Source organism: Gastrolobium bilobum, unplaced genomic scaffold (assembly GCF_033153095.1).
Source record: "Gastrolobium bilobum isolate Gb01-03AN ecotype WA unplaced genomic scaffold, APGP_CSIRO_Gbil_v1 utg8466, whole genome shotgun sequence".
In the NCBI taxonomy this organism is placed as follows: domain Eukaryota; kingdom Viridiplantae; phylum Streptophyta; class Magnoliopsida; order Fabales; family Fabaceae; genus Gastrolobium; species Gastrolobium bilobum.
The window spans coordinates 184,187-256,275 of record NW_026897055.1 but is presented as its reverse complement, the minus strand read 5'-3'; the positions used below and the strand labels follow the sequence as shown (position 1 = coordinate 256,275).

At 37.2% G+C, this 72,089-nt stretch overlaps 4 protein-coding genes across 7 annotated transcripts in view; all 4 read left to right on the top strand.

Moving 5' to 3' along the window:
- Positions 1 to 7,246, top strand: part of LOC133303780 (lycopene epsilon cyclase, chloroplastic) — an 8,306-nt gene extending 1,060 nt beyond the window's left edge. The window contains exons 2-12 of one of the 3 annotated variants that reach the window (XR_009750510.1): positions 1 to 50; positions 786 to 921; positions 1,047 to 1,157; positions 1,236 to 1,338; positions 1,952 to 2,095; positions 2,163 to 2,270; positions 2,735 to 2,831; positions 2,912 to 3,040; positions 3,782 to 3,914; positions 4,775 to 4,830; positions 5,649 to 5,786. The exon at positions 1 to 50 is cut by the window's left edge and continues 122 nt beyond it. Coding sequence is in view for 2 of the 3 variants with exons in the window: in XM_061503757.1 (XP_061359741.1) it covers positions 1 to 50; positions 786 to 921; positions 1,047 to 1,157; positions 1,236 to 1,338; positions 1,952 to 2,095; positions 2,163 to 2,270; positions 2,735 to 2,831; positions 2,912 to 3,040; positions 3,782 to 3,914; positions 5,649 to 5,814 (1,177 nt within the window). In the remaining variant the exon portion in view is untranslated. Of the gene's footprint in view, positions 51 to 785; positions 922 to 1,046; positions 1,158 to 1,235; positions 1,339 to 1,951; positions 2,096 to 2,162; positions 2,271 to 2,734; positions 2,832 to 2,911; positions 3,041 to 3,781; positions 3,915 to 4,774; positions 4,831 to 5,648; positions 6,148 to 6,843 lie in introns of those variants that run through there. The other 2 variants (XM_061503758.1, XM_061503757.1) reach the window with 2 other exon arrangements.
- A 14,822-nt stretch (positions 7,247 to 22,068) lies between these two features.
- Positions 22,069 to 23,702, top strand: LOC133303783 (protein ALP1-like). The gene has a single exon (XM_061503761.1). The coding sequence runs from the start codon at positions 22,077 to 22,079 to the stop codon at positions 23,553 to 23,555; it is 1,479 nt and encodes a 492-aa protein (XP_061359745.1). The 5' UTR covers positions 22,069 to 22,076; the 3' UTR covers positions 23,556 to 23,702.
- A 2,170-nt stretch (positions 23,703 to 25,872) lies between these two features.
- LOC133303771 (uncharacterized) lies at positions 25,873 to 37,926 on the top strand. Of its 2 annotated transcripts, XM_061503743.1 has the most exons (13): positions 25,873 to 26,096; positions 27,098 to 27,272; positions 29,186 to 29,269; positions 29,424 to 29,665; positions 29,753 to 29,996; positions 30,497 to 30,576; positions 32,450 to 32,534; positions 34,694 to 34,825; positions 34,930 to 35,043; positions 36,182 to 36,229; positions 36,786 to 36,870; positions 37,308 to 37,352; positions 37,430 to 37,926. In XM_061503743.1, the coding sequence occupies exons 1-13, from the start codon at positions 25,873 to 25,875 to the stop codon at positions 37,456 to 37,458; spliced, it is 1,587 nt and encodes a 528-aa protein (XP_061359727.1). In that variant the 3' UTR covers positions 37,459 to 37,926. The 2 variants fall into 2 exon arrangements, with proteins under 2 accessions (XP_061359727.1, XP_061359726.1); XM_061503742.1 differs by having other exon boundaries at positions 37,308 to 37,926.
- Positions 37,927 to 50,586: 12,660 nt separating this feature from the next.
- LOC133303776 (uncharacterized) lies at positions 50,587 to 53,495 on the top strand. Its single transcript, XM_061503751.1, has 4 exons — positions 50,587 to 51,685; positions 51,929 to 52,424; positions 52,475 to 52,874; positions 52,959 to 53,495. The coding sequence occupies exons 1-4, from the start codon at positions 50,587 to 50,589 to the stop codon at positions 53,493 to 53,495; spliced, it is 2,532 nt and encodes an 843-aa protein (XP_061359735.1).
- The last annotated feature ends 18,594 nt before the right edge of the window (positions 53,496 to 72,089 follow it).

Here is a 72,089-nt window from a genome sequence, read left to right as displayed (position 1 = left end):
GGATCTCCCTTTTACAAACAATTATGGTGTGTGGGAGGACGAATTTAAAGGTATCTTTCTTGCTGCATCATTCTAGTTGCATTATCTTTATATCAGGGATGCTATTCGTTTAGATCTTATGAGTGTTGGATTCTTTGATAACAAGGTTATAAATCAACTGAGACAATACTTAAAAGAGGAAGGATTATATTATATGAATTGTCTATTACAACTGTACAAGAGCTATTTAAAGAGACTAAATGACTTAATGGGCTAATTCAAAAGAAGATTCTAGAAGAAATAATAAATAATAATAATTACAATTATTTACAACACTCCCCCTCAAGTGAGGAATAAATATTTATCATTTCCCACTTGCTAGTAGCTCTTGAAACCTTTTTTAGGGAAGTCCCTTCGTCAGAATATCAGTTAATTAACGCCCAGAAGAAATGTATGGAGTGGTGATCAAACCGCTATCAAGCTTCTCTTTGATGAAATGACGGTCGACCTCGATAGTATTCATTTCAGTTTTTCCCTTCTTTTTAGGAAACACAGAAATGGTGATCTTGGAAAATTTTCTCAGTTTCAGCAAACTTATGTTATATATGCGTAACAAATTCCATGTAAAGGAATTTATTTATGCTTCTTTATTCGGATGACCAGTGAACTCCATGACATTTTGATAGTTTTCAGTTTGGACATTTACACCCTAAAAAACAAGATATATTTTCCTTTTGACTAGAGCATAAACTTTGCTTGCTTAGTTGATATTACACATTAATGAACACTCTTCATTATAATTTTAGGTCTTGGACTTGAAGGTTGTATTGAACATGTTTGGAAGGATACTATTGTGTATCTTGATAATAAGGATCCCATTTTAATTGGACGTTCTTATGGGCGTGTCAGTCGGCATCTGCTTCATGAGGAATTGTTAAGAAGGTAAAACTGTTGGCGATATATTTAGTAACAATATTATTTGCTAATAATCATAATTTAAATTCCTAGTAAAAAATATTTTATATATTTACTTTTGTAGATTTATGATTCATATTAATTTTCCCTAGGTGTGTCGAGTCAGGTGTGTCATATCTTAACTCAAGAGTAGAAAGGATTGTTGAGGCTAGCAATGGTCATAGTCATGTTGTCTGTGAATATGATATTGTAGTGCCCAGCAGGTATGATATAATTGCGTGCTTTTAAAAATTTTATCCACTTATCTATTATATGTTGAAACTTCTGACATGTTATTATAGGCTTGTTACTGTTGCATCAGGAGCAGCTTCAGGGAAACTGTTGCAGTATGAGGTAGGGGGTCCAAAGGTGTCTGTCCAAACAGCTTATGGTGTGGAAGTTGAGGTAGGAGCCTAGCTCTATAGCTGTCACCTTATGGCTCTTGGCTCCCATTAAAAATATCTTACATTCAACTTTAAGTGTATAGTGTCTCTTCTCTTATTTCCTAAAGCTCCAGATTTCTCATGTCCTGCGTCTGTTTAGATGTGTTACCCAGGAAAATCCCTTGTTTTGTTTGGTTAATATGATTGAGCTGTTGTACTGTATAATGGAAGCAGTCTGGTGACAAGCTACTGTTTTCATTATCTTTGACTGCTTGGTGTCAGTACAATTTTACGAATCATATAGTTTATAAAGTCTGTTTAAATCAGATCATTATTGGTGCTTTTTTTTTTGTGATGCATTTTTAATAACAATGCAGTATATAATATAAATCTGTTTAAAGCAAATCAATTATTTTTGCATATCTGCAAAGTGCAAAATGGCAATATCAGAAATAACACAATAATGTTTTTGTTGAACAAGTCAGAGGAATTGTTCCAAGTCTAGGTAGTCTGTAAATATTAGTCTATCTTCTTCTCTCTCTTTAACCGTATAACATTTATTTTTTAATTAAATTTTTTGAAATATAAAAAATTTAATAGCTATTAATAATGACATTTTTTGGTTACAATTTTAGGTGGAAAACAATCCTTATGATCCAAGCCTTATGGTTTTCATGGATTACAGAGACTACATGAAGCAAAATGTTCAATGTCTAGAAGCAAATTATCCAACATTTCTTTATGCGATGCCCATGTCTCGTACAAGAGTGTTCTTTGAGGTTTGCTCAATGTTTTTCATTGTGTATCACAGTTCTGTTTGCATTTATGTAAAAATGCCAATTGCAGGAAACCTGTTTAGTGTCAAAAGATGCCATGCCTTTTGATTTATTAAAGAAAAAGCTCTTTTCAAGATTAAATACGATGGGGATCAGAATTACAAAGACTTATGAAGAGGTAAAGGCAATGGAAATTCTATTCGATTGTTAATTACTTATTTGTGATATATATATATGTGTGTGTGTTTATATTTATATAGCATGAAAGAAGGGCACATCCTTCTGCTCATTTATATTGTTAAATGACCATTCAATCCAATTCTTAGATATCTTATTCTTACAAAACTTAACGGTTTTTGTGGCATCTATTGGTCATCAAGTTTATGCTCTTTTTTCATTCTTTTTCCACTCGAAAGCCTGTATCATAAAGGAGAACAGTTGTGGAGTTGAAATTCAGTGCGTCCCTTGATAACAGTGTCTATTATCCTCAATTTCCAGCTGTCCGTCAAGCTGTTACATTATAATTTCTGTAATAATAATATGATATGTACAAGTTCTTTTAGTGCGCCTAGGCATATCTTGCATCTGAATCTAAATTTTGAGTATCCAAATAAATACCCTTCATTTAAATATTTTATGTAGGAATGGTCTTATATTCCAGTCGGTGGATCCTTACCAAACACAGAGCAAAAGAACCTTGCATTTGGTGCAGCTGCCAGCATGGTGCATCCAGCCACAGGCATGGCATTGTCACATTTTTATTTGATGGATATGCTTAATTCAAGTTATTGCCCTTGAATATCGGTTTTTATTCAATAGGCTACTCTGTTGTGAGATCTTTGTCAGAAGCTCCAAAATATGCTTCAGCAATTGCTAGTATTTTGAAAGAAGGCCGTGAAACGGATATTATTACTCATGAAAGAAGTAAGGAGAATCTATCTATGCAAGGTAATAAAGTATACCTTAAGGTTAGAGCCTTAGGCATTGTTCTAGCTACTCACTTTAGGCCCAGTAAGTTGGGCCCTATATTATTAAGTTCACATCTAGAACCTTCTAAAGGGCATCTATGGCCGGCCATAGAGGCTCACCATTGGGATTTTCCTCTTCCTTCCCTGTTGCATTGATGCCCCTGTACAAAGACAGTGGGTTTAACATGCCTAGCCTGAAAAGGCTAGGCTAGCTAGGTGACAGCTCTCCACACCTTCTTTCACACGCTTCACAGAAGCACCCTCTCTCTAAATACCCCCTCACACATTGAAGGGGCATTTTCTTATCTATGGAACTCAAGAGCTGTTACTCTGCACAAATGTGGAGTCACCTTAGCCACCCTCACACACTTTCCCCTTGATATGCAGCACCATGGGAAACTCATGTTGAGCCTTGGTCTCTACCATTGCTACACATGGTGCCCCTAGATTGACATACTTCTCCTTCCATGGGACACATGTATGAACCTCCAAAGGATCAGGCATAAAATTAATTTCTCTAAAATTCCATAAATTATACTTATTTTGTTTCTTTGCTCAAACAGTTCTACTGACTGGCACAAAATTGTAAATAATTTTTAGATCTAGATTTTATGTATATTCCAAAATTTGAAAGCCGACGGTGTGAGACTTCATGTGGATGTGAGGTTTTCTTCTTGTATATGCATTTGAAGTTTTTTCTTTTCCTTTTTTATTCGTTCAGCTTGGAATACACTTTGGCCACAAGAAAGGAAACGGCAGAGAGCATTCTTTCTGTTTGGATTAGCGCTAATTCTGCAGCTGGACATTGAGGGCATTAGAACATTCTTTCGTACTTTCTTCTGCTTACCTAATTGGTAGGGTCTATTTCTCTTATTCATGTGATAGATGTCTAGGAGTTTTCTTTATAATGTTTTTCAAGCATAACGTGACTACGATCTCATGCATAATTTTTAAGGAGAAAATTATGTTCATGCATTGAGCTTGGCAAAGCCTTTTCCAGATTTTTAGGTTCAGCTATTGGTTATACAAATTAGGTTTCAGTCCTACATGATTGTCAAGTAGCATCTTGGCTTCAGTTGCTGAAAGCCAAAGAAATATCTCATATCATATAAGGCGAGTCTATGTTATTTGCAAAGAAGACCCTGCTTTTGTTGGCATTATACTCATGGTAGTAGCCTATCTGATACAGCATTGTTTAGACTTTACATGGCTGTCTAAATGAATTTTGACGTAAATGAAATAGTGGACCTGATCAAACACCTGAGCGGAGGCTGTAACTCAATTGTGTAATTTCAGTTCTCTTTATAAACGATCAATTCTTAACCTTGATAAGGAAGGAACCATAACCTTACAAGCTAGTAACATTTTTTTCTTACGTGTATAGTTCTTCGACATGTATGTCTATCCTATTATGGTTCTTCAACATTCTTCTCTTCTATTTCAATCTTTTTCAAGTAGATCCACAATTCTTTCAGTAACTGGCTTGAGGATGGAGGTTGATATCCCATAACAAATTTGTCCTCGTGCTGAATCCTTCTCTTCTTATCACCCATCTTACCAACTGATGCTAAGGATCAATAGTGACAGGCTAAATCATGTTTGAAAACCTAATGAGCTATCTGTAACTTATGGATTAATGCAAAATTTTACATCTACGCTGTTATGTAATGCTCTTGGAGGAATTTGTTGGATATGACTCGTACTTCTCATTCAGATGACGACCTTTGTTGATTGGGTCCCGCTCACCACCCCCGGGATCGCAAAGACTTGGTACTGTTGTGAGCCTCTGACTTATTGTATTTTCTTTTTCTTAGTAGTTTGGGTTTAGGCCCATGAATAACTGCTGTTACGGTTTCTAAATCCTATTTATATTTCCCTTGTAAACTGAGAGTGACTTTTAATACGAGTGTCGGTGAGGAGAATATAGTACGTCCAAGCTGGACTTAGCCTACATTGGGTGAATCAGGGTAAATCGTGTGTCCACTCTTCTTCCTTTTCTCTCTTTTTATTTTCGATTTATGTGTTGTGTGAAACAGTCGATTCCAACAGAATTGACATCTTGTTTCACCAACCAGAATTTGTCGCAAGGATTAAGCAAGGTTCATTTGACACAGACTAATAGCTACAAAGTTGAAACATAATTTTTGCTTCTTCATTTGTGACCGTTGTCCATTAAATGATACAAGAAAGAAAGCCGCATTTTAGATTCATTCAGTTAACCCTAATGAGATTAACCGGGTAACAACTTGTATTCGGATTATCCCATCTCTGTCCCTGGGGAAAATGCTTGTATTCAATTACTTTGCTTCAGGTTTTACTATGACCTAGAGACACCTGAAATTAAATCTGAAAATTTGTGATCCTTATGTGCTATGACGCCCTTTTCCTAAAAATATATGTAAATGTGGACCTGGTGGCATAAAGATTAATGTTTAATTTGCTTGTTGTTGGTATTAGGTAAACAAGTTTACTTTCTCGTGATAAAAACCTGACTACATTGCTTATTGTTTTATTCTATTTTTTCCCCCATTTTTTGTGATAGAAATTGCTTAAGTATGAAATGATGGCTAAATGTTTTTTCCTCACAGGATGTGGCAAGGATTTCTTGGCTCCTCTCTCTCTTCTAAGGATCTTGTATTATTTGCATTCTACATGTTCATAATAGCACCAAATAACTTGAGAATGGGTCTAGTCAGACATCTGATTTCAGATCCTACTGGGATAACTATGATAAGGGCCTACTTAACGATATAGTATGTTTCCATAACTTCTTCCCCATGTTAGGTACCCTGTATTGGGAGACAGTTTAGATTACATTAGGAGCCATAGAAGTGAGTAGTTTCTTGTATGTACATATATTTTACTAAAACCAGATGTGTTCATATGATTTTGATATCCCTTTTCTGCTATTAAATTGAAAGTGATAGATTCAAAGTTTGAACATTTTCCCGTATGTTAGTTTTTATTTGTTTTTTGTTTTTGTGTTTTTTTTTTTTTCGGGTTGATTCCAGCATAAAAGTATCATGATACTTTGTTAACTGAGATGTTTATTTTCAAGGATAAATTTGGTGAGTGCAGATAGAGGAGTCTACTAGTGCTACGTCATTACTTCTTCCATATGAAATGGAAATTCTTACACCATTCATCTCACTATTTTTCCTTAGTACTCGTTTGGTAACTATTTTCTAGCTTCTCCTCCCTTACAAGGAGAAGTTTCAGCAAATATATTTTTATAAAAGTTATTATTATTAGAAAGAATATTTTTTTTTTCCTGTATCTAAGAAGGGCTAAAGCCCAGAGAAGCAAACTAGAGAGTTAATATTGGGTTCCCCTACAGACATAAAATTCCAATTTGGATTTCCCCTAAAGACACCAATGGTAGTTCAATTGATAGCAAGAGATGTGAGTAAGTGAAAAAGAAAGAGTATCGATTCGATCTCCTTATGCAACATTTATGAGATATTTAAATATCTTCATCCCTGACTCGTACTGTATTCCGTATTCGTCCCATAGCTGGCTGAAAGAGTCGAAGCTTATAGGGATATTGAAAAGAGTTAACTCGCCTCAAAAAAGTAATTAGAGTTGAGTTAACTCCAAAAAAAGAAGTCTCTGGCATTGGGAGGACCCTAGTAGGTTATGTAACCATTATCTTCTAGCAGTACGTGTTGAGCCAACCAATTTGCATAATGGTTATCGGGACTGTTCAAATGGTGTTCCATTTTTTTGTCAGGAATTGTTTGATTCTTGTAACTATAAGATACTCCTTTTCAACAATATTTTCAGATATGATGAATGAGAGAGCACGTACAAAGTCACATTCTATAACCAACTTGATTTCAAGGCTCCAAGCAAGTTTCATACTGATGCAATTCAGCCCAAGACATATAAAAGAGACCAGTCCAGACAGGTGTGGATCCAGCCACAAGAAGGCCCAACATAGACTAAAGGGAGATTCCCAAAGTAACCCTTAACAAAATGGGACATGAGGTGGCATGGAGTTGGTTATATCTAGTGGGAGGAAAGGGAGAAGGGGAGGCATAAACTGTGACGTATCTGGGAGAGCGTAGGACCTCTACAATTGTCTCACAAATTATCTTTACAATTCTGTTAGCATTTTCTTTATGAACTGGTGTAATTTCATTTCGTTAGCATTGTATTAATTCTGAGATTGTTATAGAAGATATGAACGGTGAAATCAATGTAATATTCAGATCTCTTTTGCTTTATTATCTCTTGTTGAATACTGTGTGTTGTTAGACCTTAACAAACTGGTATCAGAGCTCCGATCTAAGAGCTCTGTGGAATGTAGTAACGCGATCAATGGAGAATCGAATGGATCTGATCGAAGAGGGAATGCGTAGAGGGTGCGTTAGACATGAAGAAATGTTGTTGAGATTGGAAGATAATGAAGCTCGACAAGCCGAAATTATTAATAGGCTGGGAGCAAACGAACGGGGAATGAACGAGGTACTGAGGAGGTTAGATGAAACGGAAGAGAGGCGTCAAACCCAGTCTCGTGACGGAGAAAATGAAGAAGAAGAGGTCGGTTCACAGGAAAGAAGGAACGGAAGGAGGACAAACTTCAATTTCCCAGCCAATAGACGTCTGGAGGTTCCCTTATTTTCAGGGGAAGATGCTTTTGGATGGTTGAGTAAGGTTGAACGGTACTTTGCCGTGAGTGGAATAACTGAGGCGGAGAAGGTTGCCACCGTAACGGTGGTCCTGGAAAGGGAGGCTCTCCACTGGTTCCATTGGTGGGAGGCGAGCCACCCTAACGTCACTTGGTGAGTTTTCCGGCAAGAAATTCTCAGCTGTTTCCAATCGGAAGCCGTCGATAATCCTTACCGTGCATTATATACTCTAAAACAGAACGGTAGTGTGATGGATTTTCGAGCTCAATTCGAGAAGATGGTGGGTGCATTTCGTTTTGAAGACGAAGACCTCCTTAAAGGAGCGTGGTTGAACGGAGTACGAAATAGCATTCGGGAGGAGTTGCTCATGTTGCTGGCACTCTGTTTGGCTGATATGATTAAGATGTCAATTAAGGTGGAGAGAAGGAACGCAGCGTGGAAGGAAGAAAGGCTGGGTCTGTTGGGAAAAAATTGGGCTACCGGACTTAGCCGTGCGCAGGTGGGCCAGCAAAGAGGATAAGGCCCAACTGATAATAAAACATGGGCCCAAACGAATTTAGGCCCAGGAAATGTGAATAGAGCTAATTCAACGTCTTCAGCTGTCGGTGGTAGTCAATCGAGTGTGGGTCAATCTAATCCTAGGGCTGGATATATGGAGAACGCGAATGAAGGAGGGGCAGGAAGAACTGCGACACAATCAACCGGAAACCGTGCCGGAGAAAACGATGGCGGTCAGATGCGACAGTTATCACAAGCGGAATGGCGAGATCATCAACAGAAAGGGCTGTGTTTCAAGTGTGATGAACGCTGGCACCCGAATCACAAATGCCAGGTTCGTCAACTTCATCTTTTGTTGGTGGATGACGACGACGTGGAGGATATCGAAGTGCATGAAAAAGAACGAAGGGAAACACCGGTGGTGGGGTTGGAGGAGACTGACAAGCCGCTACAACTATCTCTACAAAGCATGCTAGGGCTCTCTTCAAGCCAAACCCTAAAGGTATGGGGGAAAATCAAGGATCAAGATGTGGTAGTTATGGTTGACTGTGGGGCTTCAAGTAATTTTGTGAAAAAGGAAATGGTAGAGGAATTGGGGCTGGAAATCGCTGATACACCGTTATACCTGGTGGAAATTGGAAACGGGTACAAGGTTGGGTGCAAGGGAGTTTGTAGAGGAGTGGATATAAGCATTCAAGGAACTCAGATCAAGCAAGATCTATACCTATTTGAGCTAGGTAGTGCGGATGTTGTGCTGGGCTTGGAATGGCTGACTCAACTAGGGGAGATCAAAGCGAACTTCAAAGAGATGACGCTCAAGTACGGGGAAAGAGGGAAGGAGACATAAATTAAGGGGGATCCCTCATTATCCAGGTCCGAAGCTTCCTACAAATCTATTTCAAAGGCTTTGAGGAACCAGGGTCAAGGTTTCTATTTGGAGGCCACTGCAGGGGAGTCACCAGATGGGGAGGATGGTCGGACTGAGTTGACCAAGCTATTGGCAGATTTTGGAGATATTTTCCAAGTACCCAGAGAACTACCCCCAGCCCGTGCTATTGTTCATGCTATCCACCTCAAACCAGGGAGTTAAGTGCCTAATGTTCGTCTATTCAGGTATCCTCATTACCAAAAAAATGAGATTGAAGTATTAGTAGCTGAGCTTTTTAACAATGGCATGATCCGTCACAGCACCGGCCCGTACTCAAGTCCAGTTATTTTAGTGAAGAAAAAAGATAGGAGTTGGCGCGTATGTGTTGATTACAGAGCGCTCAATAAAATTACCATCCCGGATAAATTCCCAATGTCGTTAGTAGATGAACTCTTGGATGAGTTAGGGGAATCACGAATTTACTCAAAGCTGGATTTAAAAGCGGGCTATCATCAAATCAGGATGCGGGTAGAGGACATCCCCAAAACAGCGTTCAGAACGCATGAAGGCCATTACGAGTATGTGGTGATGCCATTTGGGTTGACCAACGCCCCATCCACTTTCTAGGCACTCATGAACGAGATTCTTAGGCCTTTCCTCCGGAAGTTTGCATTGGTTTTCTTTGATGATATACTAGTTTACAGCAGCAGCAATGAGCAGCATCTGGATCACTTAAGGGCTGTATTTGAAGTGTTGAGGCAGCACCATTTAGTGGCTAATCAAAAGAAATGCAGTTTTGGCAAGACTCACATTGAGTACTTGGGACATTGTGTATCTGCTGAGGGAGTTAAGGCTGACCCAGAAAAAATTAAAGCTATGATTGCTTGGCCGAAACCTATGAACGTCAAGGGGCTTAGGGGCTTTCTGGGGTTGACAGGCTATTATAGGAAATTCGTAAGGGATTATGGGAAGTTAGCCAAACCCCTTACTGAACTACTGAAAAAAGAGGGGTTCAAGTGGAACAAAGAGGCAGAAGAGAGTTTTCAGATTCTGAAGTTGATGATGAGTTCAGTCCCTGTGTTGGCCCTCCCAAACTTTAGCAAAACATTTACTGTGGTCACTGACGCGTCTGGGAAAGGAATTGGAGCAGTCCTGACTCAAGATGACAAACCCATTGCCTTCATGAGCCAAGGATTCTCCATTCGGGCTTTATCCAAGTCCGTGTACGAAAATGAGCTAATGGCAATTGTGTTTTCCGTGAAGAAATGGAGACATTATCTTATGGGCCGTCACTTTATCATCAAAACAGACCAACAGAGTTTTAAGTTCCTGACTGAGCAATCAGTGTTAAGTGAAGAGCTACAAAAATGGATAGCTAAGCTACTTGGTTTTGATTTTGAGATTCAATTCCAACCGGACAAGGACAATCAAGTTGCTGATGCATTGTCAAGACAAATGATTTTTGGGGCCTTATCCACTGTGCACTGGACAACATTGGAGGAGCTGGAATCTGAAATACAGCATGACGAAAAATTGAGGGGAATTGTACAGGATTTGCTGATTGCTCCTGATGCTCACAAAGGCTTTTCCATGATAGAGCGCAGATTATTGTACAATCAAAGGTTAGTGTTGCCTAGAAACTCTAAATTCATCCCTTCTCTTTTACAAGAGTATCACGATTCTAGTGTGGGTGGTCACTCTGGCTACTTCAGAACTTATAAACGGTTGGCTGGTATGGTGTATTGGGAGGGCATGAGGAGGGACATCAAAAATTATGTGGCTGGGTGTGCTATCTGTCAACAGTGCAAGGCACAAAATATGACCCCAGCTGGGTTGTTACAGCCACTCCCCATCCCTACTCAGGTTTGGGAGGACATCTCCTTAGATTTCATTGGTGGCCTTCCTAAGTCTATGGGGTTTGGTACTATTCTGGTAATAGGGGATCGCTTTACCAAATACTCTCACTTCATTCCTATCAAACACCCTTATACTGCAAAAGATGTTGCTGAGGTATTCATTAAAGAGGTTGTTCGGCTACATGGGTTTCCAGTCACCATTGTGTCCGACAGAGATAGAGTGTTTGTGAGCCATTTTTGGGCTGAAATTTTTAAAAGTGCAGACACAAAATTACATTATAGTTCTGCCTACCACCCTCAAACAAATGGGCAAACGAAGGTGGTTAATCGTTGCCTCGAAGCTTATTTACGTTGCTTTTGCTGCACTAAACCAAAAGGTTGGCTTAAGTGGGTCCCTTGGACCGAGTTTTGGTACAACACTACATTCAAGGATGTTATAAGGATGACCCCATTTCGGGCTTTGTATGGACGAGATCCTCCTACTTTGTTCAAATGTGGCATATTTGTAGCTACTGTTGATGCTGTTTCCCAATCACTAGCGGAGAGAGACATTATTTTACAGGACCTACAACATCATTTACTTAAGGCTCAAGACCGGATGAAACACTTTGCAGATCATCACCGAAGAGAAGTCCAATTTACGGTGGGGGATTGGGTGTATCTCAAGTTACAGCCATACCGCCTCAAAACTATTGCCCGACCCATCAATGAAAAGCTTAGCCCACGTTTTTATGGCCCATATCAAGTGTTGGAACGTATTGGCGAAACAGCTTATCATTTGCACTTGCCATCCGGTTGCAAGGTCCATCCGGTGTTTCATGTTAGTCTCCTTAAGAAAGCAATTCAAGTAGCAGCAACTGTTCAACCACTGCCTTCTGCGTTAAGTGAGAATTGGGAATTAGTAGTGGCCCCTGAAACGTTGCTGGATGTGCGTCGTTCTCTTCAGAACACCATACAGGTACTTATTAAATGGTGTGATCTGCCTGATTGTGAAAATTCATGGGAGGAGTTTGAGATCATCAAACAACAGTTTCCTCAGTTTAACCTTGAGGACAAGGTTCTTCAAATGGGGGGGAGTATTGATGCAATTCAGCCCAAGACATATAAAAGAGACTGGTCCAGACCGGTGTGGATCCAGCCACAAGAAGGCCCATCATAGACTAAAGGAGATTCCCAAAGTAACCCTTAACAGAATGGGACATGAGGTGGCATGGAGTTGGTTATATCTAGTGGGAGGAAAGGGAGAAGGGGAGGCAGAAATTGTGACGTATCTGGGAGAGCGTGGGACCTCTACAATTGTCTCACAAATTATCTTTACAATTCTGTTAGCATTTTCTTTATGAACTGGTGTAATTTCCTTTCGTTAGCATTGTATTAATTATGAGATTGTAATAGAAGATATGAACGGTGGAATCAATGGAATATTCAGATCTCTTTTGCTTTATTATCTCTTGTTGAATACTGTGTGTTGTTAGACCTTAACACATACCAATTAGAATCCCCCAAAGTTTTGCATCTAGAGGATTGCAAAATCCAATGAAATAACCGAAGTTTACTAACCATTCTTCTCTGTCATTATACAAAAGACCACCGCATCCTGCTTGTTTTGTGGCTCGTTTTGATGCTCCATCAAAATTTAATTTCGTCTAACCAGATGCTGGAGGTGTCCACTTAGCATCTTGTGTTGTTGGTCTTATAAGTCTATTATGATTATACTAAAAAAAATCTAGTTTTACCAATATGATGGATGTAGTCAGCAATATGGGTTGGCCACTGGAAATCTGCTTCATGGATGCTCTTATTACACGAAGACTACCAGAACTAACATGTAGAATAGAAGATATTTCTCCAATTAGAAAAACCAAGATGGTGTTAGGAGTCCTACATTGATTGTGTAGGCAATGAGTGTGAGATTTATAAGGCTTTGATTACTCTCACCCTTTAAACTAGCTTTTGGAGTGATATTTCCCGCATTAGAAGTATGTTGTCATGGGACTGGATGATTAAAATCTCCCATATTTGAGGGAAATGAGGTTGTTGATTGGATGGATTCTTTCGCTTACTCTTTTGACTAGTCTTTGTATGAGTTTGATTCTCTTCCTGTAGGGTGTCGTGACAGACTTGTTCGAGACTTTGTAGGTATGGCTTGGCCTAGGATGATTTCCTAGTTTTTTTTCCCTTTCTTGATTGTTATCCAAAAAAAAAAATGGGCAATGAATTGATTGCATATCTGAGAGTCAAAATCATGTATATGTAGATAGGTTAGAGACGCTATTGTTTTTTATATATATATATATATATATATATATATATATATATATATATATATGTATGTATATATATGTGTATGTATATATATATATATGTATATGTATTGGAAAGTATTTTTCTTATGTTGTTTGAGATGGGTTATCTTATATTAGTGAAACAAAATTATAAGAGACCCGCAAATAATTGGAGAGAAAAAAAATAGAGGTGGGACCCACCTTTATTATATGTGTGTAGGAATTTGGTTTATCTCATGTTCAATAAGATAAATATAACCCATATATATTATGGAAAAAATGTTTATCCTTTTAAATGACACAACTTATATCTTTTCACTCTCACAAAGAGGTGAGATCCACACCTTTATTTTTTTTGCCAACTCTCTCTCCTCCTTTATCTATCTCTTTCTCTCTTTTAAAATGATACAACTTTACATCCTTTAAAATGACACATATTTTTCCCATATATTATTGTTCGATAATTCTATAAGTTTCCTATGGACTAACCCTATAGGTTAGGGATGTTACTGTTAAGCATATGTGATGTTTATACAGAGGCAATGTTATTAAATTTGGATTGATAATAAACTCGGTCGAAGTATTTAGCTAATGAGTCACTGGTTCAATTAGTGGATCATTAATTTAACTGTATGAATTAAATATAATATAGTAAATATAAAATTAAAAGTATCATAACTAATAATTATTGTTGGTTTAATGAAAAGTGCTACAAATTATAATTCATATGGTCTATGTTCGAATCTTATTAATAATATTTTTCAAGTATTTTATTTAAAATTCAACAAACTCGATTTGTTTTTAAAAATCGGTGCGATTTAATACGAATTGAACGTGATTCAAGATTAATTCACCCATTTCATATCGGGTCAAATGCATGACCAATCCAATATTTAAACCAAACTGATTAAGGATCTGATTTATGAGTCAACCAATCGAATCAGCCATGTCGGCTCGATTTTCATATCATTGCTCGAAGGCATTAACCATAACTCTTAGTCTTAGTAGGTGGGATATAGGTGAAAACTTGTTTTTGGCAAGTTTATATATTATGTGTTGTTGAGAGTCAAGCAACACACAGAGTTTATATAAGCTAAATATGATGCATGGTTAGAATCAGGTTTTTGGTTAATTTAGTGGATAACCACTATACGGTGTATTTGATTGAGAACAATAAATAATATAAAAATATCCAAATTTATTATTGATGAATACCTTTAAGCACCAGTTAAGAAAATAAGACTAAAAAGTAGTTAATGAATAGTAAAGTATTTATTGTATTAAAAACACAAAATATATTTAATAATTTTTGAAAATAATTAAAATGATAAAAAAAAGATATTAAATACTCCTTAACTAATACCCTTAGAATATTTATTAAGAAAACCTAAATAAAAAATAGAGTAAACACCATTTTTAGTCCCTGTCAATATCTACGAAGTCCTTTTTAGTCCATGAAAATAAACAAGGACCAAATTGGTCTCTGAAATTACAAAAAAGGGCCATGTTAGTCCTTATGTCAACTCCCAAATATGTAGAGTGGCCCTTTTCTTGTACTTTCAGGGACCAATTTGGTCTTTTTTTATTGCCAGGGACTGAAAAGGACTTCGTAGATATTGCCAGGGACTAAAAAGGGTGTTTACTCTAAAAAATATCTTATAGTAATATAGAAATACTTTATAAGTAAATATCATGGAGGTGGATAAAGGAGCTGATGATGGAGAATCCTTTGAAGGTGAGTTGAGGTCTGCCAGGAACTTGGATCCTGCAATCCTTCACTGATTAATGTCTATGTTAACATGGATTTGCCGTGGGGCAGCAGAAAAAAGGTTTCTTGGAACCTTGACCAGTTTGGTTAGAAAGCACAAAGTAGATATTGTTGCTATTTTTGAGCCTCGTATTAAAGGCATTAAGGCTAAAAATATAATTAAAAGAACTAATTTCAGTGATTGTATTGTGGAAGAAGCTCAAGGATTCATGGGGGGTATTTGGTTACTCTGGAACAAAAGTAATGTGGAGGTGACAATATTAGAGAAGTCCATGCAAATGGTTCATATGAGAATTTGCTTTCCTGATGAAGATGCTTTCATTTGTTCTTTCATTTATGCAAGTCCTAGAGAAGAGATGAGATGCATTTTGTGGCGGGATCATCGTCATATATCTAAAACTATGGATGATCATTGGCTTATTGCTGGGGATTTTAATGAGATTGCATTTCCTTCAGAGAAACAGGGAGGAGCCCCAGTGGATATTAATAGATGCAATAATTTTTCATCTCTTCTAATGGATATAAATATGATTGACTTGGAGGGTTCTGGTGCCAAGTTTACTTGGAGAAGGCCTTATTTTTTTGCATCTGGAGAGAGTGTACAAGAGACTAGACCGTGCGTGTAGTAATGCAAAGTGGAGAGTCAAATTTGAAGATGGACATGTTAGAGCTCTTCTAAGATTTAATAGTGATCACAATGCTTTTCTGATAACACTGTCTCCCCCCAAGGAAGATTGGAAGAAATGTCCCTTTCGTTTTCATTCCTTTTGGCAAGATCATTGCCTTTTCAGCCAGTTCCTTAAGGATAATTAGAGTATGCATGGAAGAATTTTGAAAAATTTGAAGAAGCTTATTTCTTGCATTAAAGAGTGGAATGAGAAGGTGTCTGAGAATATAAAGAGCCGAAAGAATAGATTACTTAACAGACTACAAGGTATCCAAAAAGCCATTTCCCAAAAAGCCATTTCTGAAGACAACAAAGAGTATTTAGAAAAGGTAGAAATGAAGTTAAATCAGAGCTTGAAGAAGCCCTTTACCAAGAAGAGCTTCTTTGGTTTGAGAAAGCCAAAACGGAGTGGATAAACCAAGAGGATAGAAACACCAGTTACTATCATAAGAAAACAATCATAAGGAAGAAAAAAGGAAAAATTATTGAGCTAAAGGATACAAATGGCAATTGGATTAGAGATGAGGCAGGTTTGGAAAATATGATTCTTGATTTTGTTTGTAACCTATTTAAAGAAGATACTACCCATCGTGATTGGGTAAATACTCAGTGGCAACCTGTTAAAGATGAAGTTTTAAATAGATTGGGGACTCAGGTGTACAGAGAAGAAGTGAAACAAGCTTTTTTTCTCCATGACAGGTTCAAAAGCGCCTGGTGAAGATGGCTATACAACAGCATTCTTCCACAAAAATTGGGATTTGGTAGGTGATCAAATGTGGAATGCCTTCCGGTTTTAAATGGAAAATCCAGATTCCATTAAGGAAATTAATGGTACTTTGATTACTCTAATTCCTAAGATCAATAAACCTTTATTTGTTTCTCAGTTTAGGCCTATTTCATTATGTAATGTCCTCTATAAGGGTATGAGCAAGGTTATAGTAGGAAGGCTTAAAGAGGTAATGGAAATTCTGATATCTATTAATCAGTCCAGCTTTGTTCCCAATAGGAACATGCATGATAACATCATTGTAGCCAAAGAGGTGGTCCACATGATGCCAAGACTTAAGGGTAAGAAAGGTACTATGGCCACAAAAATTGATCTTGAAAAGGCATACGATAAGCTCAGTTGGTCATTCATTCATAAGGTTCTCCTAGAAATCCAGCTTTCTTCCTAGATGATGAATTTTATCATGGCATCCATTACTATAAACAATTTTTTGTTGCTTATTAATGGAGGTCTAACAGATTCTATTAATCCCGAAAGAGGGATTTGTCAAGGTGATCCCATTTCCCCATATATTTTTGTGTTATGTGTAGAGAAGTTGTCTCATCTTATTGCACAAAGGGTTGACAATGGTTGCTGGAAGCCGATTAGAGCCTGTAGAGGTGGTCCATCTATCTCTCATCTCATGTTTGCAGATGATATTATCTTATTCTCTGAAGCTTCGGTTGAGCAAGCCAAGATCATTATGGAGTGTATGAATCACTTTTACCTAATGATTATCTTATTTATGCAAGTCCTAGAGAAGAGATGAGACACATTTGTGGCAGGATCTTCGTTGTATATCTAAAACTATGGATGATCATTAGCTTATTGCTGGGGATTTTAATGAGATTGCCTTTCCTTAAGAGAAAATGGGAGGTACCCCAGTGGATATTAATAGATGCAATAAATTTGCATCCCTTCTAACGAATATAAATATGATTGACTTGGAGGGTTATGGTGCCAAGTTTACTTGGAAAAGGCCTCATTTTTTGCATCTGGAGAGAGTGTACAAGAGAATAGACCGTGCATGTAGTAATGCAAAGTGGAGAGTCAAATTTGAAGATGGTCATGTTAGAGCACTTCCAAGATTTAATAGTGATCACAATCCTCTTCTGATAACATTGTCTCCCCCAAGGAAGATTGGAAGGAATGTCCCTTTCGTTTTCATTCTTTTTGGCAAGATCATTGCCTTTTCAGCCAGTTCCTTAAGGATAATTGGAGTATGTATGGAAGAATTTCAAGAAAATTGAAGAAGCTTACTCCCTGCATTAAAGAGTGGAATGAGAAGGTGTTTGAGAATATAAAGAGCCGAAATAATAGATTACTTAACAGACTACAAGGTATCCAAAAAGCCATTTTTGAAGACAACAAAGAGTATTTAGAAGAGGTAGAAATGAAGTTAAGTCAGAGCTTGAAGAAGTCCTTGACCAAGAAGAGCTTCTTTGGTTTGAGAAAGCCAGAACGGAGTGGATAAACCAAGGGGATAGAAACACCAGTTACTATCATAAGAAAACAACATAAGGAGTAAAAAAGGAAAAATTATTGAGCTAAAGGATACAAATGGCAATTGGATTAAAGATGAGGCAGGTTTGGAAAATATGATTATTGATTTTGTTCGTAACCTATTTAAAGAAGATACTACCCATCGTGATTGGGTAAGTACTAAGTGCCCACCTGTTAAAGATGAAGTTTTAAATAGATTGGGGACTCAGGTGTACAAAGAAGAAGTTAAACAAGCTTTTTTCTCCATGAAAGGTTCAAAAACGCTTGGTGAAGATGGCTATGCAGCAGCATTCTTCCAGAAAAATTGAGATTTGGTAGGTGATCAAATGTGGAATGCCTTCTGATTTTAAATGGAAAATCCAGATTCCATTAAGGAAATTAATGGTACTTTGATTACTCTAATTCCTATGATCAATAAACCTTTATTTGTTTCTCAGTTCAGGCCTATTTCATTATGTAATGTGCTTTATAAGGGTATTAGCATGGTTATAGTAGGAAGGCTTAAAGAGGTAATGGAAACTATGATATATGTTAATCAGTCCAGCTTTATTCCTAATAGGAACATGCATAATAACATCATTGTAGCCAAAGAGGTGGTCAACACAATGTCAAGACTTAAGGGTAAGAAAGGTATTATGGCCATAAAAATTGATCTTGAAAAGGCATACGATATCAGTTGGTTGTTCATTCATAAGGTCTTCCTAGAAATCCAACTCCCATCCTGGATGACGAATTTTATCACGGCATCCATTACTACAAACAATTTTCGATTGCTTATTAATTGAGGTATAATAGATTCTATTAATCCTGAAAGAGGGATTTGTCAAGGTGACCCCATTTCCCCATATATTTTGTGTTATGTGTAGACAAGTTGTCTCATCTTATTGCACAAAAGGGTTGATAATGGTTACTAGAAGCCGATTAGAGCCTGTAGAGGTGGTCCATCTATCTCTCATCTCTTTTTTGCAGAAGATATTATCTTATTCTTCGAAGCTTCGGTTGAGCAAGCCAAGATGATTATGGAGTGTATGAATCATTTTTGCCTAAGGTCAAGTCAAAGTGTTAGTAACCAAAGTCAACAATCTTCTTCTCACCAAACACTTCTAAAGGTGTAGCTAAGTCCATTACAGGTCTCACTGGTTATAAGAAAATGAGTAGCATTGGTAGATACCTTGGCTATTTTATTAGGTAAGATTGTGACACAAAAAACAATTATGCTAATGTCATGGATCGGATCAGGTCCAAGCTAGACGGGTGGAGAAACCAATGTCTTTCTTTTGCTGGTAGAATGACGCTAGCCAAATTCGTGATAGGAGCATTTCTAGTTTTTCACATGCAGAATGGTTTACTACCTGTCACTTTATGTGATGAAGTAGAGAAGCTCCAACGTGCGTTCATTTGGGGTAGCAACAAAGCTCATTTGGTGGCGTGGGATACTTTATATAAACCAAAAGATATGGGAGGACTTGGGGTTATTAATCTTCGTGTACAAAACGAGGCTTATATGCATAAGCTTGCTTGGAGATTATTGACGAGGAGTGATGATCTATGGGTGAAGGTCCTGAAAGCAAAGTATAGCAAAGGGTATGACTTGAGGAGAAGAATCATTTCAAAACCTTATGACTCAAAGCTATGCGAGATTTAAGTAAATGCTGGAATAGCTTTCTTGCGGAGCTTAGATGGGAGGTGGGGAATGGTGATTCCACTAAATTTTGGCAAGATAATTAGTTGGGTTTAGATTCTAACCTCTTGTTTTATGCTCATAATCTGGTTCCCTCTTTGGATATTGATAAGATCATTGTAGAAGTAGCCCCTCAAGGAGTGTGGGATATATGCTACATGAATCAGTTCCTGAATGATGAGATTGTCTCTAGGGTACTGTGCCAATCCTCCAGATCAAAGAATATCTCAGATGACAGATTAGTTTGGATGCAAAACCATGCTTATCCTTCTTTGGTTAAAATGGTGTATAAAAATCTTATGGATTTTAATGATTTTGAAGTTGATATTCTCTGGAAGAAAGTGTGGTCTTGGAAAGGTCTTGAACATATGAAAACCACGATGTGGTTGATCCTACTGAATAAGCTTCTAGTTAGAAGCATGACTAGCAAGTGGAGCAGGGATTCCAATAGTTGTCTTGGATGTCCTAATCATGAAGAGTCTATTCTTCATGTTCTTTGGGATTATAAGTTTGCTCAATGTATTTGGAGGGATTGGTTCAATGATCGCATGCCTATTGATTTTTTTAGTCTAAATGCTGATGAGTGGCTTCGTAGGAATGTGAATAATACTTGGGGTCGATATATCCATTCTGATTGGCGTGATATTTTCTTTCCTACATGTTAGTTTCTTTGGTACTGGAGGAACCAAAGTATACATGATAGCAGTTTTAGAAGACCTCATAGAGGTAAGTTTGTGATTGCAGATTCTATTTCTCATATTTTTGCAGCTAGAGAAAAGAAAGTCAGAAGTCATGACAGTGTAATAATCGAACATCAATAAGGGAAATGGCAACCTCCACTGCAAGGCTTCCTGAAGATAAATACAGATGACGCGTCTTCTTTTATAAGAAAGAAAGCCAGTTGTGGTGGGCTCATCAGAGATCATAATGGGATTTTTCTTAGTGGATTCTCCTTGAAGTTGGGCTATTGTAATCCTCTAGATATAGAACTCTAGGGTATAGTAAAAGGGTTGGAGTTAGCTTGGGGACAGGTGCTAGAAATATAGAAGTGGAATGTGATGCTGTAAATGCTATCACTTCTATCCAAGATAGTCAGAACAATCCCAAAAACTCTCAGGTTGTTACACATATCCAGAAATGGCTTTCTCAGGCTTAGATTGTTCGTTGCATCTATACTTATAGAGAGTTCAATATGTGTGCTCACTGGCTTGTTAGCAATATCCAGAAGAGAGATAGGAACTTAGTTATTTTTAATAGCCCTCCTACTCAGCTTAGGGAGCTCCTTCTAAAGGATGCGTCCCTAGATCAACAACCTATGTTCTTTTCTTCATAGTTTTGTTTTGGGGTTTGTCCCTCCTCTTTACAAAAAGAAAAAGAAAGAAAGAAATACTTCATAAGTTTAGTGCATCCAAATTAGATACACCAAGCCAATATTATTTAATAGTTAACTATCAAGATTCATTACTAATTAATTATCACAATTAATGATGTCTTAATAATTCATTAACCTACTCTATCTGATTTGATTGCAAGGTCAATAATGTATAGAAATAAAAAAAAATAGTAACAAGTTTACGTACCTGTTAAGGAGCTAAAACATAAAAAAGTAAAAGAAATTAATTAATTTTTAAACAAGAAAAGGTAATTTTTTAGTATATTAAAAGTTGCCTTTTGGGTCAGAAATATCTCGAGCGTTCCAAAAAAACAGAAATTGTTAGCTCGAGCAAATAAGCACACTAGCATGAGAACCTCTGGATCATTGCATTTTTGGAAATTGCAAGTAATTGAAGATAATAAATTGAAACAAAAGCGCGGAAATAGTATATGATGGGACCGTTTATTAGCAATTCCTATCTTAATGTACTAATACTTAATGAATAAGGGAGAGGTTGTTCTTACTGTGGAGCAAGTTTATTACTTCTTATTATCTCTTTTATAATTGTCGGATAAAATTAAATTAATATTATATTATTTGAACTTTTTTTTTTTTATCTCTTTTCAATCATTTCCCCCACTGTTTCTTTCACTTTCCTCTTTCTGTCATATTTTATTAATGAGGTTGATAATAAATATAACATTTCCTAATAAAAAATAGCAATAAACAAAAGTATCTCTTTTCTCAACTCCTTCCATTCCTGAACGCTTTTCGGCTTTCCTTGGTCCCAATTCCAAATCCCGAAAGCGAAACTTCTCCACACCCCTTCCCATTCCAATTCTACCTTTTCTTTCTCCAACGTTTTTCAAACCCGCAACATTCCAAAATAAAGAATCTCTCTTATTTATTTATTTATATTTATTTTTCTGTTTTTTTTTCTTTTTTTTGAAGAAAGAAGCATCCTTAGTCGTTACCAATCCAACCGCGTAAAAAACCACGCTTCCCCCAAATACACACATAGTCACCGTGTTCACACTTGCCCCACACGTTTCCTCTTCCTATAAATCTTCGAAACCCCCTCTCTCTTCTCTCACACGCGAAATCTTAAGCGTTCACACATGGAAATTACTCCCGTCACATTTTTCAGCCAAGAAGATTACTCTCATTTCTATAACACGTTACCAGACATGGATTTCAACAACAACAACAACAATAACAAGAAGCGAAAAGATAGTAACAACTTGAAGGATATACTTGCTTCTCTGATTCTGTTAGAGGACGAAGAGAAACAAGAGCAACAAAACAGTGTTGTTGAGTCAGAACAACAACGAACCATGTTCGATGCCAATTATGACCACCAGGCTCGAACCATGAACCACTACATGGCTCAATTCCAAACCCATTATAATGAATTGGACCAGCTCGGTCATAATAAAGCCAAGAGGGTTCGTCGTTCTGCTCTTAATGCTGCTGCTGCTGCGGGTTCGGGTTTAAATGAGACCGGTTCAATTCAACCGGGTTCGTCTGTTCAGCAACACCGAAGGCTTTGGGTTAAGGACCGGTCCAAGGACTGGTGGGAGCGGTGCAGCCGGAACGACTTCCCGGAGGAGGAGTTCCGGCGGTGGTTCCGAATGAGCAAGGGAACATTCGACATGATCTGCGACGAGCTCGATTCGGTGGTGACGAAGAAGAACACGATGCTACGCGATGCCATCCCGGTTCGCCAGCGTGTCGCGGTTTGCATATGGCGGCTCGCCACCGGTGACCCGCTCCGGCTCGTGTCGAAGCGGTTCGGTTTAGGAATCTCCACGTGTCACAAGCTCGTTCTAGAGGTTTGTGCCGCCATAAAAACAGTTCTGATGCCGAAGTTTCTTCATTGGCCTAACGAGGAGGAGATGAAGGGTATAAAAGAAGAGTTCGAGGGCATTTCGGGAATACCAAATGTTGGTGGTTCAATGTACACGACACATGTTCCAATCATTGCACCAAAGATAAGTGTTTCTGCTTATTTCAACAAACGACACACTGAGAGGAACCAGAAGACTTGTTACTCTATAACAGTTCAAGGGGTGGTTGATCCCAAAGGGGTTTTCTCCGATGTGTGTATTGGTTGGCCTGGTTCATTACCTGATGATCAAGTTTTGGAGAAGAGTGCTTTGTATCAGAGAGGTTATGGTGGTAGTTTGAAGGATGTTTGGATTGTTGGGAATTCTGGGCACCCTCTTATGGATTGGGTTTTGGTTCCTTACACACACCAGAACCTTACTTGGACTCAACATGCTTTCAATGAGAAAGTTGGGGACATTCAGAGGGTTGCAAAGGAAGCCTTTTCTAGATTGAAAGGCAGGTGGGGTTGTTTGCAGAAGAGAACAGAGGTTAAGCTTCAGGACTTGCCTGTTGTTCTTGGTGCTTGTTGTGTTCTGCATAATATTTGTGAGATGAGGAATGAGGTTATGGATCCTCAATGGAGTTTTGATCTTTTTGATGATGAGATGGTAGCTGAGAACAATGTGCGTTCTGAGAATTCCATGGTGGCTAGAGATCATATAGCTCACTATTTGTTACACCATGGTCGTGCTGGCACTAGTTTTGTGTAGTTTTTTTAATCTTTGTTTACTCTAATTCTGTCAATTCTTTTGGCTATGTTTTGTTGTAATGTAGTCACATTAGAAATAAGACCTTCATATATAGTTAAATTAAATGGGTGTGTGTGTGTGTGTGTGTGTAAGTTGTATAGAGATTTTTTGGAGAATTAAATGAAATTAATGGATACTTGAATTTTGTTGGATCTTAAATTATGTGCTGGTTCTTCTTCCTTATGCTGTAATTGTCGACTTGACAGCAATTACTAATGTGTGCTTGATGCGACCGCTTTTCTTTTCTCCATGTCTGGTGCCATAACACATGTTCTGATGTGTCCCACAATGTCTGACCCCAGAAAGATTCAGTTTGTGCTTTTGACTTTTGACTTTTGACTTTTGTCTAGTCAGTGTTGTTGGGAACAGGTGCAATCCTGTCTCTTACAACAGGTGCATACACACACTCCAATGAAATTCTAATAAAATTGATTTTTTTTTTTTTTTTGCCTGGACAAGAATTCATTAGCTTCTTGTAGATGATGGATGCCCTTCGTCTTCCTTTGTGGGAGTAGAGAATGCCTCAAACTCCATTTCTCTGGTGGCTCACTGAATATTTGATCGTTACAAAAGAGTGAGAAAAGGAATCTATGTGTTTGCAGATTCGGCTTCATCCCCTGCCTCCACTTTCTCCCTTTCACACCAGAAGCTAAGACTCTTTAAAGTAGTTGGAGGTCAGATTTATCACCCATAATGAAGTTTTAAATGGCTCATCTTCCTCAACTCCATATTGGGGAATTGGAAGCTGACAAAACATTAAAAGTACTGAATATTGTACTTGGCAAAGGGTTAGTATTGACTTCAATTCTCATGTACCACGCCACTTCATTACAACCGTAGCATATGACACAATATAACTACGATATAAATACACCACTCCCTCAACAGAATGCAAAATAATTTCAGAACCATTTCAGACTCTTTAACCAAACCAAAAAAACCGGTTTAAAAAATTAATTCGACACTGATTCGGGGTTCAAAACCATTTCAGAACGGCTAAGAATTATTTATAAATCATGAACTCATATGAAACATGAGCCAATTCTGAAAAAATAAAAATCAGTTTGAATGAAATAAAACAGTTCGATTTGATTCAGGAAAAAAAAAAACGACTCGGGTCGAATCATGCATATCCTTGCTCCCTAAATATGTAAGAATTTTTTCAGTATTGGAAAAATCCATTATCAATTTTTGGCACATAAAAACTATGTAAATAAAAATGAAAATATGTGTTGAGCATAAAAGTAATAGCATGTATTGGATTCTTTACATAACTTTAATTTAGTCCATAAGAAATATTACAGAGGAATACTCTAAAAAAATTAATAATAGAGAGATTGAAAGTATATGGTATGGATATTCCCAAAGATTACTCTATCGTTGGGATCTATAAGTCCACTATGTTCTCTTTGGGGATGATGTCATTGTATGGATGATCTCACTAGCAGAGGTAAAGACCAAGCTAGAGAGCACTGTACCAAGTATGATGGTAAGAAGATAACAATGAATGATTCAGTGTGAGTATATGTGACTTAATATAAATGAGCATAATAACGATACATAAGATGCCTCTTTGGTGTGCCAAAGAGGACTATTTATAAGGAGGTCGTATGAGCCTCCTATGGGTTGGTGAGGAAGGGGTCAACCCTTTTTGGGATCTGCTCATAATAGCAGATGCTGTTGGGCGTGACAGGTGCTGCTATGATAGCAGCGATGCGCCTGGCGGTGTCAGCGTATGTCAAAGAGGCTGTTCCCTCTTATGACATCTGGGGCGACTGCATTTGGGGGTTGGGATCCCGAGATGGGACATTTTGGTGTCTACCCTAAAGAGTGTCGTTTCATTGGGAGTTGGAGAGGGTTGTCAGTTGGTAAGACTGACGTGGATAAAAAGTTATGATGGAACTTGCACCTTTGGGCCACTGCTGTTGGGCCATCCGGAACAAATAAATTCAATCTCATGTTATAAACCTCGGCAGTGATCACCATCATAGACCGTAGGATCACGGTTTCACCTCGACAAGCTCCTAGTTCCAAACTAGAGGGACCCAACATAGTCCCAACTATTGTTCAACACTTGTCGGACACACAAAGAGAGAGAACGAGAGAGACACGTAGCACCCTTTCGCGTGTTTTTTTATTAGAGGGTCTCTTTCTGTTAGTTAGCTTCGTTGTCACAATCATCCCAATTCACAAACCACAGAGAAAAGAGAGGGAAGGGCCAAGAAAAAACAAAAGAAAAGAAGAGTGAATCTTAGGAAGAGGGGGTTTTGGTTTGGGCATGGAGAATAATCAAAAGGAGGAGGAGGAGGAGGTGCAAGTTGGGGAGGAGAAAGATGAGGTGGGGCCCATGGGTGGGAAGGAGAAGGAGGACGAAGAAGAAGAAGAGGAGGATCAAGGAGAAGTTGGTTCGAGCTTGACAATGGAGAGGGTTGCTGTAGCCAAAAAATTCATTGAGAACCATTACAGGGCTCAAATGAAACTCATCCAAGATCGCAAAGAGAGGTAAAATGTCATGCACTATTTATTCTTCTTATTATCAAACTTTTTTTTTTTTGGTTTCTTCCTTTTGGCTGATAAGATCATTTCTTTTTTTTTTTTTTTTTTGGTACATAATAAGATCATTTCTATTGATGTTTCTCTTTGCATGTTGTCGGGAGCTTCTTCATTCTTTTTCTTATGGCATTTGATTTAAGGTGGAAATGTCTTGTTGGAGTTTTTCTTCTTCTTTTTTTCCCTTTTATTAAATGTGTTTTCATTGCCTTTTTTTAATGTGAATTTGGTAATCCTAATATGTTTATTATGGAAGCTTTGACTGTTTGTCAAATGGCTACATCTTTACTATGTGATCGCCGCATTCTTAATGATGATGTTGATTAATTATAAATGGTTTTGTTGATAAAATTTGGCTTACAAGGAATCTTGTAATTCATTTACTTTAGCTATATGTCAATGAGAATGTAACTTTTCTAATTTGTTTATTTTATTATTATTATTAAAAAAAATAAAAAATCTCTTCCTATGCACTTTAACTTGGATTTTGAAAGAACATTTAAGCTGTCCCCCCCTTCCCATGCTATGTGAGGCCATAAAATGTTCATGCATCTATTGAGAGAGCATCAATGAAATTGGAGTTTCAGGGTATCATAGCCTCATAATTCCTGTGCATCATTAGTGCGCTTATGTCCGCATGCTTAATTATGATTTTAGTTATTGTTCAGATAGACTCATGCAAACACACAAAAAACTTGCAATTTTTACGGCCTTATAGCAGTACTAGTTCATAAACAGACACACTGACTCAAGTACATGCATGCATGCACAAAAATGATTTTAATTATTGTCGTGTACTTGAATTTGATGCTTTATTTTTCATAGAAGTTATTTCATGTTCTTAGAATAGTAATGCATTCAATGATGGAACCTATATTTATTTAGTTTTCTTTCTTTGCGTTTTTATTTTAAATATCTTGGAAAGCTACTGAACATGATTTTATTATTCTCAGGCGTTCAGTGCTACAAAAGAAGTTAGAGTCTTCTCACGTACCAGAAGAGGAACAGATCAATCTACTGAAGGATTTAGAGCGCAAGGAGACCGAGTATATACGATTAAAAAGACATAAAATATGCGTTGATGATTTTGACCTTCTAGCCATTATTGGCAGGGGAGCCTTTGGGGAGGTAGAAATATGCATAATCATATTTGATGATTAGTGCCTTTTATTATTATTATTATTATTATTATTATTATTATTATTATTATTTTGTGTTTATAAACATGATGTTGAAAGTCATTTGGTAATCTGGAGAGTGGATAATACCCGATTAAAAGAGCTAACCATTTGTACATTTTTCCTTTGTTCTTTTCTGAAGAATCAATGTTCCTAGGAATAAAACTTTTCTGATATGGAATAAGATTTAGTATAGTGGACTGGCTACATGTAAAAAAAAATCCTTGTGAACCATTTTAAGTATGTTCTATTCATACATAGCAATGTATGATGCCTTAGGGAATAAGTGAAGATGAGTTGCCCCATCATGTGGTGGCTATCATCTTCATTGTGATACACACATTAGGTGTTTGGGCACAATGATGCTCAAGCTGAATGTGGACCATGAAAGGTGCTCTTCATGGAAAGAGGTGTAAAAGTTCTGTTGGTAATTGTAAAACAGTAGGGACATCATCTTTACAATGCATAGGTGTTGAGGCCGAAATTCAATTGCTATTGGAATGTGTCATGTATGGAAAAGGGTCCAGTGATGCACCTAGAGTTAGGCATAGAATCACGCGTGTGTTATTTTTGGGTTTCTGGGCTTTTTTCCATTTCAGTGGCATTTTTGTAAATTAGTTTTTTTTTTTTAGTTATTTTTTAGAGTTAATTGACATCGCATATAAGGGTGTTTAAGAATGATGGGGGTTGTTGAATACTCTATTATATTGATAATTAAAATTGAGAATAGAGGGTTTCTTTTTTCAATCCTAATTTTCCTGTTCAGCCTACTTTGTGTGTTTGGTTTCATATGATACAAAAAAATTAGAAAGTAACCTAAACAGAAAATTAGGATTGAAAAGAGAAATCCTCCATTCTCAATTTCGATTATCAAAATAATAAAATATTTAACCATCCTTAGGTGTCTTAAACACCCTTTTATACGGTGTCAATTAACTTTAAGTGCAATTAAAATAGAAAATACAAAATTACAAAAATACCACTAAATAAAAAAAGGCCTAAAAATCCAAAAATGTCAAATGCACGACTCTAAGCCAACTCTACCTGCTTGACTTGGCACAATCAGTGAGCTATGTTTTTTTTTTTTCATTGAGAGAGAGCTTACTTGACAGCCAATTCAGCTGTGGAACACTTCATAAAAGAATATATGACGGGGGAGAGAGAGAAAAAAGTGTGGCTCTAAAGAAAATAATTATAGAGTTTCTCTATCTAGGCTCATGATATCATGTTGAGAGAGAAGAGATCATGCATAAACCTTAATGTGTGTGAATGAGTAAGTGAAATAAGGTAAAGTACAACAGTAGAGTAATTTATGTACATAACATAGAAAATAATGAAATAAGGAAATTACTCCTATACTTATCTCTACATCAGTAATGAAACTAAAACTCTCAATTATTCATCTGTAATATATATCTATGTAACAGAAATGATTAGGAGTAAATCTTTGTTGGAAATGAAATCATAGTGATATAAGAAGAATGGACAAATAAAAACTATGCATTCCAATGAAAACTTATGATCTTTTTATACTTTTCTCTTCTACCCCAATACATTTAGGATTGTCTAAATATGACAGCTAATCATGGATGCTAGAAATGGAACTTCACTAACTAGCTTTGTGACTAAATCTTGATTTGATTTGACTTTTGATCATGCTTTAACAAATGTCTTTTACTGAAGTTCTTCTTAATTTTGTGTCATCCCGTTACCATATTCATATCTGTTCTTAATTGATGAAGAGTTGTTCTTTGGTTATACAATACATAAGAGATGGGATGATTTTGTATTGTCATTTTATTTTGTTTGGGTATCCGAACTACCGTGAAGTTGTTTGAATGCTTATGCCATATGATTTCACAGGTAAGACTTTGTCGGGAGAAGAAATCAGGTAATATATATGCCATGAAAAAGTTGAAAAAGTCTGAAATGCTTAGCAGGGGACAGGTGAGTTTTCATATTTTCATTATACTATGAAAGTTTGTTCTTTCCATTCTTCAATTTATTATCAGAAAAAAGGAAAGTTCTTTCTGCTATTATTTTTAAAGTATCATCTGATTTGAATATTTTTTTTAATTCATTGGGTTCATTTTCATCACAGGTTGAGCATGTTAGAGCTGAAAGGAACCTACTTGCAGAAGTTGCCAGTGACTGCATTGTGAAACTCTATTACTCGTTTCAGGATGCTGAACATTTATATCTGATAATGGAATATTTACCTGGTGGTGATATAATGACATTGTTGATGAGGGAAGAAACTTTGACTGAAACTGTGGCTAGATTTTACATTGCCCAGAGTGTTTTGGCTATAGAGTCTATTCATAAACACAACTACATCCATCGGTTGGTATTGTTACATCTTAAACTTCATAATGGTCTTATTCTTATAAACCATAATTTACAATTATAAGTTTCTTCTTGTATCCCCAGAGATATAAAACCTGACAACCTTCTATTGGACAAAAATGGTCATATGAAGCTCTCTGATTTTGGTCTTTGCAAGCCACTTGACTGCTCAAATTTATCGTCTATAAATGAAAATGAAATCCTTGATGATGAGAACATGAATGATACCATGGATGTAGATGGAGCTTTCCGAAATAGCAGAAACGGTAGGCGCTGGAAAAGTCCCCTTGAACAACTTCAACATTGGCAAATGAACCGGAGGAAGTTGGTAATTGCATTCTGTCCACATTCAGAAATTGTATTTGATGCTTGATGACTGGTTCTTATTTCTGATTTCTTACAAATTTGTACTGGTAATATGTAATTGATGAATTACACAAAAAGACAGTGTATTTAGCTTAGAGGTACTTACATTTGTCATCTGTTGAATGAGCATAATAGTCCCATGGTTGCACCATTCTTGGACAACTTATTCAATATGTCATCCATGTGGAATAAGGGATCAAAGTAAAGAATGAAAGATTTATAATTGTTTATTTTGCACTCAGATATTGTGCTTGATGATAAAATTCTTAGTTCTTTACTACATAGAAGACTTTTGTTTCTTTTCTTAATCAATCAATATGGTTGACTTGTGTGATAACTGGGATAATTTCATTAGTGCATGAAATGTCGATTTTGATTGCATTTTATCAATTTGATCATATATTGTTTTTAATATGCTTGCATGCATATCCTTCTCCAACTTATCTATTCATTTCATGGCAGGCATTTTCCACTGTTGGAACTCCAGATTATATTGCTCCGGAAGTGTTACTGAAAAAGGGTTACGGTGTGGAGTGTGACTGGTTCGTTGATGTTCTCTTTTTATTTGCTATTGCAGGAGTTGCATCTATACATTTTCTGTTTTAGTAGATTTGTTATTTTGAAGTAATTGCAGATGATAACTTTGCAATACATTTTTTATTTGGCTTCAGTGGTTAACGGTAGTAGAAAAGCTCAAGGTTCTATGTTATTGCACATAGAGTCTGTATGTGATGCAACAGCCGATGCTGCACGTGTTTTCTATCCAAACATTGCAGCCCCTAGAATGCCTTATTATGGAATAGGTCAAATGCTACGCCTTTATGCTATGTAGCTTAGGTAAACGAAGAAGAAAGTTAAGCCAGAGTTCAATCGGTGAAGCCCCTTACAACATGTGTGGGCCAAAATTTGATAGCAAAAATTATTATAGTTGCTAGTTTTTTTTTTTCTAATTTAATTTACAGTTAAAATACTTCAGAAAAGAACTTTTCTGTCCAGTTTTAAGAATTTGTCATGACCTTCTGATATTATGTGCATACTCCAATCTATAAGGATCATAAAAAGGAATCATCTTGTCATCTTTCTTAAAGAAAGTGGTGAAGCATTATAAACTTGGACTGCGAACTATCTGTTTAGAGGGATTTTGAGCACTGGATAAGAACCTTTTAGACTCATCCATTTGTAACTTCATATTTAATCCAATGAACCATTTATATTCATTCTGTTAGAGATATATAAAACCTTTAATGTAGCCTCAACCAACAGCTTAAGTTTTTGGATTGAATTGGTTTTTTACATGGTATCAGAACCTCGGTGTCCTGAGTTCGATCCTCACCGGCACCGCCCCCCTATTTTCTTTGTAGAATTTTTTAGCACAGGTAGGCTGAGTCTGATGCATCATCCACCTTTCAAGTCCAATGGGCTCTCTTGTAAGGGGGCATGTTAGAGATATATAAAACCATTAATGTAGCCTCACCCAACAGCTTAAGCTTTTGAGTTGAATTGGTTCTTTACACATTCAATTGAAACTTTACATTTCATATAAATCCACTAATGGTAACACTTTTCGCAGTTGACCATCCAAATCTTATATAGGCATGCTGCTCTCAGATGACAGATCTTCCTAGTCTTATAATATTCAGTATCAAGTTCTGTAGTTGGATCTCACAGCAGATGTAAAAAGGATAATCATTTTAATGCAAAGTTGGCTGACTTGTTATCTCTAATATAAATGTTATTCCAGTTTAGGTGATTCTCCGTAGGAACTAAATTGTGTTTAATGGAAAGAAGGAAGAAAAATTTAGATAATTAAAAAGATGGCAGTTAGCTGAGGATAAAGATTTTCTACTTCATGAACTGGATGCTGAATGAAAAAATACAGGACTTTGATTGCTCGGTTTTCGTACATGTCTGTTTCCAAATTTATTGATCAATTACAAGTCTACTTACACTATATTTATATTAGGTGCCTGCTAACTTTTTTAGCTTCAAATTTTAGCAGCCATTGATTTTTACGAACAGATATCATGCTATGCATAAATTAGGAGAACTGAACCAAAATTAAATAAATGCGAAGATAATTAGAACTGTTTTTCCAAATAAAAAATAAATAATGTTAAAAAATAATATGGATGAAAATGTTCCCCTCTTTTCATTTTCATAACTATTATAATAGGCATAGGATGATTTTGTCTGAATTTCGTGCTGCCTCAGAGAAGACAATAAGTATTATGTAGTCTATATCATCGTTCTTAAAACTGTGCTGGTTTCTGGTATAGATTATTCTTCTTCATAGTTGCTTTTACCTGAAAAAAAATGCTATTTCTGTCTGTCCCATGTAATTACATATTTGTTTGAAGACTAAGAGTAATGTGAAATATCTCCCCCGTTGCTGAGATGGGTACTGACTTCCTGCAGGTGGTCTCTTGGTGCTATAATGTATGAGATGCTTGTTGGTTACCCCCCATTTTACTCTGATGAGCCCGTAACAACTTGCAGAAAGGTTTTTCTCTTTTATCCCTGTTGAGATATATAAAACCATTAAAAAGCCCTCACCCACCAGCTTAAGTTTTTGGGTTGAATTGGTTCTTTACATGGTATCAGAGCCTCGTGTCCCGGGTTCGATCCTCACCGCCCCCACTTTCTTTCAAGTGGAATTTCTTTGTTCGCACGGATAGGTGGGCCTGTGCATTATCCACCCTTCAAGCCCAGTGGGCTCTCGTGTGAGGGGGCGTGTTGAGATATATAAAACCATTAAAAAGCCCTCACCCACTAGCTTAAGCTTTTGGGTTGAATTGGTTCTTTACAATCCCCTTCTTCGACAACACCTCCTTTGCGACCTGCGAATATGTTTTATAGACACTTAGGGTGTGCATGACAACCATTCTGTTCTCTGGCACTGTTTTATAAAAGAAACAATTATTTTCTATTTCTGTGCCTTGGAACTGTTTTTGAGAAAAAAAATATGTTTTATAACATGTTCTATTTTTATTCCGAGAATGAGAATTGTGTTTGATAACACAACAAATAATAAAATAAAAAATAATTCTTATTAAGCATAAAAGAAATTCAGATCATCATTTTCTTTTTCATATGATGTGGTGGCGGTGGTTGTGGCATCGTCGTGGTGGTGGTAATGGTGGCAATGGTGGTGGTATGGTGGTAGTGATGGAATGGTGGTGGTGGTGACGGTAGTGGCTGCGAAGATGGTGGCGGTAATGGTGACGATGGTGGCGGCGGTAATGGTGGTGGCAGTGGCGTGGTGGTGGTAATGGTGACAATGGTAATGGTGGTAGAGATGGTGGCGGCGGTGGTAGTGGTGATGACATGGTGGTGGTGGTGGTGGTGGTAACGGTAGTGGCTGCGGCAATGGTGGTGGCATGGTGGCGATGGTGGTGGTGGTGATAATGGTGGCGATGGTGGTGGTGGCAGTAGCGGTGGTAGTGGTGACGGCAGTGGCTACGGCAACGGTGGTGGTGGCATGGCAGTGGTGGTAGTGGCATGGTAGTGGTGGTGACGGCAGTGGCTATGGTAATGGTGGTGGTGGTCGTGCTAGGATGGTAGTAGTAGAGAGTTATTGAGAGAAACAAGTGTTTTTCATTTTGTGCTCGGGAACAAAAAAGCCGAATTTTTTTTATTCTTTTTTCTGTTCCCTAGCATAAAAATTGAACCGGTTCATTCTCGGGAACAAAAAAAATAAACCGGTTTTGTCAAACACTGTTTCTATCATTTTCTGTTCCCGGGAACAAAAATTGTAAAAAAAATGATTCTGCGAAGTTCTTCATGCACACCGTTATTGCCATGATGCTTGACCAAGCAATAAAATTTTGATTATAGAGGATAATCTCCTTCCTTGTACTTTAAATTTTCTTAAGGGTCCAATAGCAGTTTTTTAGGATTCAATTTGACCATCAATTATTTGAGTCCAATGTCCTTTATAAGTCATGATTCCTAAGATCAATATAAAATTGGAGATGAAAAAACTGGCTATATTTCTGGCAAAAAAAGGAAATTTTAGTATACTAAATAACTGATTCTTTGATAGAGACTGTTTTCATTATAGTTGCTTTGTTTGGGGATTCTGTTATCCTCACCTTCATAAATGCTTTTAACCTTTCAGACATCTAGTTTGTCACTTTAAATGTTATATCCAGATAATCTAGTATGCCACTGGACTAATTGTCTCTTAAATGTTTTTGGAGAAGTTCTACATTCATGGACTTCGATCAATCACATATGTATGATCTTAAAATGAATTAAACTCTGAGAAAACTGCACAAGTATGAAGAGCATGTTTCTATTCTATTTCCCTTGTCTTATGTGATTTAATTATTGAATATTTCAATGAACTCTTAAGAATTCACAGCATGGACTCTACTCCCGGGTACTTTTTGTGATTCTTTATTTTTTGACATCATGTGATTAATTCTTAAGTCTTACTGTTGTTCATTTTGATGTCTGTTGTGTGTTGACTTACAATATTGTTGGTTAAATTTGTGTTTCCTGTTTTCTCTTATAGTTATTTGTTAAGTCACCATGTTCTCATTATAATTTGTCAAAGTATTTATTAGCATTTGTCAAGTGCCTTATTTTTTTTGGCAGCTCTAGCAGTAACGGTTCAAATTATGTTTTACTTTTTTTTGCCTTGGTGAGTGTCTTCAGATTGTGCATTGGAAAAATCACTTAAAATTTCCGGATGAGGCAAGATTGACGCCTGAAGCAAAGGATCTTATATGTGGTTTGCTTTGTGGTGCTCAACATAGGCTCGGTACTGGAGGAGCAGATGAAATTAAAGTGTGTAAAATGTGGTTTTCTTTCTCTCTTTCTCACTTTTCATATAATGCATTGATATTAAACACATTATTCCCTGATTGTATGGCTGTTTCTTAATTGACCAGGCTCATCCTTGGTTCAAAGATGTCGTATGGGATAAGCTCTATGAAATGGAGGCAGCATTTAAACCACAAGTCAATGGGGAGCTTGACACTCAGAATTTTATGAAATTTGATGAGGTAAGATTTTATGATTTATGTTGATCTTACCCCTTTTGCCTACACCCATGGTACTTCTGCAGATGCCCCCCTACATTATTTTATGATGCATTCAGTGTGTACTATCTTGTAAATAATGTAATTGCATGATGGGTTTAGGAAGCTTTTGTATAAATATGCAGATATGCATTCCTAATTTAGAAACTTACTTGGATTTTGCTAAAACCTTGGGCTTATCTTCATCTCTGGTCTTCCGGGAATTTGTCTACCTGTCGGAGACATAAGACCATAAGGTTTTATCTTTTTTTCCCTGGAGTTATATAGTTTTTACCTTTTCCTTTCTTCATATCTCAGTGAACTAGTCAAGTAATGAAAGATTAGCAGTTCCCCCTGATATACCAGTACAATTGCACTTCTCCGTTGATCTTTCAACTTGTGCTCATTTACCCTAATCTATTTACATTGCTTTCGATGTGTCCCTGAATGAGTGAATGATCCAAAACTAGGCACATTTAGACAAATTGGATTGCTATAACTGACAAATTACTGTGAGAAAACTTGGTCAAATGTGCTAATATCTCTATTCCTTAAATATTGTGCCTAATTCTCACTCATTTACATGCAATCAATCCGATAAAAATTGCACACATTGCCCCTATTTGTTATCATAGTTGCACAATATGGCTGCATTGAAATTATTAGGCACGTGAGTGTCATGCTTTGAGCTCTAAGTTTAGAGATGACCCCTAATTTAAATTGTGGTGGTACTAAAAGTGGGGACATTGTAAACAACACTAATGGGTTAAGGTGTAATATGCTGAAATCAAATTATCAATGGAGAAAGTGCAACAGGACTAATAGTTTCGGGCAATTGCAGTTAACGAAAATGAAGATAGCACCATGCCCCAGCTTTTTACAAGGATGAGCTTGTATGATAGCGTACTTGCATGTTTAATATTTGTACATGGATATTTGTTAGTATGTAACATTACTCATTTAAATTCAGTGTCCTTTAGTATATCATTCTTTAATAGAATAAATTTTTTCAGAAGCAGTATGGATGAAGTAATTGTTTGTGAATTTTCTATCTTGCTTATGCTTTAATATTCATACGTGCATGAATTTTCATATATTTTGCGTTAATATATTGTGTTAATAGGTTGATCAACCAAAACCAGCTAGAACTGGATCCGGACCAATCAGAAAGGTAGACACTCTATTCACTTGAAGGAATAATTTGTCAGGCAATAATCAATTAACTTGCCTTAGGTGTTTGCTTTTATATATCATTCATTTTGTGGTGGAAAATTTCATCTCCTTTAGAATATATATACCATCACAATAATCCTTGGGTCCTCCATCTTTAAATCTGTTGATACTCGAGTCCTCAGCCAAATGGGATGTAAAAATAACTGGATGAATGAGTATTCCTCCATGGAACTAACACAACATTTAGTTTTAATACAATCATCGTAATGTTCAGATTCTCAAGGTTACAGTGCATCTCAATATTTTTCTTTCTCTAAAGGTGTGGCATATTTTTGAAGGTTGATGGTGCTTTAGAAAAAAGCTGGGAATAAATAACTAATTAATTTGCTTTATGTTGCTTTCCATTAATTCGTAAGCTCTTTTTCTCCCAGTTGACCTCATCAATTCTAGTTGTTTACCCTGACATGAATTTGTTCTAGGTTAAATATATGTTGATCGATGTTGTAGTATTGTAAAACTCCTTTACAGTTTTATTGTAACCTTTCTGTCCACAGACGCTCTTAACTCCTCAAGATCTCAGTTTCGTTGGCTATACATATAAGAATTTTGCTGCTGTCAAGGGGATGAATCTTTCTACTGGTGTGTATTTTTTTTTCTCCTAAGTTTAATATTGCACTGTTCCATCGCGTTTATCACGTGCTAATCATCTAACTTACATCACATGTTATCAATTAATAGTGTTGTATTTCTATCTTTTTTGTCAACATTTTTATTTTTCTTTTTGTACATGAGATCAGCTGATTAATGTTATCTGCCCAAAATGACATTTATATATGCATCACAAGTATAGTAGTCTTCTCCAGAGACTTAAATAACAAACTAGTACATGCATATGTAATGTAACAAAGTCAGCTTTAAGTTCTGAAATTCAGATACAGAATATCTTATGTTGATAAAAACAGCCGTTGTTATGGATAGAAAGTAGCATAATCGTTCAATGACATCTTTAAATATTATTCTTTTAAGGCTTATAGCTAATAAATATTCTTCCACTACTTTTGTTGGACATGACACAGAAAACGGGAAGTTGTTACCATCACGGTCAATTGACTCCTCAATCAGTAATGGACCTATCTTTGATTACTACTCATCAATATGTTTTGTTCAACTGTTCTAACATACCCATATTTTGTTCTAGGTGATTCTGTAATTGACTACTCAACCTGATTTTCAATGAACAGCACCAAAGCATAGATATTGCACCCTATGGGAACACCCGACTTTTTTTTTTCCATGAATAGACCTTCTTGTGTAACTAATAGATGGAACCTTCTGTGATGATGATTGGGAAGCCTGCTTATTTTTCAACCGGGTTTGCCTTATTTCAATCCAAACAGCCACTTATCATGCAGAAACTTAGTGTACAGGGATATCTTGGTACCTTGAGGATTGGTTCACTGGTAAAGTTTTGAAGCCAAATTAGATATTTTTGTAAACTTGTCACTGGGTTATGACCACTAGTTCCCAGGTTGGCAAAGAAGAAACATATTTCATAACTTATGGCAATTCCTAACCCCTTTCTCTCAATTCACTAGTTTAGCAAAGTTCTTGACTCACCCTTATGGTGCCTTAACTTGAAACCCCTATGGTTACTTCAACATAACAGCAAATAACCTTTTGCTACCTTCAATTTATATGCCGATCAAGTTATGACAATGTAATAATGCTGACATAATAACAAAATCAATTGGTATGAAATGCAACTTTGTTCTGATTATGATTTTTGATTTATCACTTATTATGTACACACATCTTTAATTGGCTTCACTCAGACTCTATTCTGCTTTCGATGCACTTTCCAATACACTAAACTAAACGACAAATAAAGTGAACTCTCATTTCAGCTCACTGAGATCGGTAAATGCAGTGGACGCGCGTTAATAGTATGCAAAATATTCTGTATCTAAATTTGGCAAGAATAATTTTATATATATATCCTCATAATTTTTGTAATTAAGTGAAGAAGAAAGCATTGAGCACATTTTAAGTTCTTAAATTTTTTCGAATGGAGAGTTGCAGCAGTGGGATGTATGTATAGTGGGCTTAACCATGGTTACTTATGTTGAGTTACGTTAGCCTTAGTTACTTAATAGAAATAAAATTCTGATTGTTGTTCTTAATAATGTAAATGAGATAGGCCGGCTTACAGGGACATACGGCCTCGTCTATATCAGGCCAAGTTTAGCCTATTAAATATAGTAAAATAGAACAGGTCTAGACTTTTAAAAAAACTTATTTAGAAAACAAGTCACAAATTTTTTTTTTTTACATGTCAGGCCTATAAGCTTACAAATTATCTTATATCATATTATTTATTTTAAATAAAATTATTATTTTAATAATTTTGAATAATAAAGTAATATTATTTTAATTATTCTTTTAATTATTAAATGTTTAATAGATTTAAACAGACTAACAGACTTAAACTAAGATTTTTGTTTTTTAAATATAAGTCAGACCAGACTTATAATATGGGTCTATATAAAACTAACATGTCAGATTAAGTCTAAAATATTTTATATAGGTCTAGGCTATTTAAGCAAAAATCTAGCCTATTTACACCCATACCTATTCCTAGGTTTTTTATCATTCTTCACTTGGCATTTTTAGCTTAACCCACATAATATCGTTCCCTCCAAATGAGAACTCTCCTAAGTGCTAGCTCTCAACCAAAGGGATTTCATGCAAGTCCCACTTAGATTTCTTCTTACAATTACTACCTCTCTACCATCTACCAATAGATTATTTAAGTTAGATTTTTTATCATTTTCATTTTGAAGCCAATAGTTTTTCATGCAATCTAACCTTGGTTATTTAGTCCTGGGTATACTTTTGATCATAGTTACTTGCAATAATTTCCCATTTTTTGGTTTTGAATTAAACTAGTTTCCCTTCTTTAATGGACTCGTTTGGCCATCTTCGCCCAATCGGATCTTATGATGTTCTTTCCTTCTTACTAATCCGTTCGGAGGCGTTTGGTACGTGAGAAATTTTTTTTTACTGAAAAAAAATGATTGTTAGGAATTTGGTAGAAATTTTTTTATCCCGGATAAGTTACAAAAAGGTGTTTGGTTGGCCAAGTTGAATTAATTTTACTGATGTTATTATTCATTGATGGTAAAATATTGATGGAAATCTGAAGCGAAATTACCAAAATAACCCATAGAAGCAGAGTGAGAGAATTCAAATTGGGCTTCCATGTTTTGGCTGAGTCAGCCCAGGTTCAAATATTTTATTTCACTTATTTTTTTATTTACTCTTGAATTTAATTATTTTTTAAAAATTCTCTTAACAATTTTTTTTTTAAAATTATTATTGACGGAATAAAATTATATATGGCTACTTCCTTGGCATGTACTTATTATATTTAAAATATGAGAAATGTTTAATTAATTAAAATTGTATTGACGCATAAAAAATTCATATTTATATTTTTATAGTGGATTCTAAAATATTGATTAAAAAATAATTAATTGAGAAGTAGGTAGTGATCATTAGATTCATCACAATGCTAGAGAATAATAATATGCATAAGTTAGAATATGGCCCACTGTGGCAAAAGAAACCCAATAAAAAAAAATTAAAAAAACAAAGAATGACCACAATTTCAACCACATATGTTGTCATCGTCAAGAAGAAGCGGTAGACGGCAAAAGCAAAGGCACGGAGTGAAATCTTAGTGGATGTAAGGGTTTTCCTTATGAGATAAGGAGAAAGACGTAACAGAAAGAGAGATGGAAGAGGATGAGAGAGAAAGGGAAATTAGAGAGAGAGATTGTCCAACTTTTCTTAGTTTTTCATTCACGCCCCTCATGGGCTTTATACTATCTCCCTTACAATAGTCATCTATTTCACGTAACTAACTAATACAGTATTTTCTCCTCTCAATACTGAACATATCTCATAACTAATTATTTATTGAAAGTAGTCTTGTAAGTAACTGGGCTCCTTCCTAGTACGCACGGGCATGTTGATGTTAGGCCCAAGTAGCTGGTCTGCAACATTCCTCCCTTGTTGAAGACAAAGCTCGTCCTCGAGCTTAGTGGGCTGCGAAGCCGAGTGGCCCAAGGGACTACAAGAAGCAGGGCGTCCAAGAACCCCTGGAGTAAGTGTCGGTGGTGTAAGTGAGCTGGATATCACTAAACGTTGATTGGCGGATGGGGGGATAAGAATCCCAGAAGCTGCAATCTTATTGGCTGTGTTGTCGGTGACTGGCAGGGGCAGTGCATCGTTCGATGGGGCAGTAATTAAAGTGGGTGAGTTTGGTTGGGAAACACCAACGTTATTGCCCTTTAGTTTATCCAGCTCCCCATGTTGTCTCACAGAATCCGAAAGAACCAAGTGCTCATCCTCCCAAGTGGAGGCATCCGGTGGTAATCCTTGCCACTGGATTAGAACCTGAGGTATTGCAGTTCCGTTTCGCCAGATGACTCGACGATCTACGATGGCGGCAGGTTAATGGAGCAGGGGGTCTGCTATAAGATCCACCGGAAAAGGATGCACCACGTAGCGGTCAGACATTCTAAAGGGTCTTAACAACGAGATGTGGGCCACAGGATGAGTCTGTGAGCCATCAGCCAAGCGGAGACGATAAGCCACAGGACCGAGACGTTCCAAAACCTCAAAGGGTCCAAAGAAACGAAGGCTCAGCTTGTGGGGCGAACGACGATGGACGGACAGCTGACGGTAAGGCTGTAAACGTAAAAGGACCTGGTCTCCAACATTAAAGGTAACATCTTTTCGCTTTTTATCGGCTTGAACTTTCATGCGAATATGTGCCTTCCTCAAGTTTTCTTTTAACGAAGCAATAATGTGCGACCGTTGTTGAAGGTCAGAGTCCACGGCTTCAAAAGGTGTGGTCCCTAAGGAGTACTCCAAGAGGCACGGAGGAGGACGTCCGTACATAGCTTGAAAAGGGGAAAAACCAGTAGAGCTATTGTGGGCCGTATTGTAATGGAACTCAGCCCAACTTAGAAAGCGGGGCCAAGCCGAAGGAGTCTCATGGACGAAGCAGCGTAGGTAATGCTCTAAACTCCTGTTTATTCGCTCTATTTGCCCATCTGTTTGGGGGTGATAAGCCGATGAGAACTGAAGTTTGGTTCCTTGTAGTTAGAAGAGTGTTTTCCAGAACGTACTGACAAAAATAGGGTCACGGTCAGAAACTATAGACCTTGGTGGGCCGTGGAGCTTGCCAATATTGTCCCAAAACACCTGTGCAATCTTGGAAGCAGAGTATTTTGGTGGAAGGGCCACAAAGTGAGCACCTTTGGTTAACCTGTCAACCACCACTAGGATAGCTGAAAATTCGCCAGATAAAGGTAAGTGAGTAATGAAATCCTTTGAAAGATCAGACCAGATGGTGTCTGGAATGGGTAGGGGCTGTAGGAGACCATATGGGGAATGATTGGGTGCTTTTGTTTTCTGGCAGATTTCACAGTGAAAGACATATTGCTGAACATCTGTCTTTATCTTTTTCCAGGTGAACTTGGCACCCAAACGGAGCAAGGTGCGACGGACCCCAGCGTGGCCACAAACGATGGACGAGTGGAACTCATGGAGAAGGACCGGAATCAACGATGAAGCCGCAGGAATGAACCGACGATGACGATGAAACATCAGACCGTGTTGTGTCCTCCAGTGAGGCCATTTAGAAGGATTATGTTGTAATTATTGTAGAATTAGTGTAGCGTAGGGGTCCTATTGTAACTCGAACTGAATAATGGAACTGTATTGTGAGACAGGGCCACTGATGGCCATTAGAGTAGGGGATAAGTGATCAACATCCCCCTCAGGCTGGCGTGAGAGAGCGTCAGCCACCACGTTAGACTTGCCTGGTTTATATTGTATGACGAAATTGAATCCCAACAGTTTCGCCAGAAACTGTTGTTGTTCAGGAGTCTGAATCACTTGATACATCAAGTGGTATAAGCTCTTGTGATCAGTCTTGATGATAAAAGATGTACCTAAAAGGTATTGTCGCCATTTAGCGACTGCCGAAGTTATAGCAAACATCTCGCGAAAATAAGTTGACTTTGATTGCATGCTCTTAGACAGTTTCCGGCTAAAAAAAGCAATGGGGTGATCGCTTTGTAATAAAACAGCACCGATTCCAACCCCTGACGCGTCCGTTTCTAAGACAAAAGGACGATTAAAATTGGGCAAAGATAAAATTGGTGCATTAGTCAACAGTAGCTTAAGAGAATTGAAAGCCTGTTCAGCGGCTGGTGTCCACTCGAATGCATCCTTAGAGAGTAAGTTTGTGAGCGGAGCAGCCACTGTGGCGTAGCCCTGGATAAATCGCCGGTAATAACCTGATAAGCCCAAAAAGGCCCTAAGTTGTGTAACCGTTTTAGGTATTGCCCAATCCACCACCGCTTGAATCTTGGTAGGGTCTGGAGAAACCCCAGCCGCAAACAGAATGTGACCTAGAAATTGAATCTCCTGTACACCAAAAGAACACTTGGTTAACTTAGCAAAAAACTGGTGAGTGCGTAGTGTTTGTAGAACCTGGGTTAAGTGGTCTGTATGGGCATGGATAGAAGGGCTATAGATAAGAATGTCATCAAAGAATATAACCACGAATCTTCTTAGAAATTGGGTGAAAACAGAATTCATTGTGGCCTGAAATGTAGATGGGGCGTTCGAAAGGCCGAATGGCATAACCAGAAATTCAAAATGACCACTGTGTGTCCGGAAAGCAGTTTTATGGATATCCTGGGAAGCCATCTTGATTTGATGATAAGCCATCTTGATTTGATGATAACCTGACCGTAAGTCAAGTTTGGAGAAAATGTTTGCCCCATGTAGTTCATCTAGGAGTTCATCCACGGTGGGAATGGGGAATTTGTCAAGAACTGTAATGGCATTGAGGGCACGGTAGTCCACACAAAACCGCCAAGTGCCATCCTTCTTACGAACCAAAAGGACATGTGAACTGAAAGGAGACTTGCTAGGTTGAATAAGGCCAACAGCTAGCATGTCCCCAACCATACGCTCAATTTCAGATTTCTGAAAATGGGGATATCTGTAGGCTGGACCTGTACTGGTTTGGAATTAGGAAGTAGATGGATATGATGGTTAAAGGATCCATCAGGGGGTAGGGTAGTGGGGGTGCTAAAAACATCTTGGAATTGGGTCAAAATATGTTGAATCTGGGGGTGTTGTGGCGTAGGTGGAAGGACTAAGGATGGGGTGGGAACTGTGCTAGTAAGGCACATAAAACAAGAGGAAACAGAATCTTGAGTTACTAATTTGTGGGGTTGAGCATTAGAAATTTGGGTAGGTGGGGTAGGGTCCACGCCCTGGAGAAGAACATCAAGCCCCTTATAATGAAAGGCCATAGTCAGTTTAGAATAATCAGTAATGATTGGCCCAAGAGTTGCCAGCCACTGGATTCCCAGAACAATATCCGCTCCCTTGAGCTCGAGGACAAAAAGGTCCACCCAGAACTAGTGGGCTTGCAGAAGTAAGGGAACATCCACACAAGACGCTGTGCAAGAAAGAGCATCATCATTTCCAACATGCACTTGGAAGGAATTAATGTGGTGTAGTGTGAGACCCAGGAATGAAGCCATACGAGCCGTAATGAAGTTATGTGTGCTACCACCGTCCACTAGCACCTGAACATGTTTTCCCGTAACAGTGCCTGTTAAACGGAAAGAATGTGAACTATGATGGCCAAACAAAGCGTTAAAGCTAATTTCAGGTATCACTTCGGATGTGGGAATTTCAGAAACCACCTCTGTTGGGTCAGGGTCTGGATCATCACCCGTACCCGCGAAATACAATAAAGAAGCACAACCTTTGCATTTGTGCCCAAAGGAATATTTTTCATCACAATTATAACACAAGTTTTTGTCTCTTTTAACTTGCATCTTAGCTGGAGACAGCCGCCTAATAGGCACAGCTGGAAATGGGCCTGTGGGAGTAGGTGCAGGTAAAGAGCTTGGGCTTTTAGCAGCAAACTGCCACGAACGTGAAAAACGAGCCTCAAGGGTCTGGTCCTCATAAACCTGAGCCAAGGAAAATGCTTCATGATAATCATTGGGTCGGAGTGTTAACACAGATCTTCGAATGTGAGGTTTTAACCCAGAAATAAAAATGCTTCTAAGTAATGTTCTCGAAAGACCAGGAACTTTACTGACCAGTTTTTCAAACGTAGCCTGATATTCCAACACTGACCCAGTTTGATGGATCTTAACCAGGGTACCAGCAGGATCGTCAAACTCGAAGGGCCCAAAACGGTGATGTAAGGCGATGCAAAATGTACGCCAGTCAGTCATCAGCCCATTTTGATCCAAGCCATAAAACCAGCTCGCCGCTGGTTCATCTAAATGGAACGTAGCCAAATTTAAACGATCAGGTAATGGAACTTGGTAGAATGTAAAGTACCTTTCCACTGCAATTATCCATGTAGTAGGATCGCCAAGTGAAAAACGAGGGAAATCCAACTTGACATGACGAGATCTAGAGGGATCTGTGTCAGATCCAGATCCAGCATTTGGACCAGAGCCCAATAACCCTCTATTGGACGACGAATTGGCTTGTTGTAACTCAATGAGGCGGTTGAGGTCTTTATGAAAGCGATTCTGAGAATCCTGGAAATCTTGTTGTAATTTTTGCAGCTGCGTTTGTGACTCTTGAAGAGCGAGATGTTGTTGTTCTCGAACGAGTTCAGCAGCACGAAATTGCTGCTCCAGGGTATCGAGATGACCGCTCAACTCCCTTAATCTGGTATTTTCCGCCATGAAGCAGGGGGTGAGCTCGATAAAAGCACCAAATTGTAAGGGTTTTTCTTATGAGATAAGGAGAAAGACGTAACAGAAAGAGAGATTGAAGAGGATGAGAGAGAAAGGGAAATTAGAGAGAGAGATTGTCCAACTTTTCTTAGTTTTTCATTCACGCCCCTCATGGGCTTTATACTATCTCCCTTACAATAGTCATCTATTTCACGTAACTAACTAATACAGTATTCTCTCCTCTCAATACTGAACATATCTTATAACTAATTATTTACTGAAAGTAGTCTTGTAAGTAATTGAGCTCCTTCCTAGTACGCACGAGCCTGTTGATGTTAGGCCCAAGTAGCTGGTCTGCAACAGTGGAGCTCGGTGGGTGGCGTCAAAATGTCGATTCCAACAGCGTGCGTGGTGAAGGTGAGTGCAAGATGGGAGATGGTGGTGGAACTGTTGGGAACTTGTTTAGTTCTCCGTTCAGGTCCTTGAAGCTCTCCATCCGCATCTTGCAAAGTTCCCCTATTTTTCCCTAATGGTCGTTCTTCTCTTTCCAATGCCTTATTTGTGGTTGTGGTTCTTGCTGATCTCCAGCCTCCGAGTACCAATCTCCAGCAGGGTATTTTGGTCTCAAAATGTTTTCTTCAGAATTCGAGTTAATGGGAAAAAATAAATACCATGCCCTGGGTGGGATAGTTTTTTAGTTTTGTGTAGTTGAAATGGGAAATGATGGAGGAATAAAAATTGTTGTTTTGTTCACTTTCCTCGTACCAAACATAGTAAATAAATTTTTCTCACCTCACTTTTTCATCATTCCAACTAAAATACTCATACCAAACACCCCTTAAGGTTTTGGTGTTTAACCCTGGGCTTATTGGAAACCCATTTGCATTCTCAACGAGTCACCAACTTATAATAAGCCCAGTTTAATCTTTTAAGGCCCAATAGATCTATCTTGAGCACAAGTAGGATCCTTCTGCCCTGATTTTGGATCAAGTCACCTTAATCCTTCCTAATTTATTGATGCGGCGGCTTTTGAAAAAAGAATTTGAAATATCTTATTTTTTAAAAGGTAAAATTATTTTGTATTTGGATGTATAATGTGAAAAAAAATTTAATTAATTGAGTAAATACCCTTTTTGGTCCCTAGCAATATTAGCGAAATCCATTTTAGTCCATGACAATATAAAAGTACCAAATTGGTCCCTAAAGTTATGAAAAAAGGGCCACGTTAGTCCTTCTGTCAACTCCTCCGTCACGGTCAAACTAACGGTGCCCATGTGGCACGTTATCTGCTGACGCGGACTCCACGGTGGACACGGTGGAAAGCTGGACGACGACATTTTGAATCAAAAGGATTGCAAAGCTTTCCAAAGGACCAAACGACGTCGTTTTATTCTTCAGAAATGAAGAGGCACCAACACTGCAAGTAACCGTGGAGACTCGTTTTTTTCACTAAGTTATTGCATATGATTGGAAGACCATTGTTGACCTCCACTGGAAGCTTCGTTGAACGGTGAGGGTTGTCGAAGACGGTGGTTGCAGGGAAGGCAATCGAGCGTGGACTTTGAGGGGGTGTTTGGTTCAAGTTTTTGGAGATGATTACCGGTAATCCTTCTTTGGTAAATGTAATTACCACGTTTGGTAGAAGGAATAAATTACGATTCCCGGATATCCAAGGATTATCGGTAATTTGATTTATAAAGAAAAGTCACTATTCAGATTACCAAAAATAATATGGTAATTTGGAATACCAATCAGAATACCAAGTAAAGGAAAGCACAACAATAAATTTTGAGACAAAAATACCCCAATACACATAAAAATCTAGACCCAATCTATCAATTACAAAAGTAAAAATAGTTTGGGGTTATTTTTGTAAAATAACCTCATATTCCAAGTCATATTTCGTTCTAAACCAAATATGGAATCAGTAATTTTTACCCAATATTCCCGGTAATATTTTGGCGAACCAAACACATCTTTCGTAAGATTCCAAGTAAACTCAATTTCTACTGAATTCCCATTAATCATGATTCCCGGTCACCAAAAAATTTCTCCTGTACCAAACACACCCTGAAGGTTGTCGAAAGGCTGGTCCTGTGGTGGTTAAGGGAAGTTCGAGTGTGCTGGTTTTCTTACATGCAGTAAGGTAAGTGTTTTTTTAGGAAATCTTCAATATTTGTGGTCCCCCATCACCTGATGTTGTCTATTCTTTGTTGGAGAATGGTCCCCCATGTGCGCTCCATTGTGAGTTATCATGGTTAGGGTTAAAAAAAAATACCCATTTATGTATGTGGTCCCCTTCACTACCAGTTTGTAAAGTATATTGCCATTTTTTAGTGCATTGTGGTCACCAATTTTTTAGAGCATGCATAATTTGTAAAGGTGCAATTTTTTTCCACGTTATTGGCTTGTCCCCCCTCTCGGCAGTGATGAGTTTGATGTACATGGTTATTGCCATTTTTTAAATTGGTTTGTGGCCCCTGATGTTCGCATGAATATATTGTAATTTACAGCCCTGTGTTGCTTTTTTTCCAGATGGATGAATACATAGTGATAAGGTATCATCATGGGGGTGTGTTGAAGAGAGATGATAAAGGGGTCCTAACCTATATAAATGGAAAAGTGGTTGACTTACCTGATTTGGTAGTTCTCAGGCACAACAAATCAACTTGAGAGGATGCAGCTCACCTCCTTCAAATCCAGAAGAAGCAAATGCAGTGTTGACTGAAGAGACAATTAAGGCAGCCAACACTGGCACACGAAGCAGATTTATGCACTTCATGACAACACCTGGTTTCATGCCACCGAGGCGATCCTTAAGAAAATGAGCTGCTGATGAAGACGAACAAGGGAGTAGTGCATGAGCCAACTGAAAAGGAATGGATATAATGCCCTTTTTTTGTACATTCTGGCCATTTTTTTTTGAGGCCTTTTACAGATATAATGTAATCATTTTGATGCATGGCCAAGATTGTATTTATAGGCCTCACTTGTAATTTCTATCAGTTGGCTTTTATTTGTAATGCACTACTGGTTTCTAGTTGTAGGAAGACAATTATATGTAACTGGTTATATTCTGGACATGCATGTTATGTGGCAGGGTTGATGAATGTGATAAGTTCATGTCCATTTTATGTTTCTTAACTGAGTTAGCTTATTGTTGGTCATTTAGCTGTCATATTTGCATTCTGGTGCAGGTTTGTGCTGTGTTACTGATTAAACAGATCATGTCCAATTTTCTGGATGCAGGGACCAATTAGGACCCCGACAATCATTGTCAGGGACCAATTTGGACCCCTACATGCTGCATTTCTGATATCATGCACTTTTATTTTGTTGATCTGGACTGCATTCAAAAGCATATAAGTCAGGGACAACAAGTGTATCTGATGTAATGCACTACTGTTTTTTAAAATGAGTGCTGCATTTTGTTGATTTGGACATCAACAACTCATGTCCTATAATTCTGGAATCAGGGACCAATAAGTGCCCCGTGTACTTAGTCAGGGACCAAAACGACCCTCGAGTAACATTGCCAGGGACCTAATTGGTCCTCGTGTTTTGCAATCAGTAACAAAATATGCATAACAGTATGCAACTTCTGTATCAGCAATGTCATGAGTTATGTGTCTATATCAGTAGCCATCTATATCTGTTTGTGATACAATGTAGCAATCTTTTATCCTTCAATCGATGCCTAACTATGCAATAATATATAATGCCATAATATATTAAGGAATACATTCAAGACTTTTTAATAATAGGCCATATGATAATACACACAAACAGATTTGAACTAACATAATTTGTATAACAACAGGAAGGAGTCTCATTACAATTCACTGAAGCAAAAATACATTTGGGTCACTTGTTTTCACTTTTACCACACTAACAACAAACATACAGATCATGATCACACCAACACAAGCACCTAAGACCCTAGCTGACCTATCAACTGTCCTAATTTTTTTGTCCATCCTATCTAACTCCTCCACCATCTTTAGGTATACATCATTCAGTTTTCTTTCCTGCTGATGAAGCTTCATTCCTTGCTCAGTAATCTTCACATCTTGCTCTCTCATCATCATCTCCACATACTTCAACTTGAAGTTCATTTCAGCAACATCCAACTCCACAGTGTGAATTCTTGCTTCTTCCAGTTCCATGGGTTCATTACACATGTCATCTACCCATCTAAAAAAATTACAATAGGGCTTCTTCACCTGAAAAAAATAAACACCATGGTTAGCAAGTTTTCCAACTCAATAAAGGGGTAGATTACAAATTCGTACCTTGAAGTTAGGACACCCAAGGAAAGCCCTGTTTGGGTTCCTCTCAGTTTTGGAGGTATAGACAATACTTTGTCTCCCACATTTGCACCTCCAACCAGTGGTCCTTGCCATTGTTCTTCCCCCCATTGATTTACTCCCACTTGACCCCCCCATGCCAGAAGAAACACTCATCTTCTCCCACGCCCAGAAATCCGGTTGATGGCTTAATGTCTTTCGTCGAGTTTCAATCATCAAAGTGCAAACTTTCTGGCGGCGTTTTGCTGTTTACAAATTTGCTCATCAATTTGGGGGATAAATTTTCCGGTTTAGGGTTCGATTGAAGGCATTTGGGTTTTTTTCAATTTTAGGGTTCATTATTTGGGTTTTATCAATTAATTGCATTCAAGTAAAACGACGTCGTGCTTTCCATGGGTGTCCACCGTCGTCGTCCAGCTTTCCACCCTGTCCACCGTGGAGTCCGCGTCAGTAGATAACGTGCCACATGAGCACCGTTAGTTTGACCGTGACGGAGGAGTTGACAGAAGGACTAACATGGCCCTTTTTTCATAACTTTAGGGACCAATTTGGTACTTTTATATTGTCAGGGACTAAAATGGATTTCGCTAATATTGCTAGGGACCAAAAAGGGTATTTACTCTAATTAATTTAATTATTTGGATGTTAAATTTAAAAAATATTTTGTATGCATAAAATTATTAAAAAAAAAGTAAAACAAATAATAAAAACAAGTTCGATCCGATGGGAGGCTGAGTTTTTCAGCCCACTCTCAAAAGCGAATGACTGACTCATTTTTTAACTGATTGATGACAGGGAAGGCCGGCCACCTGCTTTGCCACCTCTGATTGTGGAGGTGGTAGTGTGGTGATGGGAATGGCCATGGTGACGATGATGATTGTGACGAGGCTGGTTGAGGTTGCAATTAGGGTAAATTTGAATCTTGAAATAAAAAAATATTTGACCTTTGATTTTTTATTTTTTTTGGTAAGCCAATTTTTTTTAAAAAAAATTCAATTTCTTTTAACTTATGCTTCTTTTAAAAGCTATTATCCAAATACCCACTTATAGCAAGAAGCCCATCCAAATGGGTTCCATGTCACAAGTAAATGATTAAAAAAAATTATAAACGATAATGCTATGGTGTATACTAATCATTTTTTTTATAAAATAATAATAATAATAATAAATAAATAAAATGTAAAGACTCAGATAACCTAACAATGAGAATAAAGTCTCAAATTTTATGGTCAGTGGAAGATTGGTGAGCGATGAGTGAGAGAGAGAAAGGTGATCATGGGAAGAATCCTGGCAAATCAAGTGAAGAACTTGACATTCTTCAAAGAAGTAATAAGAGGAATAAAGGTGAGGGAGATCAGTTTTCAAATGATGTATCTATGATACCTAGACATGAAGGTTGGATGGAAGATGAGAATGGCCAACGTTCAACCTGGAGGGAAATTCTGATGCGTCATAATGGAGAAGATGATGAATGGGAAGGAGAGGCGTCTGCCGAGGAAGACTCAGATGGGGAGGAACCTGCTGAGGAAAAGGATGTCAACCATGGAGGAATTAAGATGTGGGAGGAAGATGATGGGCGTACTTATTTTAGTTGCACCAAAAGAGCAAGGAAGAGAATGAGGAAACCTTGGGAGAAAGCTCTGATTGTTAAACTCCTTGGGAAGAAAATTGCGGTGGAGTTTATGAAGAAAAAAATAAATGTCTTATGGGCTAGAAAAGGCAAAATCAATGTCACTGATATTGGTAATGACTTTTTCGTAGTCCAGTTTAGTGAGAAGGATGATCTCAATTTTGCGTTGAACGGTGGTCCATGGATTGTTTTGGGTCATTATTTATCGTTGAGGAAGTGGGAACCAACTTTCAAACCTAATAGTGCTGGAATTGCTAAGATTGCTGCTTGGATTCGTCTACCGGATATTCCCATTGAATTCTATGATGAAGCTTTTTTTAGAAGGATTGGAAACTGGTTAGGCAAGATGATCAAGGTAGACAGCAATACAAATGCTCATGTAAGAGGACGGTTTGCAAGAATATGTGTGGAACTGGACCTATCTCAGCCATTAAAGGGTGATTATGTGCTGGAAGGATTTACCAAACAAATTGAGTATGAAGGATTAGGGCTCATTTGTTTTGGTTGTGGGAAATATGGACATAGCACCGAGAATTGTTCAGCTGATCCAAAGCAACGCAGTTCATCCGATATTCATAATGACGATCAAATTCATCAAGAGGAACCTGGCAACTCAGAATTCCATCGAAGCAAAGGATTGGGACCTTGGATGGTTGTTAACCGTCAACGCAGGAGCCGGCAACCTCCTCAGACGGCCGGTGCAGTCCAGCCAGACGCTAGTTCAAAAACGTTACAAAGGAATAATGATAAGGGAGTTATGACCAGCGATAATCATGGAGATAATCATGGTGATAAGAGAGTTATGACCAGCGATAATCATGGTAATCATGGTAATAAGGGAGTTATGACCAGCGATAATCATGGTAATCATGGTAATAAGGGAGTTATGACCAGCGATAATCATGGAGATAATCATGGTGATAAGGAGGAAATTACGCAATCACGGTTTGCAATATTAACAGCTGGACCTATTAATGAGGAGGATCATAATCAAATAATTAATTCTGTTACTCCTCATATGGGGGCCCCTCAGTTTGAAATTCCTCAGAAAATATGGACTAAATCCAAAAAGTCCAAAGATACCCCTAGGACTAAATCAACGGTTCCTACTATGCATGCGGCTCATTCTTCAAGCACGGGTAAGAGGTGTCCAGTCCAGAGTGAAAATCGTGAAGATCATACTCCCATTCCACCATCTCCATCAATTGCTACTCCCATGGCGGTTAGTCCTATGCAAGCAAATCAACATGATCAGGAAAATGGGATGAGAGCAGATAGCACTTTGAACCAGAATCAAGAGCAGTTATATGACACATTTCATAAAACTGGTCCTGATATATTAATTGACAACAGCAGCGACATCCAAAATCCTGAAACCTCAACCATCTCTACGTGCATGGAGGTGGACAGAGTTCACCAGGAAGATATTTCAAGAATGAAGGATGCAAGAACCTTGGAGTCTTGCATTCAACATAGTTTTTAATGAATTTATTCTTCTGGAACTGTAGGGGAGCAGTGAAACCCCAGTTTCAAAAATCGCTTTTTCTGTTTACTAGGAAATATAAGCCTAGTATTGTAGTGATTCTAGAACCTCGGTGTAGTGGTCAAAAAGCTTCTGACATTATCCGAAAATCTGGGTTTAAGCATGCTTTTGTTCAAGAGGCAGAAGGTTACTCAGGGGGTATTTGGATCCTCTGGAATGATGAGACTGGTCTCGTTGAAATTGTTAATCACACAAAACAGTTTGTTCATTTTAAAGTTCAGAATTTTCATGTTCCTTCCTTTTCTTGCACGGCAGTTTATGCGAGTCCTAGGGAAGAAAATAGAAAGGAGCTATGGGATGATCTGCTAAACATTAGTATCCATTGTAATAGGCCGTGGTTGGTGGCTGGGGATTTTAATGAAATAGCAAATCGGGATGAGAAGAAAGGTGGCTGTAGAGTTAACTTAAACAGATGTTCCAATTTTGCAAATGTTCTTCATAATTGCAAGCTGCTGGATCTTGGAGGATCAGGTCCTTGGTTTACATGGAAGGGTCCGAAGTTTCTTCATCTTGATCGTGTTTTTAAGAGGCTGGATCGAGCCTGTGCTAATGCAAGTTGGAAGACTACCTTTACTGATGCTGGCGTTAATGTACTTCCACGGATTTATTCTGATCATAGTCCCATTTTGGTCTACTTGTCTAACTTGGACACAGGTTGGAAAAATCGTCCCTTTCGCTTTGAGATTGCTTGGATGGAGCATTATAACTTTACTCAGTTTCTGGCTAGGAGCTGGAATGTTGTGAAAGACACTAGAACGAATCTGCATGATCTGACTCCAAATTTAAAAAGATGGAACAAGATAGTCTTTGGCAACATTTTCAATAGGAAGACTAACCTATTGCATAGTATTGCAGAAATTCAGAATCATGTTGATTATCATACCAACTTATCTCTCCAATCTAGAGAAAAAGAGGTTAGGAAGGACCTTGATGCGGTTCTCATACAAGAAGAGATCTTATGGTTTCAAAAAGCCAGGGTGAAATAGATAAATGATGGGGATAGAAACACCAAATTCTATCACATTAAAACAGCTACTCGAATCGAATAGGATTCTTGAGTTAAAAAATTCTGATGGGATTTGGGTGAAGGAAGCTAGACAACTTCATCAATTGGTAACAGATTTCTATAGCAACTTGTTTAGTGAGGAAGTCTTTAATCGTGATTGGGTGAAATCAAAGACTACTTGGCCCCTTCTGCACGATGATCTGCTATCTTATCTGACTCGTAATCTTTCGGATGACGAAATTTCAAAAGCTGTTTTTAGTATCAATGGGTCAAAAGCTCCAGGGGAAGATGGTTTTCCAGCTGCCTTTTTTCATAAGAATTGGAGTCTTATTAAGACTAATGTTATTAAGGATGTTAACATGATGTTTCAGAATCCCAATTTGATTCACCTTGTGAACTCGACTCTTCTGGTCCTCATTCCAAAAGTAAAGAGACCTGAAAGTGCTAAGCAGCTCAGACCAATCTCTTTGTGCAATGTCATTTATAAAATCCTCAGTAAAATTCTGGTTAACAGAATGAAGCCCCTAATGGAAGAGATGGTGTCTCCCTTCCAAGCTAGTTTTGTTCCTAAACGACATATCCAGGACAACATCATCATCACCCAAGAGCTGATCCATTCAATGCGTAGAATGAGAGGAAGAAAATGTTTCATGGTAATTAAAATCGACTTGGAAAAGGCTTATGATATGTTAAATTGGGAGTTTGTTCGTAAAATTTTGGATGAAATTCAAATCCCACACTGGTTCACAAATATTATCATGAATTGTATCAACTCTGATAAGGTCTCAGTGCTTTGGAATGGAGCCATTGCAGGTGACTTCCTTCCTTCAAGAGGAGTTCGTCAGGGTGATCCTTTATCTCCCTACATTTTTGTTCTAGCCATGGAAAAATTGTCTCATCTCATTCAAGATGTGGTTGACAATAAGAGATGGAAGCCAATCTCTGTGGGATCAAAAGGTCCTAAGATAGCCCATCTGATGTTTGCTGATGATTTGATGTTGTTTGCAGAAGCTTCTCTAGATCAAATCAAAGTTATAGTGGATTGCTTGGAGACTTTTAGTTCAATGTCTGGCCTAAAGGTTAGTATTCCGAAATCTAGTATTTTTTTCTCGAAAAATACAGATGCTCACATTGCAGATGATATCACAAATGTGTGTGACTTCAAGCAAACTCACAATATAGGGAGATATCTTGGGTCAATGATGAAACATGGTCGAGTAACCAAAGACCATTATGCTGATGTTGTTGCAAGAATTAGGCACAAGTTATCTGGTTGGAGTAACCAGGTCTTATCTTTTGCCGATCGAATTACACTTTCCAACTCCGTTATTTCAGCAACTCCTATATTTCAAATGCAACACAGTCTGCTTCCTGTAGCCATTTGTGATGAAATAGAGAAGTTGCAGCGTGCCTTTATTTGGGGTGATAAAAATGGTCAAAGGAGATCTCATCTGGTTGCATGGGATAATATTTGCAAGCCTAAGAGCATGGGTGGCTTAGGGGTGATTAACCTTCGTGTCCAAAATATGGCTTTCTTTCACAAGCTTGCATGGACGATACTTACTTCGCCCGATTCGTTGTGGGTTCGAGTTGTAACAAGTAAATATAAGAGAGGTTTGGATCTTCGGAGGGAAGTAAATCATAAAGCATATGACTCATACTTCTGGAAAAATCTGTGTAGTGTTTGGCCATCTTTTCTTCAAGCAATGCAATGGGAGATTGGAGACGGTAATGATGCATTATTTTGGATAGACAATTGGTTGGGTTTAACTGAGTGTCTTGCCTCTCTGGCTACTCGTACTCCAACTAGTTTGGAGTTGAATCTCCTTGTTAGTGCCTTCGTGAACAGCAATACTGGTCAATGGAACTTTCCCTATATTCGTCAATATCTCAATGATCAAGTTGTTGCAAGGATCCAAGCTGCTCTCATTCCTAGCGCATCGGATGGAAATGACCGCATTATTTGGAGAAATCAAAAGGTTGGCTGCTCTTTAGTTAAAACCGCGTATTATAACATGCTTGGTTTCCCTCTCATGCCGTTGAAAAATTCTTGGACTACTATATGGAAATGGCATGGGCCTCAACGTGTTAAATCTTGTATGTGGATCATAATGCATGGCCGCCTTCTTACTAAAGACCGCACATCTAGATGGAGTGGGGAATCTGGTCATTGTAAAATATGTCCTGGTGAGTTGGAAACAAACCTCCATGTTCTAAGAGATTGTAAGCATGCTAGAAGTGTTTGGAATTCTCTGGTTTCAGCTAATCGGCAAAGCTTATTCTACAGCTTGGATCTTAGAGATTGGGTTGAAAATAATATCTCAAAAGCTTGGAATCAAAGTAATTCAGATGATTGGCGTGATGTCTTTTTTATCTCTTGTTGGTTCATTTGGGGATGGAGGAACAAAAGTGTCCATGATACTAACTTCAAGCATCCAACCCATGGAACGCACATAATTGCTATGTATATAGAGGAAGTTCGTAACTGCATGGGTAGGAAGGCTATGGCTACTACTAGCATTCATCCAACTCGTATGAGTTTATGGAAACCTCCAAGGTTAAATTGGGTGAAGATTAATATTGATGGGGCAGTTGAAAGGAATACTGAGGTGGCTGCTTGTGGTGGGATTATCAGATCTGATGATGGCTCTTGGTTGGGAGGCTTTGAGTATCATATTGGTGCTTACACTCCTTTAATGGCGGAGCTTTGGGGAACTCTAAAAGGTCTGGAATTGGTTTGGCAACTGGGATTTAAGAAGGTGGAACTAGAAGGAGATGCTTCTGAAGTATTCTCTTTGCTTGCTGATTGCAATGCAGCTTGTCAGCCTCGTATAGTGGCTAAGATACAAGCACTCATTGGTCAGGATTGGGAGGTAACGCTTTCTCATATTCCAAGAGAAGCTAATTCCTGTGCTGATTGGTTAGCCAAGTCTGCTCTTCACAAAGATACTGGATTCTGGAGTCATAGAGTTATGTCGTTTCACCTTGCTCAGTTATTTGATCACGATCTTCAGGGAATCTCCTCTTGTAGGGATATAGTCCCTGGATAGTTATTTTTTGTTTCTGGTTGTTAGTTTGTTTTTGTTTGGAGCTTCGCCCCTTAATGTTATCAAAAAAAAAAAAGTCTCAAATTTTGGAAATATGTGATAGTCCTATTTTCTCACAAGCGAGTGAAGGAGTTTCAATTTTACCAGAAGTGAATGTGATTAACCAAAATTCTTTATTTCTTTTTAATTTCTTAAATAACCTCATGTTATTACGTAAAATTACAGATGAAGTGAAGATATCTTTCTTAAGTTTTGGGAATAAAAATTTTCTATATGTAAACAATTTCAATAAAATTATCTTTCTAATGAATATATAGATCTTACAGTAAAACTTTGGTATTTGACCAATCGTAGGGATTGGGATCCGCTCTAGTTTAAAAATAAATTACACATCATTACAATTCTTAATTTAAAATGCAAATTTTTTCAAACGGAAAATATCCTTTCTAAAAAAATAATATTCTCTTTAAAGGAAAAATAAATAAAGATTTTAAAAATTAAATGGAAAGTGGGGCCAACCGGATAATTGAGAGAAAATGGAGCAATCTATGTAGGGTTTAAAGTTTCTGCTGTAACTTTAGATAAATATACCTGATGTGCACTTAAACTACACCGTTTTGTCTTTTTTTCTTGCGCTTCCTTACCTATCGTGCACTTAAATATTCTGTCTTCTTTGCAACAATGGCGTCCCTGCAGAATGCATCTTCGTCAGAAGTAAATTTTCCTCCATTGATGACCTGAGTTAAATAATGAAAAAGGAGAAGCCAAAAAAGGGAAATAAGAGAAATTGATTTATAGCTGTGAAGTTGTGAACCAAAGTTCTTTTTACCTGCTCATATGGAAAGTGTTGCAATCGAATCTTTGGGAGATTCAGACGGTGGAGCATTTTCATAATGAAAAGGTGCTGATCAACCCACCAAATATGTGGCCCCTTCTTGTTGATGATGTACATTCCACCTGGTACTTGGCTTTCTATTTCTGACAGTCAAAATTTAAGTGCAAAACGATGTACGAGGGGAAGTCGGAAGCACGATTCGTTTAAATTAAGAAAAGACTAAACAGTGTAGTTTAAGTGCAAAACGGTGTAGTTTAAGTGCACAGCAGGTATATTTATTTAAAGTTACAGCAGATACTTTAATCCCATCTATGTACTACACTATCTTAACTAGAACTGAAACTCCTCTTAAGAAAGATTGGTAAGTCGAAATTGTTCGCAATGAGGCCAACTTTTATGCGAACTTAAGCTTTTAAGCCTTAACATTTAACTGAATTTAAAAGGTTTTGGGATCGCCATCCAGTTCAGTTAAGGGGTTTTCTATTACTTTCCATGATTTTTCTCTATAGTTTATTTCCAATGGACTTTTACTTCCTCTAGACTTTGTTTGGGAGTTTCGAGGAAAAGGGTGGAAAAAGGATCCAAGGGAGAGGGAGGGGAAGGAAAGGAAGGAAATTAAAGGATATTCTCTTCTTTTGTTTGGGAGTTAAAAAATGATAAGGGAGGAAAATAGAGGGTTAATGAGATACTTTTACCATTTTACCTCATTTTTAAAATAAATATAATTACTAAATTTTACAAATTAAATTAAATTTAAAATTTATAACAAAATTATTTATGTACTTTTCGCAATATTAAAAAAGATCATATTTTCGACGAAATTTCTACGTTGCAAATGACAAAAATTTTGTCACAAAAATATTATTTTGCCAAAATATTTTTCGTCAAAAAGCGACGAAATTTTTTCTCCGATAAAATTTTCGATGAAATTTAGTTTTTATCAAAAGTTTTGACGAAAATGATTTTCTCCATCAAATGTTTTAAACGAAAAAAGAATTCCGTCAAAAATTTTGACAAAATGTTTTCCGTTCAAAATTTCTATGGAAATATGTTCTCACAAAAATTCCGACAGAAATTGTTTTGTCAAAAATTTTGAGGAAAATGTTTCATACGAAACTTTAACCGAAATTTAGATTCTGTAAAGAGTTTTGACAAAATATATTTTCCTTTAAAATTTTTATCGAAATATTTTCGTCAAAATTTTTTACGAAAATACTTTCTGTCAAAAAATCTGGACAGAAATGTGTTCTGCTGAAAATTTTGATGGAAATGTGTTTTATCAAAAAAACTTGACGAAAATATTTTACGTCTAAAATTTTCGATAGAAATGAGTTTCGTTAAGAATTTCGACAGAATTTTTTTTTCGTCAAAAATTTCTATGAATATATATTTTTTTTAAATATTTTGAAGGAAATGGTTTAACGAAATTTAGATTCAGTAATGAATTTTGAAAAAAAAAATTTCCTTCAAAATTTTTTACATAAATGTTTTTAGTCACAATTTTGAAGGAAATATTTTTGCGAAAAATTTTGTTGAAAATGTTTTTCGTAAAAAAATTTGACATAATTGTTTTACGTCGAAACTTTTCGATGGAAATGTATTTCGTCAAAATTTTGGATAAAAATTTTTTCGTTGAAAGTTTTGACGAAATTTATATTCTATCAATAATTTTGATTGAATTTTTTATGTAAAAAAATTATGTCACTGATTATGGCAAATTCTGGTCCCGTCTCTAATTTTGTCTTTAGTTTTGACGGAAATTTTTGGATGTATATAATTTTCATCAAAAATTTCAGCACTATTTTTGACGAAATATTTTTCTTCAATAAATTCTGGCGGTATTTGAGACTTTTCTAATAATGTCTCATTTTAAAATAATTCACATTTATGTAGTTTTCACATTTTAATGCTAAGGGTAAATAAGTAATTTTTAATATTTTATCCTTCAAACCTCCCAATTTGGGAGAACTTTAATTTTAAGAAGAATGAATGTTTTGGAGGGTTTAGTAAAAATCTCCAATTCCTTTCCCTCAATTTTTAAACTCACAAACAAACTAACAAACAAGGGAAGTGCTTTCTAAAACCCTCTCTTTCCTTTCCTTCCCTTCCTAAAACCAACTCTCAAACAAAGCCCTAGTGTACCCGGTACACCCAATATATATGTGTGTGTGAAAAATATTTTTGTATCACCCTCAAATAAAAGTGAATAGCCTTATTTTGAAAAAAAAATAAAGAGAAAAAATTAGTGAGATGTACTCACTTTCATGTGAGTTTGACAGAGAAAAAAATTCCCCAATAAAAATAGAAATGTTAAACCATATATATATATATATATATATATATATATATATATATATATATATATATAGGTCCATTTGATCCTCAGTCACAGGATATAAGGTTTTATCCAGTCAGTCCCTTATAACTATGTACTCCTCCCCTTATAAGGTTTTGTCTTGTCATCCCCTTATAACTATGTACTCCCCGAAAGTAGGGGTGTTAAAAGAGTCAGGAACCTTTGAGGGGCCTTTGGCCCGACTCATGTAGGCCTGGTCTAATCTGTGTGTTTTGGTTGTTGGTTTCAGACTTAGTGCCTGTTTGGATTCTTTTTTTTTTTTTAAGCTAGAAGTTACTTATAAGCATAAGCCAGACCAAACAGGTTTTAGGAAAAGCTCTTATAATAAAAAAACTCTTTTTTTATAATGAAAAAAAAGCTGAAAACTAAAAGCTCCTAGAAAGAGCTTTTTTTAAGCTCTTATATGTTTTTCTTGAATTGTGAGCTTTTTTTATAATGCAGTTATAAAGATAGAGAGAGATAATTTTCTTGAAATATGTGCTTTTAAGCTAAATTTTTTATGTGATTACCAAACAGTTTTTAGCTTTTTTTTAAGCTCTTTCTTTTAGCTTTAGCTTATAAGTAGCTTCTAGCTTAAAAAAATAGAAGATCCAAAGAGGCTCTTAGACTTATATAAAAACTTATTTAATAAAAATGCCGCAGGTTCCAATTTAAAAGTCCGACTTTAAAGCCCGTCAGGATGACCTACTAACTCTTTTTTATTTTATATTTTTTATACTAACCTAATTTTCACTCTTATCGTCGCGCCCAACCCACTCAAGTCATCAAGCAACCGTTCTCCGTCATTCTCTTCATGGAAGCCATCTCCAAGCATTTCGCCTTTGTTTTCCTTTCATTGTTTACGCAGAATTTGTACTTTTTTGTTCTTTTGGATATGCAGAATTTTGTACTACTTTAGTTTATTGGTTAAGTAGATTTTTGAATGATTTTGTTCTATATTTTATTTTTTGGATATATATTGAATTTATGAATCTTTCTAAAATTATTAGTATTGTTGATCGTATATTTTATTTGGATAAATTCGATCCATTAACACCCTACCCGGAGCACATAATTATAAGGAAATGACAAAATAAATAATAAATCATATATATATATATATATATATATATATATATTTATATATCAAAGGTGAATTAGTTTGTTCATAATTAAAATAATATTGTGGATCTTTTGGTTCTCCAGGCTTTTCAACTATAACCCGTATGGGATATAACATAATGCCACAGGATAATTCATTTGTACCGCTCTAAATTTAATGTTGAATTCCAATATTTTAGAAGTTCAAAACATGATAATAATAATAATATGGATTGGTATAATTAACTTAAATCTCATCATTCATGTTGAAATGTAGCAATTTGAAATTCAAAATAGAAAAATAGTTGTTATTCTGTTCTTGTATATTTCAATTTGTATAGATAGAATCAGAAGTTTGTTTCCTTTATTTCATCTAGTTTGTTAGGATTTTGAATGTACAGTTTGTGTATAAATACACCTCTGATTATGAGAAAATTATGAATGAGAATTAAGAGATACAGTGGTACTCTATTTTTGACATGGTATCAATAGCCTTCTGATCCTGGACCTATTCCTATTTTTTTATTTACTCTCTTTCTTGAAACCCACCCGAAACCCATCCCTTTCTTCTCTCTATTTTCCTTTGTTTTCTTCAGATCCTAATCTTTTCTTTTTCTTTTTTTTTAATCAAACCATTTTTTCTTTACATTTTTTTTAACCCACTCTGTTTAGTTATTCCAACTTGAGAAAGGCCTTTACGCCAGTTTCGAACTGAGGACTCTTAAGTGGTAAGAATTGTACTAAACCAACAAGCCGCTCAGGAAACCAATGGACTTAATCTAACTGTGAAAGTTGTCGATACAAAGATGATAGTGCAGAGGGGTCGTCCTCAACGAATTGCTGAAAGTTTGGTGGGTGATGAAACAACAATGATCGTATTCACCGCTAGAAAGGAACAAGTGGATCTGATGAAAGAGGGATCTACTCTCATCCTTCGAAATGCCAAATTTGACTTGTGCAAAGAATCAATGAGGCTTGCTGTGGACAAGTCTGGCCGTATTGAAGTCACTCCTGCTACTTCATCCTCTCCTCCAGCGGCGCATATTTCTCATCAGGGCACATTTGGTAAACCTTATGCTTTCTCTGTATTGTCTAGAAATAATACATGGATCATTGATACCGGAGCTTCTGATCATATGATTCGAGACTCCTCTATTTTGAGTAATTTTTGTTCCTCCTCCCAACCTTTTATCTCTACTGCTAATGGAGGCATCTCTCCTGTCACTGGCCAGGGTTCTATTTCTTTATCCCCTTTTTTACATCTTGAATCTGTCTTAGTTGTTCCTTCCTTGGAATTTAATTTGCTTTCTGTTCGCCAACTGACTTCATCCTTGAATTGTTTTGTCACTTTTTGGCCTACTCATTGTATTTTTCAGGACATCTCAACAAAGATGACAATTGGCTATGGTGTTAAACGAGGTAGCTTGTATTTTCTGGATCACAATTGGATGGGTGATCGTTCTCCTGCTCATGCTTGTTCTACTTTGGCTGCTGATGAAGCTCGAGAAGCTATCTGGTTATGGCACAGAAGATTAGGACACCCCTCATTCCCTTATTTGCAAAAGTTGTTTCCCAAATTATTTGCTACCCTTAGATGTTCTGATTTTTCTTGTACTGTGTGTGAAATGGCTAAGAGCCATCGTATCCCTTTTTCCCCAAGTATCAATAAGAGTAATGTTTCATTTTAAGTGATTCACTCAGACATTTGGGGCCCTGCCCGCATACCATCTTTCTCTAAAGCATATTACTTTATCACTTTTATTGATGAATTCTCCCAAATGACATGGGTTTCTCTGTTACGTACCAAAAGTGACACATTTCCTGCATTTCAACGTTTTCATGCTATGGTAGCCACACTATAGAATTCCAAAATCCAGGTTCTTCAGTTTGATAATGGGAAAGAATATTTATCCACCGTTTTTCCACATTCTTGCTTGACCATGGCATCCGTCATCAAACTTCACGTCCCTATACGCCACAACAAAATGGCCTAGCTGAACGAAAAAACAGACACCTTATGGAGGTTGTGCGTGCTTCCTTATTTGGCATGAATGTCCCTGAAAAATATTGGGGTGAAGTTGTCCTCTCCGCTACCTACCTAATTAACCGTACACCCTCTAGTGTCCTTCAATTCCAAACCCCTCAAACAGTTCTTCACTCTCATTTTTCCATCCCTCACATCTCTAATTTAGAACCCCGCATATTTGGCTGTACTGTTTATGCTCACAAACCCAAAGCTCTACGCAGCAAACTTGACCCCTGTGCCACCAAATGCATCTTTGTTGGATACTCGGATTCAAAAAAAGGGTACCGTTGCTTTGATCCCATTCTGGAAAAAATTCACATGACTCTCGAAGCTTCTTTTTATGAGGGGGAGCCCTATTTTAGCTCAGGGGGAGTTCTTAGTCCTTCTCCTCAGGGGGAGATATCACATGAGCTTGTTGGAGGAGAAGTTTGTATAGAACTACCACAGTCAATTACCATTGTTCCTGCTGAAGCGCAACCATCTGCTGAAGTGCAACCATCTTCGCTGTCCCAGACATCTGATCCTGGTATGAGCTCATCTCCTTTAACACCACTACCCGAGACACCATCTAGAGATGTCATTGATTCTGTACAGGTTTCTGCACCTGAGGTATGCTCTCAACCTACACATATTAATTCCCCTAATACTGCTCTTCCCTCAAATCCTCTTGTTCAACAATTAAGGTGCTCTCACCGACCCAACAAAGGTGTCCCTAAGACACTATATGAACCTGATCCCAAAGCAAAAGCTAAATATCCCATCAGTAATTATGTATCTACTCATAAGTTGTCTGGATCATATGCTCTAGCTGTAAATCAATTATCTTATGTAGCTATTCCTAACAATATACAGGAAGCATTGGCGGATCCAAGATGGAAATAAGCTATGAACACTGAAATGGAAGCTCTTCAGAAGAACTCAACATGGGATATTGTTCCTCTGCTGCAAGGAAAGAAAACGATTGGATGTAAGTGGGTTTTCACTGTAAAACTCAAAGCTGATGGGAGCATTGATAGGTACAAAGCAAGACTGGTTGCTAAGGGGTTTACACAGAAGTACGGGATAGATTATCAAGATACATTTGCTCCTGTAGCTAAATTGAACACCATTCGTATTTTATTATCACTGGCAGCAAACCGAAACTGGCCTCTCAAACAGTTTGACGTGAAGAATGCTTTTTTGAATGGAGACTTGAAGGAAGAGGTTTATATGGAACTTCCACCTGGGGTAAATTTGCAAAACAGAGGAAAGTTTGATGCATGCAAGTTAAAAAAGGCTTTATATGGGTTAAAGCAGTCACCTAGAGCTTGGTTTGGGAGGTTCTCATTAGCTATGAAGAATTTTGGGTACAAACAGAGCAATGCAGATCACACCCTCTTCATAAAGCATCATAAGGGCAAGGTAACTGCTTTAATTGTTTATGTAGATGATATGATTTTAACTGGAGATGATCATTGTGAGATGAAAAAATTAGAAAATTACTTAAGTTCTGAATTTGAGATGAAGGATCTAGGACAACTTAGGTATTTTTTGGGTATTGAAATATCAAGGTCTGAACATGGCATATTCCTCTCACAAAGAAAATACACTATGGATCTCCTAAGTGAAACTGGGATGCTGGCTAGTAAACCAGTAGAAACACCAATAGAAATGAATCACAGGTTAGGCATTTACCCGGATCAAGTTGCCACTGACATTGGTAGATATCAAAGACTAGTTGGGAGACTAATCTATCTATCACATACCAGGCCAGATATCTCTTATGCAGTGAGTGTAGTTAGTAGATTTATGCATTCTCCAAGCATAGATCATATGGAGGCAGTATACCGAATTTTGAGATATTTAAAGGGATCTCCAGGAAAAGGATTGTTGTTTTCTAAAAATAATTCCTCATCTGTTTTTGGTTTCACTGACTCTGATTGGGCAGGAGACAAAACAACTAGGCATTCAACATCTGGTTATTTTACATTTGTAGAAGGCAATCTTGTCACATGGAAAAGTAAAAAACAAAAGGTGGTAGCAAGATCAAGCGCAGAGGCTGAGTATAGAGGAATGGCTCAAGGTGTGTGTGAATTAATATGGATTAAAAATGTCCTTAAAGATCTAGGAATTATCTATAAACAGCCGATGGATCTGCATTGTGATAATAATGCAGCAATTGCAATTGCTCACAACCCAATTCAACATGATAGAACTAAACATGTTGAGGTTGATCGACACTTCATCAAGGAAAACTGGGATCAAGGTATTATACACTTCCCATTTGTCAGATCCGAAGACCAACTTGCAGATATCTTAACCAAAGCTATGTCAGGGAAAGTCCTCCATGAAGCAATAAGCAAGTTGGGCATGATTGATATCTTTGCTCCAACTTGAGGGGGAGTGTTGAAATGTAGCAATTTGGAATTCAAAATAGAAAAATAGTTGTTATTCTGTTCTTGTATATTTCAATTTGTATAGATAGAATCAGAAGTTTGTTTCCTTTATTTCATCTAGTTTGTTAGGATTTTGAATGTACAGTTTGTGTATAAATACACCTCTGATTATGAGAAAATTATGAATGAGAATTAAGAGATACAGTGGTACTCTATTTTTGACAATTCATATTGATGATATTTTAAATAATATGTTAGAAAAAGCACATAGGATTATCACAATATTATATGACCAATGAAATAAGTTTGTTGATTAAAGTTCTATTATTTGGGAATTTTCTCATAGGACCTGTCTATTTTCTCCTTGTTTTCTCAATAGAAAAATAAAAAGAATCAATGGAAGTGTTGCTATGCTGTACCAAAAGCCATCCTCTCCTTTACATACTAATAAAATACCGAAGTCACTGCGTAGGGTTAAAAATAAAATAAAAGAAAAAGGATAGTTAAACAAAATCAAATAATTGTAACTTAATTAATATTTAGTTCACATTGAAAATGAGTATAAAAGCACATCATATTTTTTTTTTCATAATTTTAGAAAACAAGTACCCAAAATCAGATAAAAAAATCTATTCCTAATTAACCCAAATCATAAGAGTTATCACTTACATTCTTTAATTTCGTTGTTGCACTGTATCCGTTTACTATATATTTTGAGCTTCTTGTTTTTAATTCTTTGAATTAGTATATGACTTATGTTCAATTGATTCCTATACTATTTGAAAGTGTATTTGAACAAACTACAATATTTCTATAATTGCTACAACTATCTACAGTTACACATTAAATATACATGTACAACGGAGTATTATATTTTAATATGAATTTGATATTTAAATTTTATGCATGAGACAATAGTTTGATTACCTTAACTCTAAATGCCTATATTTTTATGGATAGTAAATTGATATATTACACTCTTATTCTGTTGCACAAAATGCATACACTTTTAAAGTCGGGTTAAAATTAGTAATTGAACTATTTGTTTTTGCCAAAGCATGGATGTATTCTCAAAGGGTGAAGTATGTCAATCTAAAGGTATTTTTAGTAGTATTGGTATGGACTAAGGCTCTGTTAGAGTTTTCCAAGTGTTATATCTCAAAGGATGAGTGTGTAAATGGCTATGGTGACTCTACATTTTAGCAGAGTAACATCTTATGAATGGAATAGATGATACCCTTTCAATAGGAGAAGCGGATATTTAGGGAGGATAGGTCACTCTAAGCGCGAGAGACAGAATGAGGAGGGGGGAAAGACCTATACCACCTAGCCAAGCCTTACCTTTGTTGTAAGGTGTGTTGACTGTTAGTGTACAATGGGCAACAGTGTAGGAATAAAGGGAATCTCCTGTGATGAAACTTTATGGCTTATCATGGAGTCCCCTCTAAAAGGTTCTGGGCTATTAACATTGGGCCCAATTTATTAGGTCTAAAGGGGCTTGTCAGAATAGAAGCCCTCCAACTTCGTAGCTTATGAAGTTAGGGTGTCAAGGTATATGGGATCTTAAGCTAGTTGTCCGTAGTGTGTAGTTTTAAAAGAATGATATAATAATCTAACCGATCGATATGAGCCTTTATGTCGGTCTTCATGTTTATATATGAGTGTGTTAAAACTGGTCGGCATAGCTAGAAGATTTGTAACGTGCCTTGTTATCCTTGATCTGCAATTAATTCGATGCTTTAACCGGTCGTCTTCTATGACATTCTTCATTTTGATGGAGTTATGTGTGTGTGCTGATTGATATTTACTTTTCATGTTGACCAATGTGCTTGATAATATTTATTGTCTTCGTGTATGGATCACCTTCATTCAAGGGACAAATTGCAACACATTCAAGTTGTACTAATATACATATGGGTCCCAATACGAAGTTTGTTGTGCCTCTCTGCAAAATCTTCTTGCTCTTATTGCGTGAGATTATATGAGATGATAAGTACCCCTTAATTTCTGGGTTTATACTTGTTGGGTATGGCTCATACTTCGCATGCTGATGAGGGCTCTAATTATCTGAATTATCGGGGTCAGTAGAAAGGCAACTGGGATCCCGCTCCCAGGTAAGCAGGCGGGGGTGCAGGGGAGCCGTCCCAGCGGGGGTTCGGGGGGCAGCGCCCCAGGCCTGTAGAGGCTAGGTACTATTGTGAGTCTCTGTTTTATTGTAATTTTCTTAGCAGTTTGGAATTGGGCCCATGAATAGCTGCTGTTAGAGTTTTCTAATTCTATTTATATTTCCTTTGCAAACCGAATGACTTATAACGAGTGGCGGTGAGGAGAATATAGTACAGACAAGCTGGTAGCCTTAATTGGGTGAACTAGGATAAATCATCGTGTCAATCTCTCTGCTCTTATCTCTTTTTCTGTTTTCTCGATTTTGTGTGATTGTTGATTTTCAATAATACTGAGCCCTACAAAGGAGTTTGCTCATCAATTTCCCTGTTAATTGTTCTCTGTCGCCTACGCCGACCATTCCTTCACCGTTCATTCTCATAATGGCGATATGTTGTCTTTCTAGTTAGTTCTGTAGCAAAGAAATCAAATTGCACATATGCTCCTGGGTCAGCTACCGCTTATCATGGTACTCCATGGATATGCTTTATCAGTATCCGATCAACCATCTTCAACATATTGAATAGTCTCATGTAAACATTCTTTGCAATTTCCAATTCAAGTGTCACATCAATAAGCTTCTGCCTCAACTTGTGTTTTCTCGATTCTAGATGTAGTCACTCATACAAACTGATCATTGATTATAAGTGTATGTTAATTATGAGCTGAAATTTGAGCTGAATACTAAGAAGTTTTATCAAATGGTCACAAATGAACAAAAAAGAAAGCGACAAGTTTTGATGCGAAGACATGGAGATCAATGTCATGCTTTATGCTTTTGGCCTAAAAGGGAGGTTTGACGCCCGCTCTTGTTTTTGGATTACCAAAGATTCACATTGGTATGATGAGTTAGCATTACATAATACGTGCATCAAGTTCAACAATTGTTTCAGACTTTGGAAGATTAACACAATCACTTGGCATGTTTATCAGTATCTAGTCGGTTAGCTCAACCTAGTTAGACCAAATATCGGGTCGAATGTGGATGTGCTAGTGAAGCTCTTTGAAGAAATTCGGTCAACCCGCTCCATAATATATATGACAAATCCATATTTTCTCATATAGAATGCACCTCAATATTAATCAAGAGATGACTTTTTGTTGAAGGAGTCGATATTGGAGGAGTGAAGATTTTGATCTCATATATGTTACTACCTGCTTCACTTTCTAAAATAGTTATATAAAGTTGTTGAATAGCGACCCAACAACTGTTGCGCCTTCCAAGAGGTCTTTGAGTACAAGAATTTCACTAACAAAGGTCTTGATATTAGAACAGGCCAATGTGAATCATAATACTTGAACATCATGTTGAAAGCTTGGAAAGTAATGATAGAGCAGTGAAAGATGTGTGTATCCCAAGCTCAACAAATATGTGGATTCCCAGTAAGCGCTTAAGCAAGAGCTGATACATCTTCAAATAAACAATTATGGATTTATAGATCCAGTAGAACTAGCAATTAAACACATATATAACCAAGAGACTTGGTTGGAGCCAAGAAGACAATGAATCCCAATCAGCACCAAGCGCTCAACGAATATGAAGATGTAACATGCTTGGGCTTCATGTTACAGTAATATAGTATTTGAAATTTGAACTAACTCATCACTCTTCAAAGATATTATTAGAAGATATTCCATCTTATGATGACGGAGACATATTAATCATGGTGTAAGGCTTGTGATACAACTCTTAATATTAATCACGTCAACCGCAAAGTGATGACTTGCTAGAATAAAATGATGTTACGATCATAAAATAATAAGAAATATTTTTGAATAATTCAAACCAGGATTGCAGATACAAGCTTCCAGAGCAAATAATGTGTTCCAAGAGAGAAAAGACAATGATTTTAATGATAAATATGCATTCCCATCAACCGACAACAGTGATGCTGTCTACCAAGTAGAGAGTATTTGTTCTTTTCTTTATGACAGTGACGATAATGTATCCTTCATATGTCGATGATGGAATCAATAATGTTATTAGTAGCATATATAATAAATAATGCCCAACAACTTGGGTCATTGATGCCCAGTTGTCCATATCTTTCTATTTGCTGATCATTAACCTACGCAACTAACATTAACAACATTTAAATAACATAATGTACCTAGTTATACTAGATCTTCATTTGGGGGCACGCTGATCACCCGGTCTTCGTTGCCTAGATGGCTCTTAATCTCTTGAATGAGACGCTGGTTATTCAAGATCTTCATTTCGGGGTCACGCTGACCACACGGTCTTTGTTTCCTAGATGGTTTGATGAGTCGCTGACCATCTAGGACTTAATCTCCTGAATGGGACGTTAGCCATTCAAGGTCTTCATTCTAAGGGCATGTTCGCTGCCCTGTCATTGTTGACTAGATGGTTCGCTGACCATCTAGGACTTAGTATCCTGAATGGGACGCTGGCCATTTAGGGTTTTCATTCCGGGGGCATGTTGACCGCCCTATCTTCGTTGCCTAGATGGTTCGGTGACCATCTAGGACTTAATCTCCTAAATGGGACGTTCGCCATTCAGGGTTTTCATTACGGGGGCACACTGACTACCCAGTCTTCGCTGCTTAGATGGTTCGTTGACCATGTACGACTTAATCTCCTGAATAGGACGCTAGTCATTTAGGGTCTTCATTCTAGGGGCACACTAACCACCCAGTCTTTGTTGCCTAGATGGTTCGCTGACCATCTAGGACTTAATATCCTGAATGAGATGCTGGCCATTCAGGGTCTTTATTTCGGGGGCACGCTGACCGCTAGGTCTTCGTTGCCTAGATGGTTCGCTGACCATCTCTAGGACTTAATAAATAACCCTAACCTGTATAATATGGATTTGTGATATGATTAATGATTTAATCATGAGAATAATGGTATAATTAGGTTGAAAATCTAATTAGCTAAAAATAAGGCATTTTTGGAAAAAAAAAATGCAAATAATGTGAGTTTTAGGGTATAATTGTTAGTAGGCAAAGTTACTCGGGACTTAAAAATAATTGAGTGAAACACAATGAAATCATTTTAGTGAAAGTCTAAAATCATGTTAGATGAACTAAATTAATGAGAGGACGTAATTGGAATAACGCTTAAAGTTGCTTTGACTTTAAGTAAATTAGATATTTAGTTCAAAATATCTAAGTTTAAGTCATGAAACCATTTTCTTCTCTCTCCTTGGCTGCCTTCTTCATGTGAGACTCGAGATCTCATTGGAGAAGAGCTTGGATTTCTATTTTCTTGTGTGAGTATTGAATCACCAAAGTGTGAACTAGGAAGTTGCTTAGAATCTCAATACAAACCTAACCTATAATTCACAATTGGTTGAAAGTGAGTGCGTGGAGAGAAAACTCCAAGGATAGGTGGCGATTTTCTTGAGTTTTTGAGCAAAGAAGGCTTGTTTGATCTCTTTCAAGGGTTGAGAATTACTCCTTGAAGATTTGTGAAGCCATTTGAGGTAAGAAAACCTCATTTACATCTAGTTTTCATAATGGGTCATTTTAGGTTGACATAATGATGTACTTTCATGGATGATGGTGTTAGATGCATGTGTAGCCTTAGGTCCTTTGGAAAGTATGTTAAGGGACAAAAATAATCGATAGAAATGAAGCTAGATCATCATTTGGACAATCTATGGTATTTTCAAAAATTACACATAGAAAAAGGGTGTTTTCTTGCAATACAAGTAATTGGTTAATGGTGATTGATGTTGCTTGTTATCAATGAATTCTAGGAGTGATTCTAGTGATAGAATAATGAGCAGACAACCATTGGATCAAGCAATGAACCTGGACACTTGAATCTCTCATTGGATCAAGCTTTGTGTTGTTGTCTTTTGAATGGGATACAAGAAAGGTTTGATAGGAAGGCTACTGTAGGTAAGCTGTCGGATCTTGGGATTTATCTCGTGCTTGTTCCACCATGCCTTGAAGGGGTATATGTAATTGCATAGATTTGATATGATGCATTGGATATATAGATATATATGTGTGTGTGTGTGTGTGTGTGTGTATGCTATGTTTGCACTTGGTATGTATTAAGGAGAATTCCTTGTGTAATTCACAGAGTGTAGTTTCTCTGGCCAATAGAATTCATTGTTATTGCGGCATGAACATTCTGCAGGAATGTTTGGATGAACATTATTTGCATAGCATGATATGTATATGTTGTATCATATGGTTTATTGCTTTTATGCTAAAGTGAACTTGGGCGTGGAGGAATCTCCAAGGACCCCTAGTTTACTGCGATATATATGTATATCTCACCTCGCATTATGGGGATTTCAGGTGCAGGTACTGACGAGGCATGGATAGTGCCATGATATAGTATGCTAGTTGGATATGTATTTTGTTATATGTATATATGCCTCACGTGATATCTAGGTATTTGGTGAGCATGAGGGATGTCTATGCCACTTTTGTTATACTTGAGGTATTGATGTTATGATTATGTATATATTAATATGACTTATGTATTAGTTTTTCCAAATGATTTATATGGTATATGTATTCATTTGGAGGATTGTAAATCATGATATGATGTATATTTGGATATGATATAATAATATGTCGATGTAAGATTTGAGGTGTGGCTTGCATTCCAAGTCATTCCATATTGGATTTCAAGTATAAGATTTGTTAAGCAAATTCAACAGATTGGATGAATGTATTTAAGGATTGAGTGGATGGATTTCTTGAGTTATA

Coding starts and splice junctions, on each gene's coding strand:
- LOC133303783 (XM_061503761.1), top strand. CDS start 22,077: ATGGAAATTACTCCCGTCACATTTTTCAGCCAAGAAGATTACTCTCAT.
- LOC133303771 (XM_061503742.1), top strand. CDS start 25,873: ATGGAGAATAATCAAAAGGAGGAGGAGGAGGAGGTGCAAGTTGGGGAG. Junction 30,577..32,449: donor TACGGTGTGGAGTGTGACTG/GTTCGTTGATGT, acceptor GACTTCCTGCAG/GTGGTCTCTTGGTGCTATAA. Junction 35,044..36,181: donor ATTTTATGAAATTTGATGAG/GTAAGATTTTAT, acceptor TTGTGTTAATAG/GTTGATCAACCAAAACCAGC.
- LOC133303776 (XM_061503751.1), top strand. CDS start 50,587: ATGAGTGAGAGAGAGAAAGGTGATCATGGGAAGAATCCTGGCAAATCA. Junction 51,686..51,928: donor TGCAGTCCAGCCAGACGCTA/GTTCAAAAACGT, acceptor CAATATTAACAG/CTGGACCTATTAATGAGGAG. Junction 52,875..52,958: donor CTGGGGATTTTAATGAAATA/GCAAATCGGGAT, acceptor CATAATTGCAAG/CTGCTGGATCTTGGAGGATC.